Raw genomic sequence first — 72,089 nt, 5'->3', positions numbered from 1 at the left:
TTTGGATTACGAAATCAAGGACCGTGATGTGGTTCTTGGTGCTTTGCCCAGCTTGTGGTTCCTTGTTGTTGGGACATATTACTCATCCGCCAGTTTGGTACAGATGGTACAGGTGGGTGAGAAGTACATCCCTGATACCCCATAAGATCAGTGTTGGCTGTAAGATGTCCCTTACGTCCAGTGCCAATCATTTTATTTAGCAGAGATTCAAACAAGTCTCGCTGTTGCATGGACATTTTGTGTAACTTGTGTGCAACAAGGTAACCCAAAGCATCACATTCATCATCCTTTTGTTGCATAATGGATGATGCATCCTTCAGTAAAGTGGAAGTATCATAATCTAAATGCCTCCTTTTTTTCCTCTCTGAGTCCTCAGACCTGATGGCCCTGGCTGCTGTGGTACTGGGCTTGGAGTATCCTATAGAAAATAATTAAAACAGTAATTAATCATCAATTACTATCAATGCTAAATATTCTTATGTCTTTTTTACCAACAGTTTCCCACAAATTCCCAGGAATGGAAAGACCTTGCTAAAGAATTCCAGGATATGTGGAATTTCCCTAATTGTGGGGGTGCAATTGATGGGAAACATGTAAGGATCACCCCACCAACCAATTCAGGATCCTACTTTTACAATAACAAAGGGCTCTTTAGCATAATATTAATGGCGATCGTCAATGCAAAATACGAATTCATATACCTGGACATAGGGAAAAATGGAAGAAACTCAGATAGAGGAGTAATACAGCGGAGTGAATTCCTGAACAGATTGAAAGGAGGTGTTTTGCATCTTCCATCTTCAAGTGAGACTGTGGAAGGACTAAATTTCGTCTTTATTGGGGATGACGCGTTTGCTGTGCATGAACATCTTTTGAAACCTTATCCCTTACGTAATTTAACAACTCAACAGAAGATATTCAATTATCGCCTGTCTAGGGCAAGACGGGTGGTTGAGAATGCATTTGGCATTATGGCCAGCAGATTCAGAATCTTCCACACCGCTATGAATGTAGCAGTGGAAAAAGTAGACATTATTGTGGAGTGCTGCTGTATGCTACACAATTTTTACGAAGTACAACAGTGTCACACATGCCATCATCTGCAGTTGATATGGAAGACATTACCAGTGGGACAATTGTGCCAGGTGACTGGTGAAATGACAGTACTGGTTTGCAAAATTTAGCTCCTGCAAGGCCTAGACTACCAACTGCCAATGCACGTCAAAATTGACAAAATTATACTGATTATTTTGTAGGCAGGGGGGCAGTTGCATGGCAGGACTGTATTTAGCTATATATAATATGGTTCATTGTATAATAATTGCTGGTAATGTGTAAAACATTTTAATTTGGTAACCCATGACTCTGCATTAAAAATACATTGCAATGAAATTGTTCTAGTAAACATATACTGTTAAATACTTTTTTCCATCAGCAGTATGTAACAGTCTTGTTACTTCTATCAGTGTCAGGCTAAAGCTTGGAGGAGGAGTTCTCATTCTACTTTGACTGTCCTATGAAGCTACAGGACCACTGACCCTCTGTCTGCATAGTGCTAATTAGCCCTGTGCTGATCACATGCACTCAATATCCACCCCCCCCCCCCCCCCCCAAAAGAAAAATGAAAATCTCTATAGCAATACACATCAAACAGAGAATGTGCACCTTGTCCCCTAGCCTCTGTTCTATCACGAGATGGATTGGGGACAGTGGAAGAAGGGAACAGAGAAGACAAGATTAAATGGCCATTGTAAACAATGCAGTGGATTAACCCTTGTTTCACAATGAGTGCAACAAAAATGCTTTACTGGATATAGATGACATGCTGATTTTAATATTGTGGTTTTGGTTAGACTTTCAGTTTAAATATATTCATGCAAGAAAGTATAGTAGTGTACAAATTATTCACAACTCTATTGGCAGTTGTTTAAATAAAGAATATAACATATGATACAACATAAATTTACCTGTGTCTGTGTTTGGGACATATCCTCTGTTTCAGATAATGCACCAGAGTCTGATCCCCCACTTGCTTGAAGAGTACAATGGGACTCTCTGGGATCATCTGAATCAGCTAAAAACATCAGGTCTTTGAAGTACCACAAACGTGGCACATACACGTCCTCAGATCCTGCACCAGATTTTTTGGAGGCTTGTATTTTTTGTACTCCTTCTTAAAAACGGTGCGCAAGTTAGCAATCTTGTTCTTCACATAGTATTCCATGGGTTCAACACAAACTGCTTTACATAGTTCTTTTAGTTCTTTTACAGCTTCATCACGCTTATAGCGATTGGAATAATCCCTTGACTTCACATCCCATAAGCAGGATAATTCTCTGTATTTGTCAATAAATTGCGGTAGGAAATCAGGAGATGTAAATGTAAAAGGCATTGTCCTTTAAATAAAAAAATAAAATAAATATATATATAAATATATCACATTTCTAAAGTATTATAATACATGTGTAGAATTGGACAAAAGGCCATCTAGAACATCCAGGCCTGAATACCATAACAAGACAGCTACAATAATACAATAAAAGGTACTTAGATCAATCACACACACATCCACAGACACATTAAATAATCAATATAGATCAAACTCACCTCAGGTATCTATGTTTGAATTATCGTCTACCAAACGAATATTCCTAGAATATTCCTTCGTACGTGACGTCACAAACCCACGGATGTTCATATAATCACATGCAATGTATCTTGTACAGGCCATGCCTCTTCTTTAATACAGTGCACAGTTGCAGTGTTCGTATCCATCTGTACCATCTAGTGTGAAGCAGACATTTTTAGGCCTTTGTCCAACTTCACTTGTAATTTTACACCTGCAATCATGTTGTCCATCTTTACAGTCTAGCACACAGCTCTACTGATTGTACAAATGGACACTTATCTGGAATGGACTTGAAAACCTATGCTGTTCTTGTCCATCTGTACAACCTGGCTCAATGGATCCTTATGGTACAAATGTACACATTTCAACATTGCACAGCAGTTGTAGGCAATGTTTTGACTATATGTACAGTTTAGCACAATAAATACATATTGTGCATATGGACACTTGTTAGACTTTAATAAGTTTTTGTAAACCTATGGTGTTTTTTGTATACGTGTACAGAGTAGTAGTACAATCCCTGACAAAAGTCTTGTCGCTTCTCTATTTTGTGGAAACTCCTTCTATTAACCTGACTTTTAATTAATCAATTGGTGTTAGAAATAGCTCATATGAAAAGCTAAAGCCCTCCCAAATGATGTTTAATGCACTGAAATAAACTAGTTTCACTGAAAATAGATTTATTATTTAATCAAGACAGACAGGTCAAATTTTGGCAAGACAAAAGTTTTGTCGCCTATACAGAAATTGAACAACTTTACTGAAAATCCAAAAATATGTCAGCAAATTAAGTAGTGGTGCTGTGAGATCCAAATTTAATATCTTGTATGACTTCCATAAGCTTGAAGGACATCATCCATGCGGTTTGGCAAGGATTCATACAATTTATTGATGAAGTCATCAGGAATAGCAAAGAAAACAGTCTTGCATGCCTCCCAGAGTTCATCAATATTCTTTGGTTTCGTCTTCCATGCTTCATCTTTCATCCTACACCACATATGCTCAATGATGTTCATGTCTGGTGACTGGGCTGGCCAATCCTGGAGCATCTTGATCTTCTTTGCCTTAAGGAACTTTGATGTGGAGATGGAAGTATGCGATGGAGCACCATCCTGCTGCAAAATTTGGCCTTTTTTATGGTTGGGAATATAAGAAGTAGCTAAGATTTCTTGGTATTTTAGACTATTGATGTTGCCTTCCACCCTGCAGATCCCTTGCACACCCCCATACTGGATGTAACCCCAGACCATGATTTTGCCTCCACCAAACTTCACTGTTTTCTGGGTAAATCTCGTCTCCATGTGGGTTCCAGTAGGTCTCCTGCAATATTTGCGGCGACTGTGGTGTAATTCAACAGAAGATTCATCTGAAAAATCCACCTTCTGCCACTTTTGCAGAGTCCATCATTTTAGCAGGCTGTGGCCCTTGGCAAATGCCACACGGTTTTTCAATTGTCTTTTGTTTAGTGCTGGCTTATGGGCACTGATTCGACCATGGAGGCCATTTCGAGGCAGAATCCGACAAACTGTTTTGTTGACACAGGGACTTCAGGTGACCAGGTCTCGTGGAGCTCTGCTGCAGTGGAAAATGGGCTGGCCTTGGATTTTCGAGCCAACAAACGGTCCTCTGGAGCAGTTGTCTTGCGGGGTCGGCCTGACCTGGCCTTGTCCAAAATGTCTCCAGTCTCTTCAAATCTTTTTTTTATCCTCTGAACTTGACGCTGAGACACATTGAAGGTGTCTGCCACATCAGCAGTGGATCTGGTCTTCAGCCCTTTGATAATCAACACTTTAGTCTCCGGGTGAATCTAGTTGCAGTTGAAAAGGTCTAGTGTACTGGTGTTCTTTTTATACACACCTGAGACCTAACTGATCCATTATTAGTCACAGGTGAAGCTCATATAACAAGGCGACAACACTTATGTCTTGGCAAAAATTGACTCAATGGGCTTTACCAAGCTGTGAATATTAGAATACTTTTTGTCAGTTTCGTTTTGCACTGAAACATTATTGTAAAAGCTGTTGGGATTAAAATGACCCATTTCTTGTAACAAAATCTTGATTAGAAATATATTTTAGCGGCACTTCAGGTCAATTTGTACACAAGTGACAAGACTTTTGTCAGGGACTGTATACTACTGTATCTTTATTGTAATAATGTCTTTACAAGAATTCCTTCCATTTGAATGCACTTGTACATCTGCTATATTTTGGTCCATCTGTACAGTCTTGTATATTGCATACCTATTGTACATATGGACACTTTATATGCTTGTAGCTGTCTACCTCCGGTATTGTTGTCCACCTGCAGACACTAGTACACTGCACCCTACTGTGATAATGTTCACTTTTTCATAATTGCACTACTACTGCAAAAAATGCATAGTGATTTTATATAAAGAGGTTATATTTTTGTATTTAGAAGTGTATGTTTTAATGAAGAAAATACTTATACATGTTCATACATACGGGTACAAGCATGAAACCATTCCTGTTTTGGGTTTGGCACAATAAATCTGTGCTTGTTAGAATTTGGTGTGGGGTGTCTTTATTGTAATCATGATGTGATACCACCTGTATTCACCACACTTGATGTTGTACATGATTTGAAATGTCCATTACCAGGGCTTTTTTTCTCAAACAATAGGTGCTGGAACTCAACCACGACCCCCCAAAACCCCTCCCCCAACACACACCCTCCAAACCACATCAAATAGTGGGTGTGGTCAGTCAAATTTCACGAACAGTAGGAGGGTCCTAAAGGGGCATTAAATACCAGGATTGCATTACACACAGAGTGCAGAGCTGTCGCTTGTAAACACAGAAACCAGACTTTACAAGTTTACAAGTGATTGTGGTGAGCAGCCCCCCCCCCAAGGATCTGAGCCAGAGGTGGTGGAACTGAGTTCCACCAAGTTCCCCCTGAAAAAAAGCCCTGTCCATTACACATGCACAGACACTTTTGTGTTTATTCCACTTTGCTCGCAGACATGTCGGCACCTCCTGGATGAAGCACATTTTTTTATAGCAAATGTGGTGTATAGCAAATGCAATAGGTCATAATTGCCTGCTTTCTTTATATTTCTTCCTGCCATGTCAAAGAAGGTGTGAAAGGACCATTATACATGCACAGGCATTTGTGTTTATTTCACTTCTCTTACAGACTTGTTGGCACCTCATCAGACTTTGCTGTGGTCTATAGTTTTTCCTGTATTAATATCATTTATAGTTGTAGTCGAACATTCGTTAGTGTTTTTTATGTATGTTTTCCTTCCGGATCGAACTTTCCGGGGATCATGCGCAGTTCTGTTTCTTAGGTCAAATCGTCCAACTCTGGCATTAACTATATGAAATTTGGAAATTTTTCTCAAAAAACGCAACATGTTGGATCTGTCAATTTGGGCTGTTGTACAAAAATCGTGTGCCGCACATACCACACTAACGATACAACAGTCAATTTTACTTTCAATTTGGATTTTCGTACGAAATTTGCATCGTGTTTGCCCTGCATTAGAAACACCAGTACAAAATGTTACCAAATACTATACTTCATATAAATAAAAAACATATGAAAATGCATTCATCTTGTGGATTAATAGAGTGTATACTAACCATTTTTCAGTATGCTTTGCAAACAATTGCTTGGCAAACACAATCAATGATTTTGAGGGAAACCCAACTCATTAAAATGCCAGTTGAAACAATACCATAGCAAACTGATAGCATTTGATAATCCCTGAAAACTGAAAAGAAAAAAGGGTGCCTCTAAGCGCAGAAGTAAAAGTTTATATTTCCCAAAAGGGTTAAAAACACTTACAAAAGGGTGGATGGGTAGGAGCAGTAATATGGCAGGTGGTCCGGCAGTGGCGTAACTAGAACCTTCAGGGCCCCGGTGCAAGAAACCATGGAGGGCCCCCCTGACCTCCAGCCAGGGCCCTTCCCACTGATCGCAGGGGCAGCAGGACCTGGATAGGAGGGGGAACAAATCCCCTCCATTTTCCTCCTGCAGCCACTTAATGCCTATCAGAGGGAGAGGAGGAGAAGCAGACTTTTAGTGGCTGCAGGAGACAAATTGAAGGGATTTTTTCCTCTAAATGCCCCCCCATCCAGGTGTTCAGGGGCAACATGTGCACTGTTGCAATTGTTACCCCTGTAGTTACGCCCCCGGATGAGTGGCAGCAATGGTGGTTGGGGAGGGATAAGATCAATGGCATCGGTGGTGGGGGATGGGATGAGTGGCAGTGGTGAGGGAGAGATGGGATGAGTGGCAATGGTGGGGGGGATGGGATCAGTGGCAGCGGTGGTGGTTGGGTGGGGATGGGGATGGGGTAGTAGCGGTGGTGGTGGGGGGATGGGATGAGTGGCAGCGGTGAGGGGGGATGGGATCAGTGGCAAGGGTTGTGGTTGGGGGGGTGAGATCAGTGGTGGTGGGGGGGTGGGATCAGTGGCAAGGGTGATGGTTGGAGGGGGATGTGATGAGTGGCAGTAGTGGTGGTGTGGGGGGTATCAGTGGCAGTAGTGGTGGTGTGGGGGGGTATCAGTGGCAGTAGTGGTGGTGTGGGGGGTATCAGTGGCAGTAGTGGTGGTGTGGGGGTATCAGTGGCAGTAGTGGTGGTATGGAGGGGGGTATCAGTGGCAGTAGTGGTGGTGTGGGGGGGTATCAGTGGCAGTAGTGGTGGTGTGGGGGGGTATCAGTGGCAGTAGTGGTGGTGTGGAGGGGGTATCAGTGGCAGTAGTGGTGGTGTGGAGGAGGGGGGGTATCAGTGGCAGTAGTGGTGGTGTGGTGGGGGGGTATCAGTGGCAGTAGTGGTGGTGTGGAGGGGGGGTATCAGTGGCAGTAGTGGTGGTGTGGAGGGGGGGTATCAGTGGCAGTAGTGGTGGTGTGGAGGGGGGGTATCAGTGGCAGTAGTGGTGGTGTGGAGGGGGGTATCAGTGGCAGTAGTGGTGGTGTGGAGGGGGTATCAGTGGCAGTAGTGGTGGTGTGGAGGTGGTATCAGTGGCAGTAGTGGTGGTGTGGGGGGGGATCAGTGGCAGTGTTGATATTGAGGGATGGGTGCCACTCACTTGCCGATCACTTGGTTCCCCCTCCTTGCTCCGTCTTGCTTGGGCAAGCAGAGAGGATGGGCGGGGCCTGTGAGTGAAGGCAGAGCCAAAGAAGATGGGCGGAGCGGGCGGGGACTGTGCACGTGAGTGCAGGTGTGACAGAGAAGATGGGCGGAGGCTGTAAGTGAAGGCTGAGCCGGAGAAGATGGGCGGAGCCAGAGAAGATGGGCGGAGCGGGCGGGGACAGAGACGATGGGCAGGGCTGTGCGGGCGGAGAGGAGGGGCGAAGCAGGCGGGGACTGTCCCCCTGAGTGAGGGAGCAGAGGATGGGCAGGGAGGATGGGCGGAGCAGCAGGAGAGGATGGACGGAGCGGACCGGGACTCCACGTGAATGACATGAATCTCCTGGGCGGCGGCGGCTGGCCCCCCCCACAGTGGCAGAACTCAAGGGCCCAGTCGCAAATGCGACTGGTGCAACCGTGATAATTCCGCCACTGTGGTCCGGCGTTCTGGTAGTCCCAAGAAGTCTCAGGGATATCCGGAGGTGTGATTCTATGGCAGCATATTCTGAAATGGCTGGCAGATGGAAGCCACAACTCTCCTGGATACTGGGAAGACAGCTAGCCTGTTTGAGACAGCATGGAAGCCGAATCCAGGAAGTGACATCAGCGGGGAGGGACCAGCAAACCAGAAGTGATGTCATCAACCTGCCATATTACTAATATGATGTGCTCCTACCCAGCCACCCTTTTGCAAGTGTTTTTAACCCTTTTGTACATTTTAAAGTTTTACTTCTGCGCTTAGAGGCACCTTTTTTTCTTTTCATTTTACTCCCAGAGTTTGCATCTCTCTTCAAGTGCTGCCGGAAGTGCATGAAGACCCTCCTCTATTTCTACATAGACTGATATCTGCTTGATCTGTTACTTAGAGCACTCTTATACACACTTTTATCTGCATCCCTGAAAGCTAAATATGACGCAATATGTTGTGTTGTGCTCGAGTTAGTCTGTTGGAAGAATACTGTATTAGCTTTTTTTAAAGTAATGTTTTATGTTTTGTAATTTTTTCTTAAAAGAGAAGTATGGGGTTTTTTTTGGCCCATTTATACTTACCTAGGTGGATGCAGCATCTGTCCCCGGCGCCTCTACACTGAGAACCGAGCGATCGAACATCACCGATGGCTCAGTTCTCATAGATCCCTGAGCGGAGAGCTGCTGACTGTCAATCAGCAGCTCTCCTCTCTGCTCCTCCACGCTCACTGGAGCACTGGGCTACGGAGGGGTGGGGACCGGCCTTCTCAGGCTCTCAGCAGCTCGCTGAGAGGCTGAGACAGGCATCAGTACAGGAACCTGGCGGATCCAGAATTTATTGTTGTGATGACGCGGTGCCTGGACTGATTCCAGTGACATCAGCAGAGAGCGGACTTCAGACTGCTCTCTGCTAAAAACGGGTCACAGGAGTGCAAAACTAATTGCACTCCTGTGACCCATAGGAGAAGCCCAGCCAAACAAGCTCAGGCTGGACGTCTCCTTTAAAGGGTAACTCCACTTTTTTGGGGAAAAAAATAGCAAACAAAAAATAATATAGCCTATACAATTGCGACTCAAGTCATATTGTGATTGAATGTTATTAAAAATTACCTTTCTTACCTTTCAGGGGTGCATTTCCAGTTTGTGTGATTGGCCCACCAATTTTCCTAGAAGGCTACACTAAGATACAAATCGGATTTCAGGCATCCCCTGCAACAAAAATTTCATTTTTGGTGAGATACTCCCAAAAGGAAATCATGGCTAAAGGAATCCAGCAGCTTTCCCCATTAGAGCTTTGCAGGTACAGCAGCTGGTTGATAATTATGAAACCACTCCCATTAGATACACTTTTCCACATGGACACAGACCAACACACAGGGATTTCTTCAGAATAACAAATGGTAGGAATCTGCAACAAAGTTTGGTAAAATCCTTGCAATGTAGATATATTACCCAGAGGGGAAGGTTTTTTTTCCCTCAACAAAAGTGGAGATACACTTGATTTGGAGTACTACAAGGACGTGTCCCATTCACACTGCAATGCAGTGAGCTGCGATAGAATGCAAACATGCATTTCATCACAGCATACAGTACAGGATCGCATGTCACTGTACAACAGCACAGCACAGCGCATTGTGCTAATGTACAGTGACATGAATGAAGTGTACTTTTGTACGCTTCAAATATATTTCAGTGAAAAAAAGGGAGCTGAATCGTGCACCACACCACCCCCTACCGCAGCCATGATGGACTGTGGTTTATCTCTCTAGCAACTGTCCGTGCTGTATGAATTAGCCCCATATCAAGTTTTTCACAGACTGGTGGAATACAACTACCCCCTAAACAAAGAAAATGTGTTTTTGCACAAACTAAGATTGACTTTGTAGGCCAAAGACTCTCATCGCTTACAATCCCACATTGATGTTACATGAATTACCCAAACCAAAGCAGGGTTTGCCTAATTTCGAGGATTTACATGCCATTATTTAAGTCTTGTAGCTGACTATGCTGAAATCACAACACCTGTGAATACCTTATTTAAAAAGGAGGCAGAATTTCAGTGGACACAAGCCTGTTCCAAGGCTGTACATGCCTTGAAACACTGTATAGCATTTGCGCAGTCTTTATGATGCTTTCACTGTTCTTTAGGTGCACCAGGGAACAGAGCACCCTGCTGATTTTGCTTTTTTAACCCTGTCCCTAGTTGAGAAAAAATATTTGTTATACAACAGAAATCAAATATTATTCAGGATGTTCTTCCCAACACTGATGCAGAAGTTCCCACAACAAATGTGTTGCACTTGGAGGTTGCTTTGCTTTCACCCTTCTGTCCAGTTCATCTCAAACTAGCTTCATCGGTTTCAAGTCTGGAAACTATGCTGGCCATTGCATGTTTTGAAGCCTACCGTCTAGTTCTTTTCTCCTATGGTAGTTCTAACACAGCCTGGAGGTATGTTTTGGGTCATTATCTTACTATAAGATAAACCCCTGGCCAACTAGGAATATTCCAGAAGGTATTACATTGTACTGCAAAATGCTGTGATCATAGTTTTGGTTCAGGTACCATTCACTCTTGCTGACTTTGGATCCAGCAAAAGAGCCCCAAGACCATCATGCTTCCTCCTCCATGTTTGGCAGTTGGTGTCACATACTGGGGAACCACCTTGCCACCTACCCAATGGCATACAAAAACACTGTGCGATGAACTGAAGATCTAACATTTTGATTAGTTGGTCCATAAGACCTTCTTCTAGTCCTCAGTAGTCTACTGGTGGTGCTTCATGACCCAGGCAAGCCTCTTTTTCTTATTTTGCCATCTTAGCAATGGCTTTCTTACAGCCACTTGACCTGTCAAACCTGCAATTCAAACTAAGTCTTGCTTACTTCGATCAGTGTTAAGCTGTGCATGAAAATGTTGGCCTGTGAGCTGCCTGTTACATAAGCTGTTGACTCTCAGAAACTTGTCTTCTGATTTTGTTGTGACTTTGGGTCCTCTAGACCTTCTCCTGTCACAGTTTCCTTCAGTTTCCAATTGCCTTGTCACGTACCTGGCGGGAGACTAAATCTCCAGCCCAGGCCCCACTGAGAGTGGAACAGATGGTGCCAAGGGACAGGAGGAACATGAGTGCCTGTAGATGTTGCTTGCAGAGCTTGTGGCAGGAGTTGTAGAATCGGTGATTCAGGCAGAACATCAGGTCAGGAACTGTGATGATGCTGCGTAGACCAGTCGAGGTTAAGGAGCACTCCACCAGGCTTGCAGGTTCAGGATATGTGGCTTGCCGGAGCTCCCCGCAGTCTTGAGACAGGAGTACACTGTGTCCACTGGAGCTGGGGTGAGGGGCAGCCAGTGCAGGCACTCGGAGGAGACGTGAAGCCAAACAGGATACAGAAGAATAGTCAGAAGTCAGTAGCAAGCGGGCAGTGAGGTACCAGGCATGAGACAGGAGCTATGTCAGGAGTAAGCAGAAGTCAGGAACCGATGATCCAAAGCATAAATGAAATCCAAGAGTAGGTTAGTGGTAAGCTAGACCAGGAATATCAAGCAGGATGCCAGCAAGACACAAGGAAACAGCTGAAGACCAGTCAGCGCTGAGCAGGAGTCAGAGCACCCTTTAAATAGGCCATCTGGTGCCAATGAAAACTGTGGACGTGCTCCCGCGAGTGCCCGCATTAGTTTTTGCATGTGCGTTGGGGCATTTGCAAATATTTATTCACCTGTGCACAATTCTTTTAGCCAAGGTATGCACATACGCACGTGTGTGCGCCCAACTTGTCACAGCAGTTCTCTTACATGCCTTTTGATGGTGTAGAAAACTAAACTGACTGACACTTTGACTTCTTTTGTACTGTAATTTCTCTAAGGCTGGATTCACACTGTTGCGAATTGGATACGGGTTTCCCGCATCCAATTCGCATAGCAGGAGATTGTGACCAGCTCTCTATGGAGCCGGTTCACACATCTCCACAGTGGCTCAAAATTCGGGCTGAAATTGGACCTGAAAACGGTGAATAGAGACGTACCAGACTCCGGCTGTGAGCCGCTGTGGTCTTTTTTTTTTTTCTCAAGCAAAAAGTTTTTTATTGAGCATATGAAAAAAAACAAACAGTTCCAGAGCATAGTCAGTACATATAAATTGCAAGGTATAGCATACAGAGAAGAGAACAATTAATACACTGTATTCCTCACTCTCAACAGAGGCTAAGTACATCGCAAGACTTTATTATCAGTAATTACCCTCCACCACTTCCACTGTTCATCCCTTACATTCAAGTACCTAACACATATATACATTTAGATCAATTTGTCCTATATGGGCTTTAAAATAAGCGGTCATATATCAAATCAACTGGCGCTAGGCCAGGGACATCTAACTAGGGGCCCCAGAGTTTCTTGTATTTTGTACTGATCTCCCTATGCTGATATATACGTTTTACCATACGGAGAGTGTCTCCCATTTGTGTAATCCGTTCCTGCACTGTGGGCGGGTCAGTGGATTTCCAGTGCCTGAGAATAAACTTGCGAGCCTGAAACAGAGCTCGCCTAATAGCCTGCTTGAGGATATCCTCCATCAGGAGACCATCTATTATCCCCAGCAAGCACGGTTTAGGGTCTAAGGGTATCAGGACCTGGAAAGCCCCGTTAAGAGTGTCAATGACATTCTTCCAATATAAGTGCAATTTGGGACACCTCCATAAAAGATGGATGAGATCGCCATGATCTCTGTAACATCTGGTGCAGGTAGAATCTGTGCTCACTCTTATACGGGCTAATCTAGCCGGTGTGTAGTGTACCCTAAGGAGTATAGAGTTGAGATAACCTTTGGGCGACATTCAGCGAGCACAGGGGTAGAGCCGCTGAGGTCTTTAGTATGAACCCAGCCTAAAGGATAGACCTACACTTTTGAGGGTTATAATGGTTTGTATATCTTTGTCAATTGCCTTTTTATCACCATTTTGAGAGCAATATACTCAGGGCCGTCTTTAAGGCAGGTCAAAAGGGGCAGCTGCCCTGGGCCCCATCATTGTTGTGGGGCCCAAAGCAGCTGCCTCATACTTGCCAACTATTCCAGTTTAAATTCCCTTGTCCCTTGAAATTTTAGTCCTGTTCTGTGTCCCGATATCTCAGTGTGAAGTTCTGTAACTAATGTTGCCCAGCTCTGCCCTATTGTCATGTACAGATGACTCACCTGCAGACCCTGTGTTTGCATGTCGGCATTAATATGCAAATAGCCGTGGATCGGCTCCATTAATATGTAAATAGAGGTGACATTCATTTGTATATTATGCCCCTGAGGTCATATCCACCATCACCTCTGCTGAATGCTGCCCACTGGGGAGGTAAGGGGCATGCTTGAAAGTCCTGCCTGCAACTGTGCTCATTAAGCCTAACATCAGCCTGTTCTGCAAAGGTAAGCAAATTGGAAATGGAACCCTTTTTCAAAATAACATGGTGCCGCAGCACCCTGAATTTTGGTGCATGTGAATACACACATCTCGGCAGATGGGTGAGGGTGTCATTAACAATTAATGTCACTGCTGTCTATCTGCTAAAGGGCAGCATGTTTCTGTGGTGTCAGGAAAGCAATTTTGCATGCATTCCCGAAACACACAAATGTGAACGCAGGCTAAATGTCTCACTTACATTGGTGGTCAATGTAAATCTTCTCATTACATTGGGGCTCGGTGTACAATTCTTTCAATCACACTAGTGGCCAGTGTGAAGTTCCCCCATATACTGGTGGTCATTGATGTTTACTGTGAATGCTCCTATTACATTAGTGGTCAGTGTAAATCTCCATTATATTAGTGGTCAGTGTAAATCCCCTTTACATTGGTGACCAGTGTAGAAAATCCACTTTATATTGGTAATCGGGTAAAAAGAATCCAAACTTGCATTTGTGGTCAGTTTAGAATCCTCCCTTACATTGGTGGTCCGTATAGGTGGTTGTTGATGTAAAATCCCCCATTACATTGGTGATCAGTGTACATTTCCTTTTACATTGGTGGTAAGCGCAGAATTGCCCTTACACTGGTGGTCAGTGTAAATTCCCCTTTACATTGGTGGTCAGTGTAAATCCCCCCTAACATTGGTGGTCGGTGTAGAAGTGTCACCTTACATTGGTGGTAGGTACAAATCTCCTCGACAATGGTTGTCACAGTGTAAATTCTCCCTTACTTGGAGGTCAGTGTATAGTCCCCCTTACACTGGTGGTTGGTGTAAATGCTCCTATTACATTGGTGTCAGTGTAGAAATCACTCTTTATATTGGTGGGTGGCGTAAAATCCCCCGTTACATGGTGGTCAGTGCAAATTCCCTCTCACATTGGTGGTCACAGTGTAAATACCCCCTCACATTGGTGGTAATTGTAAATTCCCCATTACATTGGTGGTCAGTGTAGAATCCCCCACTATATGCTTGCCAAAGATTTCCAGCTTTGCTCTACATGATTCAGAATTTGCCACAGTGTGCTGCCTCCTCACTAATCCCATCATCCCACCATCGCCACTCATCCCATAACACCCCCCCCTCCCCCAGCATTGCCACTGATCCCAGGAGTCCTAGGATCCCTAGAAGTTTTCTGTCTATTGATAGGTCCACTCACATCCCCAGTCCATAGTGTGCAGGCAGTCAGGAGATGAGGGCGCTATAACCTTTAGCAACCAATCAGTGAGCAGTAATGATGTGCACTAACCTCTAGCAACCAATCAGTGAGCAGTCATGTCGTGCAGCAACCAATTAGTGAGTGGTAAGGATGTCCAGTAACCTCTAGCAACCCATTAGTGAGCAGTATTGATGTATAGTAATCTCTAGCAACCAATCAACAAGCAGAAGTCATGTGCTGTAACCTCTATCAAATAATCAGTGATCCATAATGTGTGCTGTAACCTCTAGCAGTCAGTCAGTGAGTGGTAATGATACACTGTAACCTCTGGCAACCAATCACAATCGCTGCTTGATCTGATTCGTTAAACTGATTTTGAGTCTAGCTGCTATTTTTTGTATGTCTCAGAGCAGGTGGAGAGTGAAATTGCATGGAGAGGGGGCCAAGAAAATGTTTGCCCAGGGTCCAATCAATATTAAAGACGGCCCTGAACATACTACTTGCTGCAGTACAACACCGTCCACATATTATTTAAGAGGGTGTAGTAACACAGTCTGTTTCAACACCGCTTTTATACAGAGCGCTTGTAAGTAAGCAACAAAAGTTGGACACTTGTAAACTTTCAAGGCTTAATTTACTTAAATTGTCGCAGAACAAATGTGAGTTGTTAACCCATTACTTCTTTCCTAAAAAAAAAGGGCTTTTTTTGTATAACTCTGAAATGTACATTATTTTTCAGTTTGTTAACCTAAACTTTTTTTCACCTCTGGCAGTTTACCGCTGACCTTTGTCAGGTTAATTGTGTAATTATCAAGGCTGAACTCTGCCCTCCGATATTGCCTATCTGAACTATGACAACAGAGATTAAGGCCGGCCATAGACAGTTCGAATCTCAGCTCGTTCAGCAGGAACCAGCCAAGGTTGGAACCATGTATGGGCAGGCTGAATGTACCAAGTTGATTCATCGATCAACTTGGTTACAACCAGCCTGCTGGATGGTATAGCCACTAGCAATTATCCCTGTCTTCTGGCGGGGGCGCCCCTCCGCCCCTCCGCAGAGAGAATACAATGGCTTAGTGGGAGGGATTCCCTTAGCAACACTGTTAATCCGTGGTTGTAGGAAAGAAATTTGCAGAGTATAGGGCCTGCGCAAGGTGATGTCCAAAAATGTTGGGTAGTAAAATATTGGCATTTAAAAAAAACAAGGGTCCAAGGAGCAAAATATGCCACATACGCAAGTTTTTCTAGAGGCATATCTAGTTTAATAAATCCTTAGCTTGTGCCATCTAGAATAGATTGTGATGCATGTGGATATCATGGTGGAGGATACTTGGCAGTTATGCTTCACATCAAGAATCAGACATATGCCCTATTTTCATCAGTCTATACTAAATACCGTATCTCGAAAATTGTTCTACCAACTGAAAATCTTATTTCTGAAACCTCAATTATACATTAGATCCACAATTGGATGCTGCAAGTCCCAGTAGTCTAATTAATGGGAAATTTAAGGTGTGGGCTTAAAGCGGGGTTCCACCCAAATTTTGAACAATATCTGTATGTATTCTCTTCCTTGCCTAGATGCTGACATGCCGTTTAAAAAAATTTAAATCGCCGTAATTACCTTTTATTTTTCTATTCTTCTTTGCACTTCCTGGTTCTCCTCCCGTGGGAGTAGGCGTGTTTCTAGCCTCTCCCAGACTCCTGGGAGCTAGTCTCAGGCTTCCCAGGATGCCACTGAGCATGTGCGGGAACGAGCGGTGAATGCTGGGAGCACAGCATTCACCACATCCAGGAAATAAATGCTTGTGGGCTTCAAATGCCCACAATGAAGATGGAAACCGCCTGCAGTGAATAATATAAGTTATTCTTTCCGACTAAATCTGACACAGGTGGACATATTACACACAATATGTGAGTATGTAATGCTGAGAAGAAAAGTTTGTGAATGAACTCAAAAAAAAAAAAAAAGATAGATAGGTGGACCCCCGCTTTAAGCCCTTGATCTAGTGAAAGTAGATGGAAACACTCAGATAAGTGAGCCTATTCTTGCTTCTTGAACACAAACAAATCCACCTGACTGATTTAGTTGATTCATATCCTGCAATAGAAATACTCCAGCAATGTATCTGCCAGTTTTTAAGAACATATGGAACTTACTATTTATGTCCCAACTAATATAGCCCTTGTTAGTGCCCTGTTATTGGCCTCGTTGATTGCTGAATACATCCCCACAGACACAGATATACCCTATATGCAAAATCAAGAAGGGACTGCTGTCTCTGATTTTCTAGATATTCCTCAACTACTTCTGAGGAGACTTCCTGCATTAGATGATCCTTTTTTCCCATGTTGTCTCCAAAATAACTGCACCTGCTAAAGTTGGATATTTTTTTAACTTAGACTGAAACAGCAGTAAAATCCTTTCCGAATTATAAAATCCCTGGCTCAAATGGTATCCCTATAGAATGGTAAAAGACTTTGCTGCTAGATTAAAAGCCATACTGTCAGGAACCGTGAATCAGACTGAGACAGAAGTGCAGTAAAAATCTAATTTTTTAATAAAATGGTACAAACAGAGCAAACGTGGTCAAAACATAACCAGGGTTCGGTAACCAGAGCTGGTGGTCGGAACAAGCCAGTGAAACAGGAATCCAGAGACCAGTGTAGTAGAGGCAGTAAACAGGATCAGGAACCAGAAGGGAAGTCAGCCAGGCTAAAGTCTTTAACAGGAATACACAGCAGAGAGTATCCGGATATGCTGACCAGGTGAAGGCACAGGAGATCTGATCTAGGCAGTTTAAATAGCCAGCAGGGCTAACTGACAAGCAGAAAATGAAGACCAGGTGAGTCACTGTGGAATGAAGAATACTGGCAATTAACCGACATCTGAGCACAGAGCCCTGAGAAGGAAGGGCTGAGCCTAGCCCTGACACATACACGCCCAATGTTACTCATATGCTATTCCCCCATGCTCCATGTCAAAAGTATGACATTGCTGTTATCCCAAAACTAGTGAAAAATAATTATTTAATTAATTCCTTCTTCCCCTTCTCCCCTTAAAGTGTTACTAAACCCACAACAGTAAAATCATTCTGTATATGCAGTAAAGCATGCTTGTTATACTCATCGTGGAACCTAAGGGGATAAATCCTCCGCATTGTGTAAAAAGACTGTTTGATCCTGTCTTCTCTGATCCTCCCCTTCTTGCACTGTCCCCAATCCATCTCCTGATAAGACAGAGCCTTTGGAGTCAATCAGCACTGTCCATACAGAGGGTCAGCAGTCATGCAGCCTGATAGGACAGTCAGAGGAGAAAGAAAACTCCTCCTACAAGCTTTAACCAGACACTGATAGAAGTCTCAAGACTGCTATATACTGCTGATGAGAAAAAGTATATTTACTAAAATAATTGCATTTCCATGTTCTGTGTACTGTGGGACACCAGATATAGCGGAATGCAGGGTCCTGGGTTTAGTAACACTTTAACTATTATTTCCCTGCTGATTTTTTTATTTTTTTATTTCTATTCTTCTAATTATTACAACGTATCTCTGGTGGAAATGTAAAATAATATATAGTATTCATTTCCACATTGTATTTCAATTATTTCTAGCCTGCCCCTATTAATCTGAACAATCTCAAAGTTTGTAAAGTTACTTTGTGAAGATCCTCAGACATTTGATCACATGTACTTTCCTGAATTCTGACATGTATTCACTTTGCCCTGTGAGTAGGCACTGTTGTGTCACACATTTCATAGAACCTGCCTTCTGAATTACAGTGGTACTGAGATGTGGAGTTAGTACAGCAATTACAGTTTGCAGGCAGCAAGGTACCATAGGATACAAACTGTAGTTCTTAGAAATTGAAAGTAAACGGCAGAAGAGAAGCTGCAAAGCATGCAGGGAATCCAGAGGCTGTGGAAAAAGATGTCCAGTAGACAGACAGCAATCACAACATGAAAGGAAATTTTTCAAGTATGCTTATATTAGATTGTCAATACTAACTGTTTGTATTGCTATTATAATGCTGATGATTTAAAATGAAAGTGTATGCCGTGACTTTAGAACTCCTTTAATATTTATGTTGAATCTGTTTTATTAAGTTTCAAGTATTTAAACCACATTGAATAAGCTTAGGCAAGATATAACATATTTCCATTGAATGAACAAGTATACATTAGGATCGGAAGGACATTAAAAGAACATGTATCACATAAGCATAGCCAAGTTGATATCATCAAAGAGTGTAGAAATAAACCAAGTGTAGCACTGGTAGATTTTCAATCTACTGCTTATAGGTAAATAGGTGGGTTGTCTGTTCATACATAGTCAGATTTGCCTCTGTTCCAGCTTGGCTGAGTTGCATGTAGTTTCACACTGTGCCTGTGGGTGTCGTTGTCACCATGGGTTGGTGTTGGAAAGGCAACACGTTGAAGTGTATGAGTGCTCATCTGTCCCAGAGATAACTCGGTGGAGGTGGACAGACGCCATGTTTTGGGGTTCTTTTCGTTCCACCTGCTGGCCCTCCTGGCCGACAGGTATGTGTTAGGAGTACTACCACGAGGTCCTCCAACCGGGAGGCCCACGCTGCTGCAGCGTGTGGGTAGGCCCAGAAGCCTGTCTGGGGCCTACAACAGCGGCAAGGGAATGATCCTGGGCTGTCTGTCCTACGGGAAGAAGCTGGACAACTGAGAAGATCCCAGGGGAAGACCCGTCATGGAAGGATCATGCAGAGTGCTGGTCTGGAGAGGGGCCTTGTGACTCAGTTGGAGGACGCATCCTAAAGTTAACCTACCGCATAGTACTTCCGGGTCGGCTTAAAGGTTCTAGTGCTGAATTTGCTATCCATCATAATCCATTACATCCTGTGGCAGAGGATCGTACGGGTTTCTATTCCATTCAAGTCTGTGGCAGAGACTTTTGTTCGTGCTGCATACTGGCTGCTAGGTTAGTGAGAGAAACCTATCCAGGCGGGCAAAGATTCAACTCTAAGAGGAAAGTACATTCATCTACAAGATTCCAATTCCTAATACTACACTAAGAAAAGGTATTTGAACTTCTCTGCAACTCTTCTTCTACCTCTTTCCTGCTACTTCCTTCAGTTACGTTTATTAAAGCATTGGAAAAGATACTCAAGTGTCTGGTGCCTACATTATCTGGTATTAAACTCAACGGGACCCTAGACCCAGTTCTGGTGAAATTGAGGTAACGAAGGTGACGGTAACAGCCCGCTTTAAAGCAGCAGCTCCACCGAGAGTTATTGCTACATGTGGGGGGGTGATCCGGGATTGTTAGCCGTCAACCTCCCGCAACCCTGAGAAGTATTTCACCGGGAGTTTATGTTAAAAGAAGTTCTGGACTTTGTCATTTTCCCAGGAGAAGAAGGGGTTAAGTTGCAGGGCTTTATTTCTGACTGCATAGGCCGCGGTTAAGAAGTAAAAGCCCGGGAGCTACATGATCAGAGGAACAAGTGGGAGGAGCCTAACCTACTTGTTACCGCGTGGGACGCGTGTGTGTGTGTTTGGCGCCAGAGAAGAGAGGCCTCGTGATCGTGCTGAAAAGGATCAGAGTGCGGCCATGTCTTCTTTTCCTTGGTACCGTTTACTGTGGGATCCTAGATGTTCCCTACGAGTACCACTGCGGGTGCTATGCTGACCGGAACCCTGCTGACAGATACCGGCATTCGTCTAAAGCCGCAGGGGAGGTTTGTGCTATACACAGTTGGAGATATCGAAGGGCTGGGCATGCTTTGCCACAAGTGTGAAGGACTGGCCATTTGTTCGATGTTTGCAGTGCGGAGAATATTTGTTCACAGTGGAACAACCTACCATGTCGCCCCGTGCTTATCATGTGGATTGGGCTACAGGAATTGCCACAGTGGAGACTACTGCCATTGCTACTGGAGAGCAATAGGCCGTGATCTCGTCTGCTACCGTGAGTGCTCCCGAGGAAGATGCCGCTGTTACTGCTTCCTCAGCGGACATCACCTTCATTTCTATGTCTACTACACCTATCTCCATTGCACCTGTCAAGAGGGAGGTGGGATATGTGAAGGCTTCCCGCGGCCATGGTCGAGGCCTACCCCAGAGACTACCTGAACCGGAGCCGGAGAAGTATTTGAATCCGGAGAAGTCCACGTCAGGAACGGGTGAGAGATCAAAGGAGAACATATCTGGGACTCTTTGTAAATATTTGGCAGCAGAAGAGTTGAGAGACTCAGAGATAGATTCTATGTCAGATCTCTCCGGTGATGATGATTTGTTTGAAACAATGTCACAGGAACTATTGTGGGCCCAGGGTGAAGATGTTACTTCTGCCCTTACTTTTTCAGATTGGACAGCCTGGGATTCTGGGAAGGCATCACCATGTGTGGAGCCGCACAGTACTACCAAAGAGACATTGTCTAAGGTTGCTAGTTTGCTTCCGACACCCGTCGGGTCTATGGTGAGTAAATCACCAAACTCTTGTGTGCTTCCGGGTTTGGGGAAAAATAGACCTTTGCCTAAACTTGCCCGTTTACAGAGAATGCTCACTAAACGAGTTGCCACAGAATATGGTCTGGAATTTCCTTATGTTACTCAGGAAATTATGCAGGAAATTGAGGCCAACCGGGAACAGTGGTACAGTGAAGCTGTTTGGGACTATTTGTCTGTGCCAAAACCTTTCCAGAAAGTTGGATATTCTGTTGCCATGGATGAACGCTTCAGTGGATGTTTCCTACAATGGAACTATGGTCGGCACATCTATGCTGACAAAGTGGTCATTTGTAGACCTGGAAAAGATGATGTTGTGTACTTTATCACTACAGTGGATAAACTGGGAAAGAAACTGACATTGCCAGATCCTCGGTTTTATTGGTGATTATAAAAAAGAACTTTGGGGTGTATAGTTAGAAAGTGTCAGTGTTTAGAGATCTCCGTGGTCAAGAGATAATATTCATCCCAGCGTTCTCAAGTCCAAAGACTTTTTGCTAGCTGGATTTTCTTGATTGATAGGACATAATTCACTTAAAGATAGGGATGGACTTTTCAAGTTATCTTAGTTTGTTTCCATTAAAAGGAAAATATACGGGAAGAGAGTGTCATTCTTCTTTTGGAATGAGGCTTTGCTCCTAAACTGTTTAGTGAGGATACTGTACATATTTAGTGTGTGTTTAACTTTGTTTTTTTTCAGGAACAATTGGATCGCCTATCAAGCTGTTAGGCTTTTCAGCTAGATAGATAGCGGGGCTTGTAACAGTTCTAAATGTGATTTCTTTTTGCGGATGTGAATATGTTGTTCTATAAATGTTAAAACTGACATATTTACATACTGTCTTTTCTTCTTCTTCATCCAAGTTTTTTTAAGTTCAAATACCTACTCTCAGGCTTGGGAGTTATTTTGACAGACATTGAGGACAACGTCTATTGTAGTGGGGGGAGTATGTAGCGCTGGTAGATTTTCAATCTACTGCTTATAGGTAAATTTAGTGGGTTGTCTATTCATACATAGTCAGATTTGCCTCTGTTCCAGCTTGGCTGAGTTGCATGTAGTTTCACACTGTGCCTGTGGGTGTCATTGTCACCATGGGTCGGTGTTGGAAAGGCAACACCTTGAAGTGTATGAGTGCTCCCCTGTCCCAGAGATTACTCGTTGGAGGTGGTCCTCCGAGTTGCATTCTAGGAGAGGGTATTTATGGGACAGGCTCCATGTTTTGGGGTACTTTTCGTTCCACCTGCTGGCCCTCCTGGCCGACAGGTATGTGTTAGGAGTACTACCGCGAGGTCCTCCTACTGCTACAGCGTGTGGGTAGGCCCAGATGCCTGTCTGGGGCCTACCACAGCGGCAGGGGAATGGTCCTGTGCTGTCTGCCCTACGGGAAGAAGCTGGACAACTGAGAAGATCCTAGGGGAGGACCCGTCATAGAAGGATCATGCAGAGTGCTGGTCTGGAGAGGGGCCTGGTGACTCAGTTGGAGGACGCATCCTAAAGTTAACCTACCGCATAGTACTGCCGGGTCGGCTTAAAGGTTCTAGTGCTGTGTTTGCTATCCATCGTAAACCATTACATCCTGTGGCAGAGGATCGTACGGGTTTCTATTCCATTCAAGTCTGTGGCAGAGACTTTTGTTCGTGCTGCGTACTGGCTGCTAGGTTAGTGAGAGAAACCTATCCAGGCGGGCAAAGATTCAACTCTAAGAGGAAAGTACATTCATCTACAAGATTCCAATTCCTAATACTACACTAAGAAAAGGTATTTGAACTTCCCTGCAACTCTTCTTCTACCTCTTTCCTGCTACTTCCTTTAGTTATGTTTATTAAAGCATTGGAAAAGTTACTCAAGTGTCCAGTGCCTACATTGTCTGGTATTAAACTCAACGGGACCCTAGACCCAGTTCTGGTGAAATTGAGGTAACAAAGGTGACGGTAACAGCCCGCTTTAAAGCAGCAGCTCCACCGAGAGTTATTGCTACGCAAGTAATGGTAAATCAAGTAACCAGTAGATCACATTAAACAATGGTGTAGAAAACTGAAAAAAACAAGGCTCAACACATATGGCCTGAAAGTGTGGTGAAGCTACCGGTAAGATTACTTTAATTTTAAGAAGGTAAGGGAGGAGGAGTAGAAAGGGCGGAGAAATATGAAAAGAGAAAAAGAAATAAACAAAAAAAAAAAGGGGAGGGAGGGGAGGAGGGTATAAGAAAGAAAGGGAAGTGGGGGATAAGGTATATCAAGCTACTCATGAGAGGGTCCAGGGGGAGCAGTAACAGCTGTATTTGCTATAAAAGGGTCAAAATCGGAAGAGAACCGGGAGTGTAATCAAACAGTCCACATAATAGTGTAGGTCTCACTTTTATCAGCATCCCACGCTAGCAGCCATTCAATATGTTCAATCTTATCCACTTCACAGGCCCAATCCGCTAGAGAGGGGACCACTGGTTGACGCCAAGATCTAGCAATAACTGAACGTGCAGGAGTCAGCCAGTGGTGAATTAAGCTCTTCTTGATTTGTTTGTATGACCCCGGTAATGTAGATACAGAGCCGATCCACCCTATACGCTCACTACGCAAGCTGCGTAGGGCCCCACAAATTACTTGAGGCCCCACCTCCCCCTCGTATCATAGCGCGTCAATTAATGTTTACAACATCCAGTGGCGGAACTTTAGGAGTCGCTGCAGTCGCATTTGCGACTGGGCCCTGCCGTTATACCGCTGTGGGGGGCCCCCAAGACCCAGCATCTCCCCTGCACCTCTGGCTAGCCGTTTAGAGTGCAGTGGGGAGAGGTGGGAGGAAGTGGAAGGCGGCGATCGGCAATTCTGTGGTGCCTGTGTGGGCGGTGGGATCTCCCTGGGGCTTGTAATACTCTCTCCAGTGTCAGTGTATACAGTCGTGAGGAGAAGGGAGGGGCCTCTGACCCGGGCAGGTATCACTTTCACTCTGCTTGAACACTGTTGCTGATGCCCCGGTCAGAGGCCCCTCCCCTCTCCGCTGTATACATTCAGAGATGGAACTACTAGCCCCAGAGAGATCCCCCTGCCTGTGGACACCACAGAGCTGCCGATCGCCGCCTCCCACCTCCACCAGCCAGGTACAGGGGAACCTTTGCAAGGGGAGGAGTCAGCTGTTTGGGGACCCTTATGTAAGGGGGGGCTTTCTGGGGACACTAATGTAAGGAAGGGGCCCTCTGGGGACACTGATGAAAGAGGGGGGCCTCTGGGGACACTAATATAAGGACGGAGCCCTCTGGGGACACAGATGTAAGAGGGGACCCTCTGGGGACACTAATGTAAGAGGGGGGCTCTCTGAGGACCCTGTGTGAGGAGGGGCTCTCTGGGGACCCTGTGTAATGAGGGGCTCTCTGGGGACACTAATGTAAGAGGGGAGGCTCTCTGGGGACACTAATGTAAGGGGCGGCTCTCTTGGGACCCTGGTGTAAGGGGGGCTCTCTGGGGACCCTGGTGTAAGGAAGGGCTCTCTGGGGACCCTGGTGTAAGGGGGGGCTCTCTGAGGACCCTGATGTAAGAAAGGGCTGTCTGGGGACCCTGGTGTAAGGGGAGGCTCTCTAGGGACCCTGGTGTAAGTAGGGAGGCTCTCTGGGGAACCTGGTGCAAGTGGAGGCTCTCTGAGAACCCTGATGTAAGAGGGGGCTCTCTGGGGACCTTGATGTAGGGGGAGACTCTGTCAGGTGTGACTGTGTGGCAATGGCAAATCGTTTACATAGCTCACGACATCACGGGTCAGATAGAGGGCCCCTTAGCAGAATTTTGCTTAGGGCCCCAGGGAGGTCAGGAGTATATTAGGATATTTGTCCCCTACGAGTTTGTCATATAGCTGGAGAATCTTGTCCCAAAAGGGGGTAACACGTGGGCACGTACCCCAAATGTGTGTCATGTTACCCGGGCCTGCAAGCATCTCGAACATATCTCCTTTAATATTTAAATGCTATTATTTTCATGTTTTTTTTGTATTTATAATTAATATTTAAACTTTTTTTTTGTTTTTATTTAATTTGTCTGCCAATTATGTTAGTGTTGTATTAAAATAAAAATGCAGCGCTCTGGAGGATTTACCTACATACCTTGCTTTTTCTCCTTCCCTTTTTCTGGCAACGCTGTTCACTTTTACCTTACTGGCTTTTTGATTATATGTTAACGCGTGGTGTAAACAAGACAACAGACAAATATAGAGATACATTTATTTGATTCTGATTGTTCTCATACCACTTGAGAATGGCAAATACATTTCCTTTATGCTATGTTAAATACAGAGGCTATTGTTACTGTGCCTGTGTGTATGATGCCTTGTTGTAACACTGTTGCTGATGACACCCAAATACCTGTACTGTGTATAACTGTTGTAAGAAATAAAGGCTTTATTGTACTTGTAAATGACTTTACAATGCTTTGCACCAAAATCATAATTTTAGTAACATTTAACAAATAATAGAGTATTTTTTTTAATTAACACTGATGAAAGGTAAAAAAAAAATAAAAAACTTTTTCCTAGTTTTTATTTATTTTTTTCATCTATATGATCTATTTCTTCATCAATCTTTCATTTTGCAAGACAATATCACTAAAAGAAAGCATTGATTATTCTAAAAAAAAAAAAAAAACATGCCGTTTGTATTGCCGTTTGTACCTTTTTATTTTTTTTAAAGCAATGACAAAATTATTGATAAATCAATAGACCCATAGCAGAAATGTAAAAAATGCTCTGGTCCATAGGGGATGTACAAGTGTGAGAGCTTAAGTGGTAAATATTTGTAAATTTGCTGTTTTTATCAATGCCTAGGGGTGATGTCACGTGTGTTGTGACGTAATGCGTCGGGAGGAGCTGGGTGACGTCACTTCCGGTTACGGTAGAGACTGGAAGGTCTGTGTTTTGATTTTAACGGAAGATATATCCATGCCCGTTATTGCTTGTCACATGTGAGTTACTATTTTTTAATAAATTCTATATATGAAAATACTACACTATAAGGATTTATCTTCTTACATAATGACACCACCAATTAGAGGAGAGTGCAACTCCAATGAGAGGAATCATTTGCATTCACATGGTCTTAGGGCCAGTTCACACCACCTGCAGTCCAGTGCGTTTTTTTCTGAATCAAAACGCATGTAAAGTAGGTTACATTGTTTTCAGTGGCAGATTTCACACCAGTGCTTGCAGTTCCAGAAAAAAAAAAGTAAAACATGCTGCATTTTTCCTGCACTGGACTTACTGAAATGTTGTAAAACGCATAAAAAATGCACTGGAACAACGCACCCAAACCCATCAAAAATGCACTGGAACACACATGTCCTTATTTAAGGTTAAGAAAAAAGAGGGGGAAATAATGCACTAGACTGCACCAGAAACGCTTCAAAAACGTGCATGCAGAAAAGCATCTGGAACGCATCCAGATCGCGCTTCTATGGTGTGAACTGGCCCTAAAAGTGATACACTATTGATCAGAGGAGATAGAAAAATACAGCGAGAGAGGAATTATTTACTGTACATCTAAAATGTTGTCAAACACACAGTATATGGTCTTAGGACTGAAGTAAGCTGCTAGCACACACAGTGTGGATTACAGATGGTGTATGGGAGCGTGATCACACCACTTAGAATGTTTATTGTATTTGCACAATTATCATCACTGGATTTATTCTCTACTTACTCTATTGGTAGAGTGTTTGTAATGTTGTAATCATATGCAATTAAGTTATTTGGCTATCTGTTTAGTTCTGGAAAGTGTATGTTTGTACGAACCAATAAAGTTTTTCTGACAAAAAAATGTGATTCCAATGTAGATTTCGAATGGAGAAAAAAAGGGATATGAGAATTGGAAATGTAAAAGGTACTGCCAACATCCTTGTATGAATAGAATAGGAGGAAATATGCAATCAGTACATAAAAAGGTCGCCCCTTAGGACTTTTTAGGCAGAAAAATATAAAAAGTAACAATCTGTAGAAAATGCACATAGGTGCTAGCTTTATTAATTATAGAAAAAATAGTATAGGTACAAAATTCACTTTAAAATACATCAATCAGTCAATCATATACAAGGTAAAAGTATCAACCCAAAGCTCACAATACACTGCCTAAATCAAGTTGAGGTCAGACGGATAGATTTACAGCATACATCCCGACATGTTTCGGAGATTCACATTGATATATAATTTTCCTTCATCAGGGAAATTACAGTTGGGTGATTTGATCCTTATCTGCCAACAATTACACTTTACACAGTGTTCTATATCAAGACTAGTGATACTTACATAGATAAAATTCGTTATAAATCATAACAGGGTAAAAACAGTGATGGAGGGAATACAGGCTGGCTGACAAGTCCACAAAAATAGAGGTTGGGCAGTCATGGATCTAGGGCCAATCACTGCAGCGCATCCACAAGAAACGCCTGATTGAAAGCTGAACAGCCAAGATGTACTGTATAAGAAAATTATACACAGAGGATATATTGAATTAGTCCTACATGTAACATGAGGCGGCATGGCTCCCTGACGTTTTGGCTTGTCTGACTATTCGTTCCGGGTTCCTGAACTCTGGCTATGTTTTGACTACGTTTACTCTATTTACCTTTTTTATTATTGTTAAACAAGTGAGATTTAACTGTACTTCTATCTCAGCCTGATTCATGGTTTCTGACAGTAGACGAAGGCCATGAATTCAGAAGTTGCAGTCAATCCACTTGTTGGTAATATTTTTTCCAGATTGGATGAGCAGGATCAACGCATGGATCCTTCCCCAGGCATTTCCCACAGTCAGAAGCAAAGTAAATTTTATGATATCTTTGCTTTTGGAGAGAGCCTTGGCCTAGGCAAACCCTCTATGGGAGACACAAAAAACTGTTGTCTCGAGTTACCCTGAGTTTGTGGGGTATTTGACTACTGGTATTTTGACTTTCTACTTCTGCTGCCAAGTGCCTCATGTCCATCAAACAGAGTATGAGAACTGTTGCTGATTACGCCATTGAATTCCGTACTCTGGCAGCAGAGGTTGTTTGGAACAATGAGGCCCTCGTGGCTGCTTTTTCTCATGGTCTCTGGAGAATTTAATCACGTATGCCATCCTTATTGTCTCCAGACTCAGAAAAAAGACTCTCTTTTAAGGAGCGCTTGTGGAAGACTCCTGTATATTTGTCTCCGAGCTTTGCAGTCCCACCCTTGCCTCCCTCACCTCCCATGCCTCCTGGTACCGAGTCGGTCAGTGAAGCTGAACCCATGCACTTGGGCTTCACAAGTCTCTCTGCGGATGAGAGAACCCTTAGGAGGATGGAGAGATTGTGCCTTTAATGTAGCCAGGAAAGTCACTTTTTGAAGTCTTGTCCTACCTGTCCAGGGAACGCCCGAACCTTGAGGTCCTGTCACGGACAGACCTTAGGTGGCGTTGTTTCGTCCATAGTTATCCAGAAGGATAAGCCCCTGGTTTCGGTTACCCTTTCTTGGGCTGAGTCGTCCTTCGAGATACAGGCTCTAATCGACTCTGGGGCTGCTTGCCTGTTCATTGATGCTGCCTTTGTATCAAAGCACTCGATTCCGCTGCAGCTGCGTGACACTCTACTTGCCATTGAGGCTCTTGATGGGAGACCTCTACAGCCTGCTCATGAGACTGTTCCATTGTCCATGGCTGTAGGGGCTCTTCACCATGAGATAATCCAATTCCAAGTTATTTCCTCACCTAAGTTTCCGCTGGTTATTGGTTATCCTTGGTTACAGAGGCACAACCCCTCTATTGATTGGCTCCGTGCTGAGGTTCTTCCCTGGTCACTACAATGCAGTAAGACATGCTTCCAGAAGGTAGTCGAGGTCCTGCTGGAGGAGTACCACGATTTTAGTGATGTCTTTGACAAAGGTCAAGCCGGTAGTTTGCCTCCACACTGGTTGTATGATTGCGCAATTGACCTTCAACCTGGTGCCATACCCCCTCATGACCGGGTTTACCCTTTGTCGGTCTTGAAGGATAAGGCCATGGAGGAGTATGTTGCAGATGCACTTTCTCGAGGTTTCATCCACAAATCCTCATCTCCTGCTGGTGCTGGTTTCTTCTTTGTGAAGAAGAAGAGTGGTGAACTGAGACCTTGTATTGATTATAGGGGTCTCAATCATTTCACGATGAAGAATGCCTATCCAATTCCTTGACTATGAAGTATTTGACAGACTCAAGGGACAAACGGTTTTCACAAAGCTTGATTTGAAAGGGGCATACAATCTCGTGAGGATTAAGGAGGGCGACAAGTGGAAAACTGCGTTTAATACCAGAACTGGCAATTATGAGTACCTCGTAATGCCTTTTGGCCTTTTGTAACGCCCTGGCAGTTCTCCAGGAATTTATTAACAATGTCCTCCGAGATTGTGGTGGTCTCGACAATATCCTCATATTTTCCAAGTCCCTGGAGAGCCACCACACAGATGTCTGTCGTGTGCTTCAGAAACTAAGAAAGAACATTCTCTATTGTAAATTGGAGAAGTGCAAATTCCATCTTGAACAGGTTCAATTCCTGGGTTATGTCATTTCCACTGCTGGTTTTTCGGTGGACCCAGAGAAATTTCAGCAGTCCTAAAGTGGCCCCGACCTATAGGTTTACATCCTTTGCAGCATTTTCTTGGCTTTGCCAACTATTATCGGAAGTTTATCCGTAACTTCTCGTCTCTGGTCAAGCTCTTGACTGATATGACCAGAAAGGGCGGTAACCCACAGTGTTGGTCTCCAGAGTCCATTAAGGCCTTTGAGAGTCTCAAGGCTGCCTTTGTTTCTGCTCCTGTGTTGGCACATCCTGATCCTACATTACGTTTTATCCTTGAGGTTGATGCTTCTGAGACTGGAGTTGGCGCCCTTCTGTCTCAACGTCCTACCTCTGAGAGCGCTATGCATCCTTGTGGCTACTTTTCCCAAGAAATTGTCACCGACGGAGTGCAATTACGAGATTGGTGACAGAGAGCTGTTAGCGATTATTTTAGCCCTGAAAGAATGGAGACATCTCCTCAAAGGTACCACTGTGCCGGTTCTCATTCTTGCTGACCATAAGAATCTCACATTCTTGTCTGAGGCTAAACGCCTCTTTCCCAGAAGGGCGCGATGGGCTCTTTTATTGTCTAGTTTCAATTACATGGTCTCATTCTTACCTGGTACTAAGAATGTAAGGGCTGATGCAAGAATGTATAGTCTCCATACTGCCGTGCTCCAGACTTACCATTCTCCCAAGGCTGCTGGCCACCCTGGGAAGAATCAACTCTTTTGGGCCATTTCCCAACAATTTTGGTGGCCTAGTCTATGTGCTGATGTAACTGCCTTTGTAGCTGCCTGTTCCGTGTGTGCTCAAAGTAAGACTCCACAACATCTTCCAGTGGGCCTCCTACAACCCAATGGAGAGAGGCTCTGGACCCACCTGTTTATGGATTTCATTGTGGAGTTACCCATCTCCCAGGGCAACACAGTTATACTTATGGTGGTTGATCGGTTCTCAAAAATGTCTCATTGTATTCCAATTGAGAAGTTGCCCACTTCTAAGGAACTGGCTTCCATTTTTGCTCGGGAGATCTTTCACTTACATGGGCTACCCAAGGTAATTGTCTTAGACAGGGGTAGTCAGTTTGTGTCCCGGTTCTGGTGAGCTTTTTGTGCACAGTTGGGAATTCAGATTGCTTTTTCCTCTGCGTATCACCCACAGTCTATAGGGGCCGCAGAACGAGCGAATCAGTCCTTGGAGCAATTCCTACGTTGCTATATTTGATATTTCTGATCATCTTAACAACTGGTCAGACCTCTTACCGTGGGTGGAGTTTGCTCACAATAGTGCCTTGAATTCTGCTTCCCGATTGTTCCCGTTTATGGCGAACTATGGTTACCAACCTTCCATGTTGCCTGACTCATTTGTTTCGCAGAGTATTCCAGTGTTAGACGAGCATCTCAGTGGTCTTCGTTCAAATTGGGCACAAGTCCAGGAGGCTTTGCGACATGATAATGATAGGTACAGACTCCAATGCTGACCGCAGACGCCTGCCTGCGCCTTCCTACCAGGTTGGGGACAGGGCCTGGCTGTCATCTCACAACCTCTGACTTCGTGTTCCCTCTCTGAAGTTCTCACCTCGGTTTATTGGGCCTTTGCGTATTCTTCGCAGGATTAACCCAGTGGCTTACGCATTAGACCTTCCTTCTAATATGCATATCTCAAATGTATCTCATGTCTCCTTATTAAAACCTTTGGTCTGCAACCGCTTTACCGCCTCGGTACCTTGTCCTCACCCTGTACAGGTTGAGAACCATGAGGAGTATGAAGTACAGTCCATTGTTGACTCCCGTAGGTTCCGTGGGCTCATACAGTACCTGGTGAATTGGAAAGGGTACGGTCTGGAGGAACGCTGTTGGGTCTCATCCTCGGATGTACATGCCCCTGTCCTCCACCGTGATTTCCGTAGACGTTTTCCCCCGCAAGCCTGGTGGTCCTCCGAAGGGAAGAGGTCATTGAGGGGGGGTACTCTCAGGGCTGGGCTCAGCCCTTACTTCTCTGAGCTGGCTACTCAGCTGTTGGCTAATTGCTAGCTCCTATTTCTCCACAGTGACTCACCTGTTGATGATATCCTGCTCGTCAATCCTGCCTACTTAAGCTGTCCAGCCCAGATGATCTCTGCCTTTGCCTTGGTCACATCTCTAGAGACGCTCTCCTGTGTTCCTGTTAAAGACTTGCTTGGCTGACATTCCTTCTGGCTCCAGATCCTGCTTGCTGTTCTACTACCCTCATCTCTGGCTCCCTGACGTTTTGGCTTGTCTGACTATCCGTTACGGTTCCTGAACTCTGGCTATGTTTTGACTATGTTTACTCTGTTTACCTTTTTTATTATTATTATTAAACAAGTGAGATTTAACTGTACTTCTGTCTCAGTCTGATTCATGATTTCTGACAAGCATACACGTATGGGATAGGCTCCACCCCTTGCCCAATCAGGACTGGTTATACTATATATAAATGAGTCACCTCCCCTAGGTGGCATTCTCGTAACTACAGTAAAACCTTGGTTTGCAAGCATAATTCGTTCCAGAAACATGCTTGTAATCCAAAGCACTTGTATATCAAAGCATTTTTTTACAGGGTATAAAAGAGAAGAGAGGCACCTCTAAGTGTAGCAATAAGTTGCTAAATGTTGTACCTTCATTAAATGTAACCATATTGCTACACTTAGAGGTGCCTCTCTTCTCTTTTATACCCTGTAAAAAAATGCTTTGATATACAAGTGCTTTGGATTACAAGCATGTTTCTGGAACGAATTATGAAGAGCCTCTAAGTGTAGCAATAAGTTGCTAAATGTTGTACCTTCATTAAATGTAACCATATTGCTACACTTAGAGGCTCTTCTCTTCTTTTTTTATACTCAGCTGTGACATGACACTACTCTTATATCAAGACATCGCTTGTATATCAAGGCAAAATTTATTAAAACATTTTGCTTGTCTTGCATAACGCTCTCAAACCAAGTTACTCTCAAACCAAGGTTTTACTGTATACTCAAATGCGAAGCCCATAAGGGAGGGAACTGTATTCTGTCAAGCTTATGCATCAGGAAAGGAAAATTACCATCAGGTAAGTATAACATTTTCCACTTTCCTGACACAAGCATGACAGCATACAGGTAATGGGATGTAGCAGGCCCAAAAAAAACCCACAAGGGAGGTGATGCTGAAAAATGTTATTAGTTATTAGCTCCGGCCAAGACCCAATGCTGCCAGGCCTCTCGTTGAGTGATGCCACTGTTCTTTTGGATGCTGCTAGCCATATTTTTACCCCACCTGGGATGATGAATAGGTTTTCTACCCTCCTAAAAGAGGCTGTCCTCTGTACAGTTGTGCTCATAAGGTTACATACCCTGGCAGAATTTATTATTTCTTGGCCATTTTTCAGAGAATATGAATGATAACACAAAAACTTTTCTTTCACTCATGGTTCATGTTTGGCTGAAGCAATTTATTATCAAACAACTGTGTTCACTCTTTAAATCATAATCACAAGAAAAACTACCCAAATGACCCTAATCAAAAATTTACATACCCCATTTCTTAATACCGTGTATTGCCCCCTTTAACATCAATGACAGCTTGAAGTCCTTTGTGGCATTTGTGGATGAGGCTCTTTATCTTCACAGATAGCTCACTCAGAAGCTCAATTGTGGTCTCATCACTCCAAATTATTTTGTGCCAGAAGGTTTGAGGTTTGTCTCTGTGCTGTTTGGTGTATTGTAAGCAGGAAACTTTGTTGCATTTGCATAGTAAAGGCTTTCTTCTGGTGACTCGACCATGCAGACCATATTTCTTCAAGTGCCTCCGTATTGTGCATCTTGAAACAGCCACGCCACATGTTTTCAGAGAGTTCTGTATTTCACCTGGAGTTATTTGTGGGTTTTTCTTTGCATCCTGAACAATTTTCCTGGCAGTTGTGGCTGAAATTTTAGTTGGTCTACTATGGTTTGGTTTCAACAGAACCCCTCACTTTCCACTTCTTGATTAGAGTTTGAACACTTCTGATTGGCATTCTCAATTCCTTGGATATCTTTTTATATCCCTTTCCTGTATTATACAGTTCAACTACATTTTCCCACAGATCCTTTGACAATTCTTTTGCTTTCCCCATTACTCAGAATCTAGAAACATCAGTGCAGCACTGGATGAAAGATGCAAGGGTATGTCAGGAGTCCAGAAACTCATTGACCCTTTATACACACTCACTAATTACAAGTAAACAGATCACAGGTGAGGATGGTTACCTTTAATAGCCATTCAAACCCCTTTGTGTCAACTTGTGTGCATGTTATATTTCTAAGAAATGGCTTGTTTAATTTTGGGAGATATTGCGACAGTGTCCTTAATACCACCCTGTCCGGAAAGTGGCAATAATAAGGTTTACATCCTAAGGCTTGAATGATTGATACTCTTCTCCCTGATGTAATGGCAGTAAGGAAAACTGCTTTCATTGTTATATACCATAATGAGATTGTTTGATCCCCCGCGAAAGAAGGTTGGGACAACATATCTAGTACTATCTGTAAGTCCCATGGAGGAAACGAACAAACCAGTAGTCAGAAGAATAAAAGTTAACACCTGATTGGTTGGTCTACAAGATAGATAGAACAACAGCTTGCGTTTGTCCTAAGAACTTGATTAATAGACAGGACCTCCCCTGGATATTTTAAGCAATGCTGTATTTCTTATGAGCTAGAATTAAAAGCAGCACGTTATGATCTGAAAATAAAAACAAAAGTAATGTGCAAATACAAATGTTCTGCTGGAAAATAAAGGCTTGGTGTGAGGCACAATGCAGATAATCTGGTACATGAATAATACATACAACAAAGACAATGCAATAAATTCTCCCAACCTAGGAATGCTTTTTCATTTTTACAGAAAAATGATGTTCTGTACATGTATTTTTTGTTTGCAGACTGATGATGGCAGGGGTTCCCACAATTTCAAACAAGCCCAGTGGTGGGTAATAAATATATATATATATATATATATATATATATATATATATATAACAGTAAAATCTGAGTACTTTGTGCATGTCCACAGCCAGTGTCAGGACACACTTCTTTATCACCAAAGACAAGAAGGACAAAGTGTGCCATACCCCCTACCCCCTTGAACTACTTTTGCAACATGGGTTGCATGTCCTTTCCTTTTTGCGCCCCCTCCTGCTAAAGTACCCAAGGTGGCTGTCTCTTCTGCCTACTGTTCAGGCCTGGCCCTGTCCACAGCCTTCATTTGCAAGGTCATAAAATAACCCTTGAGTCTGCAAAGTTAAAGTGGGGGTCCACCTATCTATAGTTTTTTTTTTTTTTTTAGTTCATTCACAAACTTTTCTTCTCAGCATTACATACTCACATATTGTGTGTAATATGTCCGCCTGTGTCAGATTTCGTCGGAAAGAATAACTTATATTATTCACTGCAGGCGGTTTCCATCTTCATTGTGGGCATTTGAAGCCCACAAGCATTTATTTCCTGGATGTGGTGAATGCTGTGCTCCCAGCATTCACCGCTCGTTCCCGCACATGCTCAGTGGCATCCTGAGAAGCCTGAGACTAGCTTCCAGGAGTCTGGGAGAGGCTAGAAACACGCCTACTCCCACGGGAGGAGAACCAGGAAGTGCAAAGAAGAATAGAAAAATAAAAGGTAATTACGGCGATTTAAATTTTTTTAAACGGCATGTCAGCATCTAGGCAAGGAAGAGAATACATACAGATATTGTTCAAAATTTGGGTGGAACCCCACTTTAAAGCAGTATCAAACCCAAAAACAAAAATTTATTATATTACAGCTTCCTAATTCTTAGATGTGATGGTTGCATTGGTTTTCTTGACTTATTTTATTTTTACCTGGTGATCTGCCCAATAAGCCTTTTGTCTTTCAACAGAATAAGCTGCCCTGCAAATGTATCAGCTAAGAGTGTAAAGACAAACCATTTACCACTGACAGGATTGTTTACAATGATCAGCATGTATTTATTTATGTAAACCCAAAAAGAAAAAGAAAACTTTTGCTGTAACTACTTATAAAGTGTTCGCTTCAGTTTGTCTTCAGTTTGTTAGTGCATCTAAATCTGCCAGTACATCTTCCACTCCCCTTCCCCCAACTGACAATGCTGCTGTCCAATGCTGCCCCCTGTGCTCCTTCTTCCAGAGTGGAGGCACTCTAATACAGGAGGCGTGTTACCAGCCAGATTACCAAGTAAAAACAGAGGGAAAAAAGCCTAAAAACAGAAAACTAATGCAGACACATATAATGATTGGTAAGCTGCAATATATTACATTTTTGTTTTTGGGTTTAATACTGCTTTAAGGAACAGAAAGACAATGAGAGAAAGAATCATAAAAACAAACATGAGAGGGTAACACTGCCAGGGAGTATATATGTGTGTGCAAAACTGAGGAGCAGAGTAAAGAGGTGTTGCATGAACCATGATAGGGTAACCTTGTCTGTTTGCAGGAAGCTTCCAGTACTACTTACATAAAACAGGAGGCGATCGTCCACAAAAGAGAACATTGACTGAGGGAAGGACCAGAGATGGGAGCATACTCACTGAAGGTGTAAACAGACTAAATGGGTGCAAGAAGCCTCCAGCGCTCTTGTTTATATTATATACACGAATATAGAAAGCAGTGGCAGCTGGTGTTTTTTTTTTGGGGAGAGGCAAACAACCACCCATCAACCCCCCCCCTGAGCGACACCCACCCCCCACTGTTTGCACTTGCCCTATCGGCGACTGTGGTGGCAGGTATCAGGCAGAGTGGTGCAGCGGCTCTGTGTCCTCTCCTCCATGTCGGCTTCCAGCTCCTCCTAGGCGTCTTAACAGAAAAGTGACCCGCCACGTTATAAAGTCCGTGGGAGCTCCTGCAGCTATACCGTCCACCGGCGACTGGCACTAGACCCTGTCTGTACCCCCTTTATATCCCTTTATATAGGGCCCCCAAGGGGTTCCAGAACCTGCCACCCATTTTCAAGGCTCCCCTCCCTATCAGTCACAAGGCTCCCCCAAAATCACGAGCCCCTGACATGAGGGAGACTTGAAACTCCTGCTGCTGTGCTCCCATGGTTATTGTATATTTAAGTTGGTTTAACTGTCTATGGTGATTTTGTGTGAATCGTATTTACAATTATATTAAAACCACGGCCAATTTTGTTCCAAATGATCTTGAGTGGTTTATTTATTTAACATGTCTGGTGATTGTTTAATATTATATTGCTGCTTGTGATCCCATTGTTTCCACCCTACTATTCAATGAAAACAATAAAACAGAAAGTGTAAAAATAACACAAGATAATGCCGGCCAATTAAAAATAAATAGAAAAAAATTACCTTGTTAGACTAACGCATGCATACAATGCCTATTAATTTCCATAGAATGTGGGGAATTTACAGGGTTTGTTGAGATAATATACAGCAACAACATATTAGACACTCAAATGCATATTGCTTGTCAGCTTTTCAATAGTGTATATTTTTTGCTTTTTAATAATTAAAAGGGGATTTTTCAATTCATTGTCCCATTGATGTGCAGGTTAGATGACTTTGCAGCATGCATGACATTTTTTAGCCAACAAGTTAATTTGTAAAGATTATCAAAAAGCTAACCATTTGTTAAAATATCATTAGCTTTGGAGTGACAATATATGTGAATTTTAGTGAGGTGTATATTGTGGAGAGCAGGAAAAGGATTTAATAACATTACCTTCCCTCTTAGATTTTAAGCTCTAAGGAGTAGGGCCATTTGATTCCTATTGTATTAAGTGTATTGTATTTGTACTGTCTACCCTCAAGTTGTAAAGCGCTACTTAAACTGTTGGCGCTATATAAATCCTGTATAATAATAATAATTATGCTATAAGGACTGTTATGCTATAAGGACTGTTGTTTGATATAATGACCATTAATTTTAGCCATGGGGGGTCAATGAAACTGCCACATGACCTAAAATAATTATAATAATGGTATGTAGTACATAATAGCTTACTCAACTTATATGGGATAAATAAACAATTCATGAGAAAACAAGGCTTTCTTTTGTAAAAGATTAACTCTAGATCAGGGATGTCAACCCTAATTTCATAAGGGTTGCATCAGCATTATAGTGGTTCCCAAAGGGCCAGTTTTATCTGTAAGGCTATATAAATTTATCCAGAGCTTTTTTTCCCTAAGAGAATAGGTACAGCGACTGATCTCCCCACCAAACTGCATCAAATGGTGGGTGTGGCTAAATTGCACAGTGGGAGGATCTTAAAGGGACAATAAATACCAAGAGTGTGTTTAGTGCAGAGTTCAGGGGAGCCCTATGCACAGAGTACAGTTTCAGGGGTGCGCTACGTACACAGTGCAGAGTTCAGGGGTGTGCTGCATACATAGTGCAGAGCTCAGGGGTGACCTATGCATAGAGTGCAGTTTCAGGGGTGCGCTACGTACATAGTTTAGAGTTCAGGGGTGCCCTATGCACAGAGTGCAGTTTCAGGGGTGTAATACGCACACAGTGCAGAGTTCAGGGGTGTGCTATGCACAACTCTGGGTACGAGGGCCACATTAAATCGCCTGGCAGACCGGATTCGCTCCACGGGCCTTGTGTTTGACACGTGCTTTAGATGGATGTAAAAGACACACAGTTTCAATGTTTTTATTAACTAGTTCCGGACCAGCCGCTGCAGTTATACTGTGGCAGGTTGGCTCGGCTGGGCGAAGTGACGTAGCTGTACGTCAGGCGCACGGCCGCGACGATCTGATTTGCTTCAGGACCGATCAGTCTCCAGGCCCAGGCCAATGATTTCTGGCCTGGACCTGGTGATCGGTTCTGGCGAATGAAATCCTCCCCTGCCTGTGTGTACACTTAGAAAGAAGAAAGAAATGGCTGCACATCCGGAACTTCCGATTGCCTTTTATTTTGCTTCACAAAGGTAATGGTAATGATTAAGCACAAGATGTATGTGTGAAACGCGTCTACGTGACCATAGTTTGGTGTCTCTGGTGTCTATCTTTGTGAAGCAAAATAAAAGGCAATCGGAAGTTCTGGATGTGCAGCCATTTCTTTCTTCTTTCCAAGTTTCCCACGGAGGTGGGCCGTGGCTAGCACTCTACAAGATACTCCAATCAGCCTTATCTTTATACACCTGGAGCAGCGGTTCTTTTTCTTGTGTTTACACTTACACAAGTGATGTCATCTCCCCTCGTGGAACTCTTTTCTGTTCCAGAGAGAGGAGAGAAGACATCTCAGAGTAAGTTGCACCAACACTACACTGACACAGTACATATAGGCACACTTGTCACCCTCCCATCACCCCCCCGATCGCCCCCCCCCACGTTAACCCCTTCACTCTCTGTCACTGTGTTACCCAGTGCAGTGTTCATATTTTTTTTTGATCACTGTACTGGTGTCATTTGTGACAATAATCAGTGTTAGGGTACTTAGTGGTAAGCCCAGATAGGTCTAGGGACCCCCCTAAACCCCCCTAATAAAGGTTTAACCCCTTGATCACGCTATGTCACCAGTGATCACCGTATTGGTGTCACGGGTGACGCTGGTTAGTTATTTTTGTTCTAGCATCAGGGCTCCCGCTGTATATTACCTAAATAAAGGTATAATCCCCTGATCACCTGGCGGGTGATATCAGTTAGGTTTTAGCATCAGTCAGGGTCTGCATCGCCCCAGGCAGCGTCAGATTAGTGCCAGTAGAGCTAACACCCACGCAGGCACCATACACCTCCCTTAGTAGTATAGTGTCTGAACGGATCAATATCTGATCAGATCTATACTAGCGCCGTCAGTAGTTTAGGGTTCCCAAAAACACAGCGTTAGCGGGATCAGCCCAGATACCCGCTAGCACCTGTGTTTAGCCGCTCCGCCCAGCCCACCCAAGTGCAGTATCAATCAATCACTGTCACTTACAAAACACAAAACACATAACTGCAGCATTCGCAGAGTCAGGCCTGATCCGGGCAAACGCTAATGTTTTTCTGGTAGCGTTTGAAGCAGTCGCTGACAGTCAGGTGCTCTTTTTTTCTTTGAGTCTCACTAGTGTACCAGTAAATTTAGAGGCCAAAATGTCCAATCGAAGGTACACTAGTGAAGAGGCCTAGATGTTTCTGAGCCTGACAGATGAGAGTGAAGAGGAAGTCACCCATCTGTCTGATTCTGGCTCAGAATACAAATCAGTAGACAGCAGCGGAACCCTGACAGATAGCTACGGAGTAGTGGTCCCTGCCAAGGTCAGGCGTACCCGACCCCGTTCTTCTGCTGTTGTTAAGGTACAAGAACCGCAGGGCTCTCGTATGGAGCAGAGAGCCAGTACTAGTGCCGCTCATCCTTCTGGTGAACTGGCAAGCACCAGCGGCCTAGTACATCCTGGTCATACATCCAGCACTGCAGTAACACTTGGTGACGTGGCGAGTCCCACAAGCTGGTGAGGTGGCTAGCACAACTAGTGTCCCACAGCCACCAAGAAGAAGAACAGGCCTGTCGAGCCCATAGTGCCCTTCCTGCTGCATTTGCCAATCCGAATTGGGAGCCCACCACTTCTGCAGCACCCGTACTTCACCCATTCACTGGCCAACCTGGAATTCAGGTGAAAACGGTTAATTTTACGTCACTTGATTTTTATTCGCTGTTTTTCACGGAAGATCTCTATAGATTTATTGTGGACCAAAGCAATTTGTATGCTGGTCAATTCATCGCCGCTAATCCCCAGTTGACCCTTGCCAGAGATTGGAAACCTATTACGGTTTCCGAATTTAAGACATTCCTGGGCCTATCCCTCCTCATGGGCATAGCTAAAAAGAGTGAGTTGGTCCACTGACCCAATTCACCATATGCCCGTGTTCTCTGCCTCCATGACCAGGACAAGATACAAGCAGATCTTGCGGTTCATGCATTTCAATGACAATGAACTCTGTCGTCTTCGGGGCTGATCCTAGATATGATCGGCTCCACAAAATTCGACCACTTCGACCAGCAGTTTGCAGCCTTGTTTACTCCCGATCAAGTTGTCTGTGTTGATGAGTCCCTGATTAAGTTTTCTGGCCGCTCCTCTATCAAACAGTATCTTCCCAGCAAGTGTGCCAGATATGGGGTCAAGATGTATAAGCTCTGTGACAGAGCAACAGGCTATACATATAGTTTTATGGCTTACGAGGGAAGAGATAGTCACGTGGAGCCGGAGAACTGCCAGACTACATAGGGTGCGCTGGTAAGATTGTGTGGGACATGGTGTCACCCTTCTTCGGAAAGGGGTACCACTTGTATGTGGACAATTATTACACAAGCATGCCACTTTTTAGTCGCCCTTTTGATTGTGAAATCGGTACATGTGGCACCGTGCTATCTAATCGCCGGGGCTTCCCCCAACGGCTTGTAGATTCCTGACTTAGAAAGGGGGAGAGAGCCTGCTTGAAATGTAATAATTTGTTAGCAGTGAAGTGGAGGGATTCGCGGAATGTTTTCGTTCTGTCCTCTCTTTACGCAGACACGGCAGTCCAAATTCCTACGGCGACTAGTGTTGTGGAGAAACCCCTCTGTGTCCACAAATACAACCTTAACATGGGAGGGGTGGACCTCAACGACCAGTTGTTGGCACCGTACCTAATTGCCTGTCAGGCCAGGCGCTGGTATAAAAAAGTGTCTGTATATTTATTCCAATTGACTCTGCTGAATGCTTTTGTGCTATACAAAGCTTCAGGATGAACTGGATCCTTCCTAAAATTCCAGGAAGAGATTGTCACAGCCCTTCTGTTTCCAGATGGTGCTATGGCCCACCTTCCCAACGCAAATGCAGTGAGCCGGCTGCATGAGAGGCATTTTCCATATGTCCTCCCTGGTACCCATGCCCACAGAACACCCCCACAGAACACCCCAAAGAAGATGTCGTGTCTGCAGAAAACACGGATTTTGGAGTGACACCCGCTTTTATTGTCCCTCCTGTCCTGACCAACCTGGTCAGTGACTGTTTCAAACGCTATCACACACTAGTGGAGTATTAGCGTAGGGTATAGCACTACACAGTCCTAAGGCACACTTATACAGGGTCTCGAAAGATGAGATGGCCATCACATTTTGCGAGACCCTAACCTGGACCGTTTACAATTTATATAAACGTGCAAAAAAAAAAAAAAAAGAATAAAAAAATTAAAAAGCCAAAAATAGTTGTGGTTTTATTTTTCCTTTCTCTCTGTTGTTCTCTCTCTTATGTTCGCTCTCTATTGTCTGCTTTATTGTTCGATCACTATTGTTCTTGTATTTTAGAACTATAATGTTTTATTTTTACTATGTTTTATTGTATTTGCTTTGCAGGTATGCTATGTCTTACTGTTATACTGTAATGTTACTTTGTTTTATTGTTAACCATCATTTGCTTAGCAGGTACGCCATTCAGCTGCAGCACAGGTTTATTTATTCTGACAGTAACAGCATTTGCTCCCACGATACGTAAAGCTGTGACTCCAGCGCTGTAGGAGGTGATTTCACCACCACAGTTAAAAAAAGAGCATATATGCCGAAGCATGGGCAACATAACTTTAGGGGCGGATTGCCCCCATGCTTAGGCATATATTTTTTTAGGCACAGCTTGCGTTAAGAAAAAAAATATTTTTACTATGTTTTATTGTATTTGCTTTGCAGGTATGGTATGTCTTACTGTTATACTGTAATGTTACTTTGTTTTATTGTTAACCATCATTTGCTTAGCAGGTACGCCATTCACCTGCAGCACTGATTTACTTATCTTGACAGCAACAGCGTTTGCTCCCACGATACGTAAATCAGTGACTCCAGCGCTTTAGGAGGTGATTTCACCACCACAGTTAAAAGAAAAATGGTGCATTATGCCCATCATTATAAGTGGGTGGATGACGGGTGGTATTCTAATGGTGGGCATACCCACCAATCAATCTCTTTTTTTCGTTCAGCCCACAGGTTGCATAAAAAAAAGAAACATTAGAATATATGCCCAGCAAGGACCAGCAACGTACTGGTATGTTGCTGGACTGTGAGTGGTTATACCAGAATGATGCCTGCAGGTTTAGGTATCATCTTGGTATCATTATTTTCAGCCAGCAGCGGTTGGCTTTCATGTAAAAGCAATCCTAGCGGCTAATTAGCCTCTAGACTGCTTTTACAAGCAGTGGGAGGGAACGCCCCCCTACCTCCCACCGTCTTCCATGGTTTTCTCAGGCTCTCCTGTCCCAACAGGGAACCTGAGAATGCAGCTGGTAGTTCTGCCAGCTGACCATAGAGCTCATTGAAGCTACGCGCATTTCATGACTTAGGTTTCACTGGATGTAAACAGCGCCATTGGGAAATTAGGAAAGCATTTTATCACACCGATCTTGGTGTGGTCAGATGCTTTGAGGGCAGAGGAGAGATCTAGGGTCTAATAGACCCCAATTTTTTCAAAAAAGAGTACCTGTCACTACCTATTGCTATCATAGTGGATAGTTCCATTCCCTGAGATAACAATAAAAATGATAGAAAAAAAAAATGAAAGGAACACTTTAAAAATAAAATAAAAATGCAAAATAAAAAAAAAGCACCCCTGTCCCCCTATGCTTACACGCAAAGACGAACGCAAGCGTCAGTCTGGTGTCATATGTAAACAGCAATTGCACCATGCATATGAGGTATCACCACGAAGGTCAGATCGATTTTTTAATTTCATTTTAGCAGTAGACCTCCTCTGTAAATCTAAAGTGGTAACCTGTAAAGGATTTTAAAGGCTTTTTAAAAATGTATGTAGTTTGTCGCTGCTGCACGTTTGAGCGCAATTTTAAAGCATGTCGTGTTTGGTATCCATGTGCTCGGCAGAAGATCATCTTTTTTATTTCATCAAACATTTGGGCAATATAGTGTGTTTTAGTGCATTAACCACTTCCCGCCCGGCCTATAGCGGATTGACATCCGGGAAGTGGTTCCGTTATCCTGACTGGGCGTCATATGACGTCCAGCAGGATAACATGCCGCCGCGCGCCCACGGGGGCGCGCATCCCGGCGATCGGTGGAGCGGTGTGTCAGTCAGACACACCGCTCCACCGATCTTGGTAAAGAGCCTCTGGCGGAGGCTCTTTACCACGTGATCAGCCGTGTCCAATCACGGCTGATCACGATGTCAATAGGAAGAGCTGTTGATCGGCTTTTCCTCACTCGCGTCTGACAGACGCGAGTAGAGTAGAGCCGATCGGCGGCTCTCCTGACGGGGGAGCGCAGCCCCCCCTCAGATCACCACACTGGACCACCAGGGATCGCCACTAGGACCACCAGGGAAGGGGCAACATGTGGATGGCCAGGTATGTACCCCATGGCCATCCACATGTGCCCAATGTGCCCAATCTGAGCCAATCAGTGCCCACAAATGGACACTGATTGGCACCATTATGTTTGTTATGCCCAGCAATGCCACCAATAAATTTTATCAGTGCCACCAATCAGTGTCATCAGTGCCACCTGTCATTGCCCATCGGTGCCACCTGTCAGTGCCCATCTGTGCCCATCTGTGCCCATCAATGCCCACCTATCAGTGCCCATCAGTGCCACCTATCAGTGCCACCCATATGTACCAATCAATGCCACCTACGAGTGCCCATCAGTGCCGCCTATGAGTGCCCATTCGTGCCACCTATGAGTGCCCATCAGTGCCGCATACCAGTGCCACCTATCAGTGCCCATCAGTGCCGCCTATCAGTGCCCATCATCAGTGCCCATCAGTGCCACCTCATCAGTGCCCATCAGTGCCGCCGTATCAGTGCCTGTCAGTGCAGCCATATCAGTGCCCGTCATTGAAGAAGAAAACATACTTATTTACAAAAAATTTTAACAGAAACAAAGAAAAACTTGTTTTTTTAAAAAAATTTCGGTCTTTTTTTATTTGTTGTGCAAAAAATAAAAAACAGCAGAGGTGATCAAATACCACCAAAAGAAAGCTCTATTTCTGGGAACAAAATGATAAAAAATTTGTTTGGGTACAGTGTAGCATGACCGCGCAATTGTCATTCAAATTGCGACGGCGCTGAAAGCTGAAAATTGGCCTGGGCGGGAAGGTGTCTAAGTGCCTGGTATTGAAGTGGTTAAAATTAAAAAAAGTGTTTTTTTTACAAAACAATTCTATTTGAAAAATTGCTGCGCAAATAATGCGTGAAAAAAAATTTGCAACACCCACCATTTTAATCTGTTGGGCCTTTGCTTTAAAAAATATATAATGTTTGGGGTTCAAAGTAATTTTCTAGCAAAAAAAAATAAATATTTTTTCATGTAAACAAAAAGTGTCAGAAAGGGCTTTGTCTTCAAGTGGTTAGAAGAGTGGGTGATGTGTGACATAAGCTTCTAAATGTTGTGCATAAAATGCCAGGACAGTTCAAAACCACCCAAATGACCCCATTTTGGAAAGTAAACACCCCAAGCTATTTGCTGATAGGCATGTTGAGTCCATGGAATATTTTATATTTTGCCACAAGTTTTGTTAAAATTACAAACTTTTTTTTTTTTTTTTTGCACAAAGTTGTCACTAAATGATATATTGCTCAAACATGCCTTGGGCATATGTGGAATTACACCCCAAAATACATTCTGCACAAAACCCCCACAAATGACCCCATTTTGGAAAGTAGACACCCCAAGGTATTTACTAAGAGGCATGGTGAGTATTTTGCAATTACACCCCAAAATACATTCTACTGCTTCTCCTGAGTACGAGGATATCACATGTGTGAGACTTTTTGGGAGCCTAGCCGCGTACGGGACCCAGAAAACCAAGCACTTCCTTCAGGATTTCTAAGGGTGTAAATTTTTGATTTCACTCCTCACTACCTATCACAGTTTCGAAGGCCATAAAATGCCAAAATAGCACAAACCCCCCCCCCCCCCAAATGACTCAATTTTGGAAAGAAGACACCCCAAGATATTTGCTGAGAGGCATGCTGAGACCATGGAATATTTTATATTTTGCCACAAGTTGCGGGAAAATGACAAACTTTTTTTTTTTGCCCAAATTTGTCACTAAATGATATATTACTCAAACATGCCATGGGCATATGTGGAATTACACCACAAAATACATTCTGCTGCTTCTCCTGAGTATGGGGATACCACATGTGTGGGACTTTTTGGGAGCCTAGCCGTGTACAGGACCCCAAAAACCAATCACCGCCTTCAGGCTTTCTAAGGGCGTAAAATGGTGATTTTGTCATTTTTCAATCACTTGTGACAAAAAAAAAAAAATCAATGGGCTCAACATGCCTGTCAGCAATTTCCTTGGGGTGTTTCCTTTTCAAAATGGGGTCATTGGGGGGGGGGGTTGTACTGCCCTGCCATTTTAGCACCTCAAGAAATGAGATAGGAAGTCATAAACTACAAGCTGCGTAAATTCCAGAAAATGTACCCAAGTTTGTAGACGCTATAATTTGCGCAAACCAATAAATATACGCTTATTGACATTTTTTTTACCAAAGACATGTGGCTGAATACATTTTGGCCTAAATGTATGACTAAAATTGAGTTTATTAGATTTTTTTAATAACGAAAAGTAGAAAATATAATTTTTTTTCAAAATGTTCCTTTTTTTTCCGTTTATAGCGCAAAAAATAAAATCGCAGAGGCAATCAAATACCATCAAAAGAAAGCTCTATTTGTAAGGAAAAAAGGGCGCAAATTTTGTTTGGGTACAACATTGCATGACCGCGCAATTACCAGTTAAAGCAGCGCAGTGCCAAATTGTAAAAAGTGCTCTGGTTATTGAGGAGCCAAATCTTCCAGGGCTGAAGTGGTTAACAGGATAACAATTCAGCTGATGGCAGATTCAAGTAAATCCCGCAAAGCAGGTAAGACGTAATTGAAAGATACATGTAACAGGTACTGACAGGATGGGTACAATAAACATATAAAGGTTGAAATATAACGCCAGAAAACAACCAAAAAAATAAGCAAATTGAAAGCTAAGAAGTACAAGCTCTAAGGGGTGGTAAAACCACATGCAGACACATGTATACAGATACATATGTACACACACACAGACACATGTACACACATACAGGCACATGTACACACACAAACACATGTGCGCACACGCACAGACACATGTACACACACAGTCACATGTACACACACACACACACACACACACAGACACATGTACAGACACGCACAGACACATGTACATGTACATACACACATACACTCACACATACACGCATACACATACAGACATATACACACACAAACGTACACACATGCACGTGTGTACACACACACACACAGGTACACACATACATCCACACACATACACATGTATAAAGCCCTTTAAATTCTAGTACAGTACTTTTCCTTACACTGCATGGGGAAGCAGAGAGCACAGCACACTCCCCCTCCCTTTACTTTCACTTTGCTGAGGCTGACGGAGCTCCCTTACAGTGATGATCTACAGTTTGGCATTAGATTGGGCTCGTATGACAGGCCTTCTCTACCATGATCCCGCAGCACCCCAGTGTGCCACAGCACACCGGCTGAGAAAGGGTGGAGTAAGGGAGGGTTATAACACCCCTGTAAGGTTTATTTCTGCTATCTGTGTACTATTTTGGAGATTTTCCTTCACTTCCTGTCCCATAGTCAAATAGAAAGTAAGAAGAAATCCCTGCAAAAGAGAATCCATTGGGGCCCCTCAGGTCACCAGAACCAGTGTCCCCATTGGTAAATTTCCACTCTTTTACCCAAAATTTGGGGTTTTCTTTTACTTTCGATGATAATGGTAAACAGGACAAATAGAGAGGGTAAATCTCCTTAACAGGGGCACAGACAGCAGAGGCGTAGCTTGAAGCTTGTGGGCCCCGGTGCAAAAGTTGACCTGAGCCCCCCCACTACTTCCAATGTGTGTGCACATACATCCACCGCATGCCAAGATACTCAAAGTGGCTTAACCTCCCTGGCGGTATGATTGTTTCAGATTTTTGCGTCTCAAACCGGTACAATTATTTTGCATAGAAATTTGGCGTTTTATATTGTAGGCCTGTAATTCTTAGCAATAACAAACTTATATCTGTCCACCAAGAGTCTAGTAGATATCCTGGGTATGATGACGTTTGAAACACAAAATCATACATTATAATATAATAAATAAATATAAATAATTATAAAAAATAATATAATAATAATATAAATAAATATATTCCCCACGATTCACTATCACTCAATTCTGCAAGTGTTCTAATTTACTATCGCTGTTTTCTAGCTGGTCTAAAACCACTTTTAACGTAAAGGGACACTTTTTGGTTGCTATGGATAATCTCCAGTTTCCAGGCAGAAAGAATAGTATATAATATAAAACTGCATGCAGGGCATTGGACAATGCACTAGGGACAAAAGGGAAGTGAAATGATTTCATACAGTAATGTAATCTGTAAGATTACAGTGTACTGTATGTGTTATGAATTTTCACTTTTTTCGAATTTGCCGCCAGGCTCCGCCCCATGTGTCGCGACGCTCACAGGGAACGGAGCCCGGCACACAAGACATCGGGGCGGAGGACAGAGCCCACGGACACAGCGGGGGGGACATCGCAGGATCCTGGGGACAAGGTAAGTAACCTCTTCCAGGATCATGCAATGCAATCCAGAGTGTGGCTCGGGGTTACCGCTAATGGTGCTGAAATTTAACCCGGAGTCTCACTCTGGAAAACTGCCAAGGAGGCTACGAGTTTTGAGTTCCCAGAATTCCTCTTTACATCAGAGAACAGGGATTACTGTTGGAGAATCAGAGGACAGGGACCCCTGGCAGGTCACTTGGCAGAGCTCCTTTCCTATCCCAGCACTGTATACATCTCCCCACACTACACAGGGCTGAAATCACATTCCTTTACACACAGTCTGTCGGTCTTCACAGGGTGTATCTGGATTTTATGTTTCCCTTCTGACCTGTGAAATCCCCTGGTCGGAACAGCAGTGTAGTTGCAGTAGGCAGATACACCCTGTGAAGATCGTGGCTGACTGGCTGAGTTGTAAAGTAATGTAATTTCAGCCGTGCGGAGGAGGAACAGTATAGAGTGCTGTAATGGGAAAGAAGCTCAGCAGCCGGGCATAGCATGCAGGGTGGAGGGGGGTATTCAGGGGGCTTTGGGGGGGGACAACTTAGATCTTGGAGCGGAATAGCCATGTGACACAAAATCTGGAGCCTGCAGCCCTTTAGGAGCTGGATTTTGTGGAGGATATGATAATATGACAGGGTGGTTGCAAGGGCCCCCTGGAGCTAGGGGCGGGATTGCGATTGTGACCCCTGCAACCCCTTATGCTATGCCCATGACAGACGTAATAAAATCTGATAAGCTGCTCTAAACCAGCTCCACCCTGTCCTAAATGGAAAAAAGAAAGTTTTGCCTTTAGTTCTACTTTTATACATATGCACCAATAGAAACTAATCAGAAGTACTGTATATGCAAATATGCTGACAGGAGAAGAGACAGTATGCTGCCTCTCCTTCACTGTCCAATCACCAGGCTAAAAGTGTGATGACACCACTGTATCTCTTATCAGAGAGTGTTTTCCTCCCAATTAGACATGAATACAAATCTTTTGTCAGTTAAAACAGCTTCCTTCTATGTATTTAATTGGTGTGTTTCATAGCTAAACAATATTCATGGTGACGAGTGGCACATACAGTATTTAAGAGAAAATGATCATAAGATAAAATATATAGTAAATCCACATCATACTGCAATAGCAAATTATACCACTGTGTGGTTACAACAGCACATTTTACTAAATAACCCTAAATAACAGAAAATTACGTACCGAAATTGGTCAAAACCAGCAACAGCAAATTATATCACCCAGCAATAATATAGGCTGTAATAGCACATTTTATCATGAAAACCATATTATGTCACAATAGAAGCTTCCTGTGTAATTATCCACCACCCATTTCCTTAATATGCATCTGTATCTATTCAGCCTCATGTGTAGTCTCCATAACCCCCTAATAATGCGTAGTCCTTGCACATTTAGACACCATCACCCCCCCCCCCCCACAATAATGTGCAGCCCCTTTATGTTAACACACCATCAGCCCCACAAGTGTGAAGCTGCCCCATATTTTGCTACCATTATCTGCCATTAACAATCTGAAACTCCACTTTACATTTACCTCCTCCTGAATAAAAGCCCTCTGTACATAAGTGTAAATGTAATCATTACAGTGGTGGCTTTTTAACTTCCATTATCACATTGGGAGTCAATGTAAAATCTCAGTGGTCAGTGCAAATGCGCCTGTACATTGAAGGTCAGTGTAAATTGTCCTGTTACGTCAGTATAAATGCCCCTTTCACATTGCTATTCATTACTAAATGAATTGATGTATTTGCTGAAGTAAGCAGGGCTTTGTTTCTTTGCTTTCACTGCTGAAGTGAAGCGCTTTTCAGTTAATACCATACATGAAAATAAACATAGGACCAGTAATCCAGTGTTGTACAGTGCCTCCCTGTCATAGAGCTACCACCTGAGTGTATCCCCATGTCACAATTGGTGGCCAATGGAGAATGGCCCTCTTACACTGGTGGTCAATATACTACAGCATATGATAATTGGTACCAGTTGTTACTGACCTCAAGCAGGCAGAAATTATGCCGAAGAAGAAAGCCGCTACCGGCTCTTATTTAGGACAGCAATTCACCCATACTGTAGGCTAGAAGTCCAAATGCATGACAGTGTACTTTAATTTACTGAAAATAACCCAGGACCTCAAAGGCCAGTTAATATTGCCCTCATGAGAACTCACGTTTTGGTTTGAGAAACCACTGTTGAGTTACTGTAGAGGGACCTTCACATTCTTTATCAAACAACACTAGGATATTTGTACAGTTGCTGTCTGAAGCTCTTGGAAGACTCAAGTCAGACCAGAAATGTACATGAAATGTGTATTTGCAGATGTTTGATGCATGTAAAATACCAGTAAGTATCATTCTTCTGAAAACCATTCTCATTTTAGCGTGGTGTGGGTAAAAAAAAAAAAGGGAGGGCATTTTACAGCAAAACTCGCATTTCATCTAAATTCTTTAAAAAATGCAACACTGTCAGAAACCATGACTCAGACTGAGACAGAAGTATTGTTAAATCTCACTTGTTTAATAATAATAAAAAAAGTAAACAGAGTAAACATAGTCAAAACATAGCTAGAGTTCAGGAACCGGAACAGATAGTTAGACAAGCCAAAACGCCAGAAAGCCAGCGATGAACATAGTAGAACAGCAAGCAGGATCTGGAGCCAGAAGGAATGTCAGCCAAGCAAGTCTTTATCAGGAACACAGGAGAGCATCTCTAGAGATGTGACCAAGGCGAAGGCAGAGATCATCTGGGCATGGACGGCTTAAGTAGGCAGGACTGACGAGTAGGATATCAACAGGTGAGTCATTGTGGAGAGATAGGAGTTGGCAATTAGCAGACAACTGAGCGGCCAGCTCAGAAAAGGAAGGGCTGAGCCCAGCCCTGACAAATACATTTGTAATTTAATAAATGCACATGCTATAAATGTATGTTAAATCAAATTTTCAAGTGTTAAAACAAAATTTTCAACTACATAAACGTGATAGCAGGCAAAGTCACAACTTTTGATTTGGACACTTATTCAGGGTCAGTGACTCAAAAACTGAAAACTTTTATTTGGCATGATGGCCAAGCATGTGCCTCAAATCTCTTGACCGGTACCCCAGGTTCCCGAGGCTACCCCCATCACTCAATTTATGTTATTTCTGGCCCCAACTCCACTTAGAAAAAACAGATGGCGGTGGCATGGACACAAGCCGGCATGCAGTGCATTGTATATCCACCCTAAATAATTATTTTCTGACATGAAGGAAGGAGATCTGCTGAAGTGAGAGCCATTTAAGAGGGGTGCAGAGGCGAGCTGAGCAAGGCTTGGTGCATAGATGAATAGTGCAAGAGGGGTGCAGAGGTTATAGGGGCATAGCTGAGTGGTGCAAGAGGAGTGCAGAGCATTACAGAGCTGAGTGGTGCAAAGCTAAGTAATGCCAGAGTTGAAGAGGTGAGCAGTGGATGACAGGTGCAGAGGTGTTTGATGCCTTTTTGGGGATTTTTACCTGGGGAGGGGAACTTTTTGCTTAGTGCGGTTTTGCCCAAATGCCAGCACTCTGAGCTGTGTGTAAAGTACCTTTTCTCTCTGCACTCTGCATGCTGAGAGTGCAGTAGTCAGGAGTGGGCAACTTACAGCTTACCGAGTTTAGTGGTTAGGCATATGTAATTTACAGCACAACATACAAAGTGCAGTGGTCAGTAGTATACAATGTACAGCATAGCATACTGAGTACAGTGTTCAGGATTATGTAATGTACTGTGTAGAATACATACTGCTGACTGTCATTCTCTGTATGCCTTGCAGTATGCTACATATCCTATATTTATTGTTGCTGCACTCTGTACACTGAATTGTTTGCTACATATCCCTAAGCACTACATTTTGTACCATAGGGTGTACCTTACATAATCCTGAGCCCTGTGTTCTGTACGCTATGTTGTTCATGACATATACCTAACCACTGCACCCCATACGTAGTGCTATACATTATACAATAATGACCACTCTGTATACTTGAAGTGCAGCAGTCAGTATGTAATGTACAGCACAGCGTACAGTGTGTAAATCTCAAATAATGTTTAACATATAGTATTTTAGTATGTAAATTAGTTCATATGATATTTGGGATTGCCAGTAAAAAAAATACTCATGTTGATTTGATCAAATATTTTCTTTAAAGCAGTTCCTCTTCAGGTTGCATTACCTGTGGTTTGCTAGCCAAAGTAGAGGACAGGAAATTTTGATGACAACCAGCGCGAGAAACTTTTTTCACAGTTGCATTTAGTAGTCAGTAACAAGACAATGAAAAGGCAGGGTGCTAAAGTTCAGGGTACTCAAATGTTATGTCAACACCTCTGGAATTCAAGCTAGTGTCTTCACCTCTATGGGATAAAGGACACGGGAGGAGAGGGCTCTAGAGCCCCTGCCCCCTATAAATAGTGTAGTCTCTGCACCATTAAAGCATTGAGAGTTGCAGAAGGGCACATGTTGTTATGATGCTGTGCGCCCAGCATAACTGATAAACCAATTTCTTTAATACAAAGTGTTAGTATAAGTGCTAAACATACTTATTTTAAGGGGCTCATAAAAGACATAAATGGGGAGTTTAGGACTGGAGAAGGTTTACAGAGAAAAAAGTAAGAATCTTGAGGATCATTGTGAACTTTCTGTGTATATACAGTATGTAGTTTGAATATGACATGATAATATGATAATATTAATATGATAATTCTAATAAATATTTTGTTTCCCATGCATATGGACATTAAGACATGTTCAAACACCAATATATAAAGGTTAATTTACAGTACATGTATGGGTTTATTTATTTCGTGCAAACACAATAACCCCAACTGCCAACTAGGTTTAATTTCATGAGCCAAAGCAAAGAAAGGTCCTGATTTGCTGTTATAGGTTACTGCATTTTGCATATTGTTTTATGCTTTCATACACCTGAAATTAATATTGCCTATATTAAACAGTTATGTTCTGATCAGGAAATCTGTTGGTTGTCCCCCTCCTACACCACAGAGACAAACATGCATGTTCGGTCAATTCAATTCTACATGTCTGAGAAAACATTTATTGTACAAACGTTTTTTTTTCATATTTGGAATCTGTTTGCACATAGGTGGCTTTAACCTTTACTGCCCCGCCCTCGATATTCACAGCAAGATTACCTCATGTTTGTGCCTCATATTTTCCACACTGTATTTTCATTACTGTATTCTATAGGTCTGAGGTAGACAATTGCAGATCCCATAGGTACCCCCTTAAGAAATGTAATTAAATAAAACCAGAAAAGACAATTATTTAGGCTGTGGCCCTTTATTGGGGTTAAAAACACATAAGTAAAATCAATAACGTCTCTTTAAACTTTATAACCACAAACAAACCAAACTTTTTTGGAATAAATACCAAACACCAAAACTGCGTCACCAAAACGCAAGCTGAATTAAACAGTCTATTAAAGTCTTTAATCACAATGTCCACCTACAATAGTGGGCGACAATACCCCCAACAAAGAATAACCATGACAAAGGGAAGGGATGGCGGAACAGCTTGTTGAAAATCAATCTGCTGACAGATACTCCAGAGAAGGAATATTAAGGGTACACGCACACTGGGCTTGAAAAACACAGTTTTGCATTTTTTTCTCCTGCCTGCAGAAACAGCTCAATGTTCAATATTAATGTGCCCATGCACATTAGAGGCATATTTCAAGAGTTTAAAGGCAGAAAAAAAAAAACATCACAAGTGCGTTTTTGATTTTGAGAGGAGTTTTCAGGCAGAAAAAAATGCTAAATGCTCCTAAACGTCAGCAAGTGTACATTGAAAAATTAGTAGAGGGAAATGTTTTGAAAAAAAAAAAAAAAAGATTATAAAAGCAAATGCCCATGAACTCTCTTAAACTCTTTGCAATACGAGTCACTATGAACATTTTTAATGTCCATTTTTCTGCTAGAAGTTCTGGCATTTTTTTCTGCTCCTAGTGTGCTTGGACCCTAAAGCCTAGTACACACAATGAGATTATTGGACGAATGATCGTCCGTTTGTTTTTGCATGCTAGTCTTCATATCAAAAATTAATAGGTTACTAAAGTATGAAAATTCTCGTACTACAGAATAAAATTTCAGAAGTGATGTAATATATTCATATTGTATTTTCAGACAAATACGGTACTGATTAAACGAAAATTGTATGATCTGGTTTCGTACAAAAAAAGTTTTGTGTTTGTCCCTTCTGAAAATTTGGGACATAAGCTGTTTACTACCGATCAGATTATCGTAGGATCGCTTTGAAAGCTGTATTTTTTGTATGATATTCTGATCGTGTGTACGGGGCTTTAAAAGTGAGTCAGAATCCTGGTTGGATGACAGTGTTTCCATCCAAAAGTCCAGGGCCAATCAAAGATTGACAGGTAACTAGCTGATCTGCCTGGTGATAGCTGATAGCTGAGGGTACCTGAAACAGACAAAAGGGGGGCCAGGAAGCTGCCGAGTACAAAATATGCTAGCAACAACTTTAAATAAGCTTTAGTTAAACTAACATAGCAAATGACATAGCTAGATAGTACAGCCTATTTGTTTGGCCTAGTTTCTGACTCGTATATAACATGCTGCCATTTTGTGAAGTAAAGCTGTTAACTTATTAGCAGTCTTCCATTTGGTGTCAGCCAAATGATCTCTCTTCTGATTTAAATGAGTAAACAATGGGATCACAGGCGGTATTGGAATCCAGACATGCAAATAACAAACAATTGACACCAGTTGGATGAAAATGGCTGTGGCCTTATTTATTGGTTTTCACAAAATATATCTTGTAATATATAATTCATCATATTTTATCACATTCAGATCTTATCATATTATCTACTGTTTAAAACCAACAAAACCAGCTCAGTCATTAAGGCTCGAGCTGTAAAATACATTAATTCCAGTTCAGTAACTGTCCCTTTTCTAGGGACCTACCACATAAAAAGGCCACGCCGAGGGGTGGGGGGTTGAGCTCCTCGGGATCCTCTGGCAACTGGTAATGATTCTCCTCAGCTATCTATTTAAATAGGGGCTCATTCTGCTTCTAGAAGTTTCCAAAGGGCCAGCTGACCTCTCTCCACCTATCACAGCTGACCCTTTCCGCAGCTTCCAGAAGGTTCTTCCCATGTGACCCTTCTTGACCTATCACAAGCCCCCCCCCCCATTGATTTTAAACTGAACGGGGGACTTGAAACTTCACAGCCGCCATGATCCCATTAGGGAAGGGTGGGCCTTGAGACAGGCACACCCCTTCTTTTTCCTATGGGGTGTTGTAAATGCTGGTTTCCTCTAATTACATTGCAGCAGCAGACAAAAAAGGTGACTGTTGTGAAGAAAACAAAAAAGTAAAAGTCTGACTAGCCTGGGGCTTTTTTTCACGAGCAGCTTTACATCACTAAGCACAAAACGACTACAAAACATTTACACAAGACCAAACAGATATTTTGTGGATATGTTTTCTGTTGCAGTGTTTTTTAAATGATATTATTCTTTTAAATGTAAAATGCATCTATGCATTACTTCAAAGTATACCTGTAGCTATCCAAAGAAGTACAAGCTAGACCATAACAAATAGGAACCAATGGATGTGCACATGTACCCTTTCATTATCTAGAGCAGTGTTTCTCAACCTTTTTTCAGCCAAGGCACCCTTTAAATGTATACACAACCTCAAGGCACCCCATTCTAAAATGTAAAAACTAAACTACTAGTTTTAAATATTATAGCAGCATCCACGCATGCTGATCACCCAGCATAATGCCCCGTACACATGGACATTGATACATTGATCAGACATTCCGACAACAAAATCCTAGGATTTTTTCCGACGGATGTTGGCTCAAACTTGTCTTGCATACACACAAAGTTGTCGGAAAATCCGATCATTCTGAACGCGGTGACGTAAAACACGTACGTCGGGACTATAAACGGGGCAGTAGCCAATAGCTTCATCTCTTTATTTATTCTGAGCATGCGTGGCACTTTGTGCGTCGGATTTGTGTACACACGATCAGAAATTCAGATTTTATTGTCGGAAAATTTTATAGCAAGCTCTCAAACTTTGTGTGTCGGAAAATCCGATGGAAAATGTGTGATGGAGCCTACACACGGTCAGAATTTCCGACAACAAGGTCCTATCACACATTTTCCGTCGGAAAATCCGACCGTGTGTACGGGGCATTAGAGTGATTTATTCCCCCACCTTTGCAAACTGGTACTGACTAGCATTCTAGTGTTTCTCTTCTCCCTCAGGTCCTTTCCCTTTCTCTGCCAACATGACCCCAGTGCTGACAGATGGGGGAGGGGCAGGATGGTTGTTAAGATGGCAGCAGCTGGCAATATCGTTGCCCATGGTTAAACTGCTTCACTATAAATACCTGTGGATTTGTGTAACAAAAAGGGAAGCTTGATCCACTTGCCAATTTTTTGCCAGTTTGTTGCAATTTCTAGGCATTTTGTCAAGGCACCCTTGAATAACCCTGGTTGAAAAAGGCTGATCTAAAGTACTTGGGAAATCAAGAGCTCTGGGCATTCTATGTATAAATAACCACCAAAAGATACATGTTTGGAGCTATGCCCCATACACCCCTACACAGGGTGAGCTTACCGTGACGTACCACAGCAAGAAGTGGCTCTTGCAGTTTAAATCCCCTAGGATTTTGGACTCCTGGTGTACCCTAGAACAGTGGTTCTCAACCCTGTCCTCATGTACCCCCAACAGGCCATGTTTGCAGGTTTTCCTTTATCTTGCACAGGTGCTTTAAATTAGAGTCAATGGCTTGGTATTTAGGGCAGCTATTTATCTAATTATAAATTCCCAAAACATGGCCTGTTGGGGGTACTTGAGGACAGGGTTGAGAACCACTGCCCTAGAAGATGGGTAAAAGGTACAGTATGTACAGGCACCTGTGATGTTCCTGTGTCAGTTTTTTTGTGTAGACCTGAACAGAGATATACATAAAAAACTCTACTTTTGTAAAAAGATTGATACAACATATATATGGCCAAAATTATGTGGCTACCCCTCCAGATTATTGAGTTCAAATGCACAAAGACAGGTCCATTAGGACATGATTTGATTACTTTGATGGTGCTGAGGAACTCAGGTGGTCTGCACAGACTTCACCCCTACTGAACGTTTCTTGGATTAATTGGGACACAGATTGCGAGCCAGCTATTCACTTTCAACATCAGTAACTGATCTCTCAAATGAGCCAAATAGGCACAAAATTTCAAGAGACACACTCCAAAATCTTTTGAAAAGCCTTCCCAAAGCAGCAGAGAACAAATAATGCCAATAGTTTTTGAATGATTTGTCCAAAAAGCCCATGTACTGTAGGTTCACAAACATTTGACCATTTTGTAAGATGATGTTATTAAACATCACTTATCTCTTTCAGTTGGCAGGCAATTATAGTTTTCTGAAACTGCCAAAAGATTCAAATTTCGATATTTTCGATATAGTTACAATCATAATAAGAGATTTTTTTGGTTGGGTACAGTACTTCCTGCATATCCCAATTGCATTTTTATGTCATTGGCTCACTGCCTTTTCCCAAAAATCTGCGCAGAGCTTGAGGTCAAGTTCCAGTGATACCCTGCAATAGAAATGTCATCTTTGATAATATACTTTAAGATAACCAGCAACTAATGCTGGGCTGCAGCCGTTTTTATTACAGCACTGAGGCCTCATTCACACCATGGTGCAGAGACATCAGTTTTTCTGCACGCGTTCTCCAAGGGCACAACAAAAACACTATTTCTCTATGTGACCTGTTCACACCACAACATGCAGATTTTTTCTGCGCAGGAATGTGCAACGCGTATCAAGTTTTCTGCACGGAAAAAAAACTGACATGACATCAACATTGGTGTGAATAGGGCACATAATTGATGCGCAAAAATACTGATGTCAACGTGCATGATAACTGATGTGAAACTGATGTTTCTGCAAGGGAAATCTGCGTGGTTTTCCCTTTAGTCCCCATCAGTTTTCATGCATGTATGGTGTGAATGAGCCCTTAAAGTTATTATGTATGTATATTGTGAAAGCAGAACCTCCTGCTTAACAGTTATATTGCTGTCAAGGCCTATATGACTATCTGCAAAACAAAGGCAGGTAAAGCCAGCCATACATGGATCTAAATTTGGCTGGTTCAATCCATGTATGTCAGGCCGTGAGCAGTAATCATTGTATTCTAGCAGCCAGGAAGGCCTCCCACACCGCCTGTCGGCAGAATACAATAGCATTGTACTTTTTGAGATGGGAACGAGGAACACCTTTTAGCAAAAGTATGTAGGCATAGGACACACCCCTTGCTACACCCCCTTAAAGGACAATTAAACAACAACAACAACAAAAAAAAAAAAGATCATTTAAACCCACAAGTGCTTTTTTTTTGTATACTATTCCTTTATATTGGCTTTTGAAATGTACAAATGCAGTAATTTGGAAATTTGATGAAAGGTTTAGCACTGGGAAACACTTTTTGTAGGATAAATAGTGCATTTTATATACAACTATATAGATCAAACCAAAAGGAGGAGGACAGAGGGACTTTGTTCCAAATCAGAGACAATCCTCGAAATCAGGGACAGTTTGGAGCTATGCATTCCCCCATCAACACTGATTGACTGAGGGGGGAATAAAACGATTTTCTATCCTTCCACTCGTGATGGAAGGAAAGAAAATTGCTTCATCTATTGCTTTCCTAAAGATCTGAAATAAAGTGTGTTCTAGGAATGTACAGCTTACCTCTAGGGAATTTAATTCTCAACAATATTGGAGTTACAATCTGACTGCTGGAGATTTACATCTCAGATATAGTCCGCACTTCAAACAGAGGTGCTGATTTACAAAATAAACAATTTTTAGCCTCTTATAACTTCAAACACCAAATCATATTCAGGGAAATGTAAAAGCGTTAAATGTATTTCAAACCAGCCCTGAGGTGGATTTACATTTTCAAGGACATGGCTTGTAGGCAATCAAATGAACAGAACACCTGACCACAGAGATGTAAAAGATGTGATAAATACATTGAAATGCAACAACCTCCATTCATTTCATGATGCAACTCCTCCTGCATTTCACTGTTTCCCACCAGTCACTGCAATGCACAGTTTTGTTCTTTATACTGAGCCTCATTTAGGCTAGGTTCACACTAACCTGCACAGGAAAATGCAGCATTTTAGCGTGCTAGCTAGTGCAGTGTCAGCTCTGGCAGGGAACTTTGTGCCTTGCGATGCGTGTTTCAACACTGCTTCTTTTTTTTGTTTTTTTTACAACTTTAATACACTTTAAAGCAGATCATCACTGCACCTGAGCACCACAAACCAAAACCACTATTTAATTAATTTTTAAAGAGGAAGTAAACCCTGGTAGCTTTTACTTCCTCTTTATTTCCCTGCAAAGGTAAAGCATAATGCATAGCAGCCCATTATGTGTCACTTACCTGAAACCGAAGCCCACAATGTCACCGTTGTCCCCACTAGCAGGGAGCGTCCATCTTCGCCCCTCTTCCTTCTGGGGCCACAAACTCCGGCTCTGTGACTGGCCGGAGTCGCGTGACGTCACTCCTGCGCATGCCACCAGTCACGGCATGACCCCTTTTAGAAACGGCACGATGTGCCCTTCCTAAAGTGCGTAGTCATCGGCGCTCGGGTCTTTCGGAAATATTTCCTAAACCGTGAAGGTTTCTGAGATATTTCAAGCACCTACAGGTAAGCCTTACTATAGGCTTTCCTGTAGGTAAAAGTGGTTGTACAGGGTGTACAACCACTTTAAAACAAACTCCCCCATCCATCCATGTCTTCATGCTTTATTTTGTTGAGAAATCACTTTGAAACCCCCCCCCTAGCATTTCTGGCCATGGCCATCTTGAGTAAGGGCAGGTGATTCATGTAGCAATTACTTGCTAGAATCCATCTGCCCTTAGCTCAAGCATGCATGCAGGAGAGAGTGCTTAGCTGAAAAAAACTCTCCTCCTCTCGTCCCCTCCTGAAGACTCCTGGGATGTATGACATAATTTGCCTAGGCAAGAAACCAGGAAGTAACTGTAGAAATGTAAAAGAAAAGAACTTTAAAACAAGTAAATATGATATATTGATGAATATAACTACCTATCTATTTACTAATGCTAGCAGCATGAGGATTAAAATAATCATTGTTGATGGGGAGAGTGAAGTCCACATAGTGATACTTCATTAGTTTCACTGAACAGCAGCAAAGTGCGTTGTGCTGCTGCAGCAGTGACGCATATTGCCGTTCAATGCATTGTGGAAAAATAAAGACATGCAGCATTTTTCTGAACTGCAATGCACCACATGTCACATCAGTGTTGTGGTACAAACAATTGTTTACTATGTGTCTTAGCGGTGTACCCTTTCCAGTTATATTTTTTCCAGCCCCTTACAACTACCATGGCTGCTTGCACTCTTTGGTAAACTTCAACACCGCAACCTTACTTCTGCCCTCACTTTTCATTTGGCTTTGTCTTTTGCTTTACAAAGCTTTGTTCTGCCTTACAGCATGACTGTCTATTATTTCCAGGGTGTCAGACATCCATCATGTCCTTCTTGTCCCTTTCCTTTCTTTCCACAATATTACATAAGCTGACTTGTTAAGAGGAGAAATAATAAGCCATTCTTCAAAACTGTATCTGACTATGCACATTTACAGAGCCAATGTATAAATTCTTCAGGGCATCATATCATGCCTGCACGCTTTCTAACGTCTAATGCCTTTCATTGTTTCTGTCTATAAATGTCTACTTATGTGTTTGCATCAATGCCAGTTATTGAAAATATGAAAAAAAAGAGATAAGAAGTGGAGATAAACTCACCGCAACTTTTTTTTTATAATTTTATCCCTCCCTTCTGCCTCCCTCTTACACAAAAGCTACAAAAAGCTACAAACTTAATTTTTTTACCATTCTATGTATGTTTGTGTTGCTAAACAGCACGTCTGGGATTCCCGTCTAGGCCTGGCTCCACCTCTTCCTGGGATTGCTACGTAATAGCTATCCCAGGAGGCAGCATGTTACTAAGCCACAACTGTGCAGTGCATGTGCGGCAGATTTGTGCTCTTGTACATCAATGCCGCTGGGCAGTGTAGTGGCAATCTTCCAGAACCTGGTAGAGTTTCGTGAAAACATGCAAGAATTCAGCTGCTCATGCACATGTGCTGCCATTCTCTGCCAGGTCCCAGATACCTGGAAGTGCGGTGCATGTGCATACACTTATGCTGCGTACACACCATTGCACATTCCGACAACAAAATCTATGTTTTTTTTCTGACGGATGTTGACTCAAACTTATCTTGCATACACACGGTCACACAAATCTTGTCGGAAATTCCGAACGTTAAGAACGCGGTGACATACAACATGTACGATGAGCCGAGAAAATGAAGTTCAATAGCCAGTGTGGCTCTTCTGCTTGATTCCCAGCATGCGTGGAACTTTGTGCGTCGGAATTGTGTACACACGATCGGAATTTATGACAACGGATTTTGTTGTCGGGAAATTTGAGATACAGATCTCAAATTTTGTTTGTCGGAAATTCTGACGGAAAATGTCCGATGGAGCCTACACACGGTCGGAATTTCCGACAACAAGCTCCCATCGAACATTTCCCGTTGGAAAATCCGACTGTATGTACGCGGCATTAGGATGGCAGCACAGAACAGGGACAAGGGGAGGCTGTTTATTCAGCATGTTTATTCCACTTCCACAAGTTAAATTGAATAACATACAGAAAAACACATACTTTATGTTTGGAGTCAGGAAGACATTTTCACCTCTTTTGGGATAATACTAGTTTGAAATGCTGCCCAGATTTTTATTTGCTTTCCTCTGGATTCCGAGAATTGTGATCCAAGACCCCAGTAAGCCTCAGATATTTTTGAGTCAAGTTGGCCACAGCCATTATTGCACAGTTGGACGTGCATGTACAAAGCATCATTTGGCAAGTTTTTCCCCAAAACATAAGCACACTAGCTGCATGATTGCTCCTGTTTAGGGCAATAGAGGAGGGAGAGCTAAGTAGACAAGTCCAGTGACTAGGAAAACAGCAGCAATCAGATAAAGTATTGTTACATTCACAATTATTTTATTTCCTGCCAACATTCATTCGGGGCTGTAGGACACTTTCCTATAGACACTGGAATGCCCGTTTGGACCAGAAAAGGCTGGGTCAAGAGAATATAATCTGTATTTATTGTTATAGTTGATGTAAGCTCTTTAAAAGCTATTCAGATCACTTATGCAGCAGCAATACATATTGTAGTTATAACTGGTGTCTGGGAGATAAAGAAAGGTCCATAAAGACATGGATGAGCGAGTTTGGGGTGGAGGAGCTTGACTGGCCTGCACAGAGTCCTGACCTCAAGCCGATAAAACACCTTTGGGATGAATTAGAGCGGAGACTGCGAGCCAGGCCTTCTCATCCAACATCAGTGCCTGACCTCACAAATGCGCTTCTGGAAGACTGGTCAAACATTCCCATAGACACACTCCTAAACCTCGTGGACAGCCTTCCCAGAAGAGTTGAAGCTGTTATAGCTGCAAAGGGTGGGCCAACTCAATGTTGAACCCTACGGACTAAGACTGGGATGCCATTAAAATCCATGTGAGTGTAAAGGCAGGTGTCCCAATACTTTTGACAATATAGTTTGTGTGTATATATATATATATATATATATATATATATATATATATATATATATATATATATATATATATATATATATATATATATTTACATGCACTTACATACTAGGGCCAATTTGTAATGGAGCCAAATAACTTACAAACATGTCATCTTTAAGGGTCTCTAAGGTGTTTCCACTACTAATCCCCCCGTTAGGATGTGCAAGGAAGGAAGGAAGGAATAGGTTTAAGGGGGCATTAAAGTTACAGGTAAAGCAAACCCCTATACAAAAATATTAATATACTGCTATTTTAAGAGTTGCGATGAGATGTATAACTAATGAGTAGCAAAATGCCTGTAATGCCTTTCCTGGAGAAAATACTGCTGCAACTCTCTCTAGTGCTTCACTCATAACCAAAAACCTATACATCTTGTTATGTAATATCTGCTAACATAAAATGAAAATTCAGATTGACTTTTTTCAGTAGAAACCATATATTACACTTAATTATAGGTCTGCTTTTACATGAAACCCAAAGCCTATGCTATGAGATTTTAGGCCAGTGGCGTTGCTGGGGGGGGGCCCGCACCCGGGTGACACCAAGCTCAGACTAGTAACGGTGCCGTGGCTCCCTCCTTCCCTTTTGGGATCTCCTCAGCTGCACGTGATGTGCAGGGAGAGTGGGGGAGGAGGGAGTGAGGCAGAGAGAGAGACAGACAGGGTGCCCGGGATCCGACCATCCCGCACACTAAAATCACAAATCACATCTCTCCCCGCAACCCGCACTCACTGCAGACCGAACTATAGCCGCCTCCTCCACACAGACAGGGGGGAAGAGGGACACCGCTCTATAGCATCTGCTGGTGGCTAAGGTACTGTATGTAATAACAGAAATATTGCAAGGGAGGGGGACATGGTAATTGGGGGGGCATTAACAGGTAACATAGCATCTATGCTGCTAGGAGTGATTTTAGGGAGGGGGGCGGGGATTAGAGGATGTGTGCTGGAGGGCCTTTGATTTGGGTTAGAACCAGTGCTAGAAGTAGAAGGAGGGGGGCAGATTTGAAGTTTGACCCCCCCAGCACAGTTCCTCTACCTTCCCAAAGCACACCCTAGCACATATCCTCTAACCCCCCCCAATCAAAGATCCAATCCCAGCTACATCCATTCCCCCTGATCCTATCCCGACACCATCTACCCCCCGATCCCATCCCGGCTCCACTCCCCCGAACCCATCCTGGCTCCATCCACCCCCTCCGATCCCATCCCAGCTCCATCCACCACCCCGATCCCATCCCGACTCCATCCACCCCCTGATCCCATCCTGACTCCATCCACCCCCTCAGATCCCATCCTGGCTCCATTCACCCCCTCAGATGCCATCCTGGCTCCATCCACCACCCCAATCCCATCCCGGCTCCATCCACCACCCCATCCTATCCCAGCTCCTTCCACCGCCCCAATCCCAGCTCCACCCACCATCCCGATTCCATCCTGGCTCAATCTGTCCCCCAAAGCACACCCTAGCACATATCCTCTAACCCCCCCAATCAAAGATCCAATCTCAGCTACATCCATTCCCCCGATCCTATCCCAACACCATCCACCCCCCTGATCCCATCCCAACTCCACTCCCCCAAACCCATCCTGGCTCCATCCACCCCCTCCGATCCCATCCCAGCTCCATCCACCACCCCAATCCCATCCCGACTCCATCCACCCCCCGATCCCATCCTGACTCCATCCACCCCCTCAGAACCCATCCCGGCTCCATCCACCCCCTCCGATCCCATCCCAGCTCCATCCACCACCCCGATCCCATCCCGACTCCCTCCACCCCCCGATCCCATCCTGACTCCATCCACCCCCTCAGATCCCATCCTGGCTCCATCCACCCCCTCAGATCCCATCCTGGCTCCATCCACCACCCCAATCTCATCCCAGCTCCATCCATCACCCCATCCTATCCCAGCTCCATCCACCGCCCCAATCCCGGCTCCACCCACCATCCCGATCCCATCCTGGCTCAATCCGTCCCCCATTCCCACCCTGGCTCCATCCCCCGATCCCATCCTGGCTCCATCCATCCGCCCAATCCCATCCTGGCTCCATCCATCTCCGATCACTCACATCCCAGCTTCATCCATTGTGGCAGGGTAAGGGGGAGAGCTGCACCGATGCACTAGCCTGCTTAGTGCCGGGGGGGAGGTGACACCATTTTTTACCACAGTAGGTGACACCAACCCTAGTGACGCCACTGTATTAGGCATCTCTAGCTACCAGCAAGATAGAATTTTCAAACTGAGAACACTGGGTGCCCAAATTCCCAAGGTGCTCTGTAATAACAATGGCAACTAACTTTGACAATCTTCGCTACCCTTGCAATTCACTATTAGCCCATCACTGATATGGGTGGCTTCACTGGCCAATAGTGAGACACAGGAGGCAAAAAGGTGCAAAGGCAGCCTATGTACTGTACAAAGAAAGGTGTTCAAAATTTGCATACCAAAAAGTATTGGGCTTTGGGACACCAAGGATACTCAGCAGGAAAATTAATCTAAAGCACAGGTACCTGGAAATACCTGGGATCTCAAAGAATTGGTGTTTTGCAACCTTTTGGGTTCATTTCAGCTTTGTCACTTTACCTACTCAGTCACAGCAAGGTAACAATCATTATTAAAAGCCCACCTGACTCCCAGCAAGGTATACTCATAGATCCAGGCTCCCTTGCTGCCTCTACACTCTATTAGAATCATGGCTCTCTTATGTTAATGTAATAGGGCTTATGAGTGTAGGGATCTACTGTCTGTATTTGTGAATACCCGTGCTCTTAATGTTCCACATTTAATCATGTATGCACTCCCTGTCTCTGGGAGGCTGGATTAAAAACCACAGAGGAAGGAAGTAGAAAGTTTTTTTGGAGACCACGTGTCCACATACAAGAGCTGCTGCTATATTTTATCCAGGTCAGAAGCAGACTATTAGGTGATTGTTCCTGTGTTCTGGCTGTTTAACTGTAGCTACCCATAACTTCTTGATCTGAATTTCAGTGACAGATGAGTCTGTGTCCTATTGTTATTCTCCGCACAGTGCCAGATAGCTAGGTCTGTGTTACAGTTTGTCTGTAGTGGTTACCTTTCAGAATATTAGTAGGTGAATCTGTTTATTGCAGTCGAGTTTATATGCAGCCCCTGTTATTTTAGTTAACCCTGTCCCTTCTTGTCTGGGATTCTATAACTAGTTTTCGCTCAGAGCTCTATAACGAGCATAGGCTAGAACCAGGTTAAGCATGCAACGGCCCAGTAGGTAGCTAGAGGTGTGGCTGCATGGCAGAATAAAGTAACCGTGGACTAAAAAGCAGAGTAGATAGGCTGACCCTGAGTTCCAGTATTGCACTACTGTTTCTGTTTGTTGAAAGCTACATTTCAGACCAGTTGGACAACAACTAGAGTTCTCCCACATTATCACTGTCTTTGTCTTTCGGTCTTCAACACCAAGATGGACGCCACATTGTTATCATGCTTAGGGGCCCCTGCAGCTGCAACCATCATCTGGCGGTATCTCTATTAATAACTATTGCATGTATACCTGGGTATATCGGCACAATTCCACCAAGACTCCTGCCGAGCCATTTGTTGATATCACCTGTTCGCACATTGGATGTATGTACTATTATTAACCTTTTATTATATATAACTAATTTTCTTCCCATGCTGGCGTGCATCTATATATTTATAGTTAATGTTATATGCTAGCTGCAGTAGTTCCTCTGCTCCCAATTACATTGATTAGATTACTGGTTAATTTCCCAGGAAGGGAATCCCTTCTGTTCACAGAGGACCTGTCCCGGGTGAAGGCACTGACAAATTTATTATCAAACCCTCTACCTTCAAACTATTACCTTAAATAACAGATGCCTCCGCTAGGAGCAATGTATAAACTATATGTAGCATCAACTACATAAAGTATACTGTGTTGTGTTTCAGCAACGGGACTGGGACTTCCCTTCCTGGTCCCGGGACAAAATTGAATAGGGCTGAGAGCTACTCAACCATTCAGGGGAAGATTTGTATTTTCTGAATGAATACAAGGCTTCTTTTGATAGGCTGAGGTGGACAGGCAGGTGGGTGATGTCACTATAGGGATTTTTCACACAGTGTATAAAGCTGTGGCTGTTGCATGAATAGAAACAAACTGAATTTTCTTAAGGTATTAACATGTAATGGAGAAGAGATGAGGTTGGGGAGAGGTTAATGTAGTCCTGACTATGGGTTACTACACTGCTACTCAATAGATACCAACATCGTTAGTGAACATTGTCATAGAACAGGAAGTGTATTACTGCCAGGATCAAGGGTGAAAATAAAGAAAAAAGCCTTAAAATGGAAACGAATGAATCCACCACATCTAATGTCCCGTACACACGATTGGAAATGCCGCCAGCAATACTCTGATGAGAGCTTTTGGTCGGAAAATGAGACCCTGTGTATGCTCCATCTGACTTTTGCTGACGGAATTCCAGCCAGCAAAAGATTGAGAGCAGGTTCTCTATTTTTCGGTTGGAAAAAGTTCCTATCCGAAAATGCGATCGTCTGTATGCAATTCCGATGCCCAAAAAATCAGGCATACTCGGAAACAATACGATGCATGCTCTGAAGCATTGAACTTAATTTTCTCGGCTCGTCGTAGTGTTGTACGTCACCGCGTTCTTGACGGTCGAAAGTTCAGAGAACTTTTGTGTGACCGTGTGTATGTAAGCCAAGCTTGATCGGAATTCCGGCGGAAAAACCATCCAAGATTTTGCCGACGGAAATTCCACTCGTGTGTAAGGGGCATAAGGACTGGTAAGCTGCAATATACTTATTTTCTTGTTTTGGGGTTAGATATGCTTTAAGTTTCAATATTTTTATTAAAGGTTTTCACAAATAAAGTAGATTCCAATAATAATTTCGAACAATACGCAATATCTGCAATGTCGATTGCATATAAAATAAACCAAAAATGTTACACACTGTTACTGCACTAATACTGACCGAAAGACATAGCAACTTCCCTCACATTGGCAAGAGGTTATTCCCTCTAAGATAGCTGTCCTCAGCACATAGCTGAGATATAGAGCTGCAAGCTACATTATCAATTCTCAATGAACCACAATCCAATTTGGTAGTTTGTAAAGATGCCATAAAACATAAACGACCCAGCATGTCTTTCTATTGTATGATAGCAATGTGATTGGGTGGGGCTCAGACTACGTCCTACATCTCAGGAGGTGCAAATCCTCTCGACCAACAGGAAAGGGACACTCCAATCCCCCACAACCAAATTACGTAGCCTGAATCCCTTAATCACAAGCAAAAAGAAGAAAGGAAAAGTAGGAAAAAGGAGAACAAGAGAAAAAGAAACGGAAGAGAGGAAGGGGAAAAGACTCCACGCTCTGGTCCATCCCATTCAGGCGAAAGCCTAGTCAGGTATGGTCCAGGGACTATTAGTCAAGTATTGAATCCACGGGCCCCATACCTTTTTTAAACACCTTCAATTTATCCTGTAGAATTGCTGTTAACCATTCATTAATCATAAGCCAGGAAAGCTTATGTTTAAGCTGGTCAAATGGTATGGTAGCCGCCTTCCAATTTCTGGCTATAGTAATTTTGGCGGAGACAAATATGAAAGTAAGAAGTTGTCCCTGGTTTTTCGAGGCCTCCTCCTCCTTACACCCCAGCAACACTTGTTTTGGGGACTTGGTCAGATTAATTTGAGTAAGAGAAAAAATAAAATTATAAACTCTGATCCAAAACTTTCTTACTTTAAGACATTGCCACCATATATGATAGGCCGTGCCTTCCTGACCCCATCCCCGGAAACATTTAGACACAGCTCCTGGGACATAAGTAGCCAGTCTAGCCAGAACAATATACCATCTCAGCAATACTTTATAGTTTGCTGCTATACTAGAAGTATTGATAAGTGACCTCAAAGCTGCCAGTGCTATCGAGTGCCAGTCTTCAAGTTCAAGGCCTTCTTGGATAGCCTGTTTCCATTTGACCATATAACTCAGTTTCGTCGATGTATATGTTAAAATGGTATATATTTCATATATATGACCACAAATTTTATCATACCTGTGACATAAATATTCCAAAGGTGACATAGTTACAAGATCACATTTGCAAGATAAAGTGTGCATGTAATGTGTGTTTTGGGTGAGGCAGTTTATACCCAGAAGAACAATAGTGATCAAACATTGTCTGCAAAACCTATTTGATTATTTGTTTACTCTAGACAATGACCAACATTGTCTGCTGATCCCAGAGACAGGATAATGCCACTCCATTTGGTTAAAAAAGTAAATAAAAAAAAACATTGATTATGCAACACTCATTTATGCTTATGTTCAGCTATATTTGTAACACTGAATGGATGATGATGATGATAACAAAAACAACAAAAGCACATATTCTGCAATTGCATAACTTAACAAACAAAAACAACAAAAAAAACCAAAATAAAACAACATAAGGGCTCTTATATGCACAATGCATCGGGTGCTCATATATGAATTTACTGTATTGGGCCCTGGTTATAGCAGTCTCCCAAACATGACTGAAAGACCATGTTCATTAGAACCAAAACCTAAAGCTGGCCATACACTAGTAGATTTTCTAATGAACTTTTGTACAAACATTCGTATGAAAACTCTCATACACGTTCAATGATTTGACGAATGTCATTTAAAAATACTTCAAAATATTGTTTGTTATTAACATTCAGTTTTGTAAAGAATGTAATTTCCTCAACAAAAAAACACATTCATTGTTAGAAATTAGTTCATTTGAGGAAAAAAATATCCATCCTGCTCCTTCAACCCTTTTGACCCCACTAATAATTAGAAAATAGAACAAATGTTCTTTAGAGGGTTAGTTCACTTTTAGCAAAAACCTGCCTATGCAGATAAGGGAGGTCTGTAGTTAAAAGAAAAAAAACTGTGCAGCTCTGAAGAAAGTTGAACAATGCCCTTGAAATACCTCATGAAACCTGACTTGAAACCAGGATGTTGCTAAGAAAGGCCTAGCTGTTACTGTTCACCTCCACCATCACAGGAGTGAGCTCACAAACTCGGAGCTCACAGCTACTGCTTCAGGGGAGAGAAAGAGCATGTGAGGGGGTATTAATCAGAGAAAGTTCACCCCTAGTGGTGAATAGTAATAGCTGGGCCTCTCTTAGCAACGTCCTGGGAAATTTCCAATCAGGTTTCATGAGGTACGTAAATGACCTACACCTATAACAACAGCATTATTCAACATTTGTCAAAGCTGCAGTTTGTTCTTAATCTACAGATGCGCCTTCTCTGCATAGACAATTTTTTGGGGGCAAAAGTGAACAAACCTTCAAACCAGTGATGTCCAATCTGCACGCCAAGGGCCACATATATCGCCCAAGACACTATAAATGCAGCCCAACACAAAATCGTAAACTTATTTTAAAATGTTGATTTTTTTTTACATTTTTTGTAAAAATGTGTTTACGCTTAGCAAACACATTAGGCTAAGGAAAAATGTGACATTGTCATTTACTGGACTTTTATTAGTTTTATTTTCCCAGAGAAAAGTATCACAATCTTCACAATCACACCTTATTCATGTAATCAGATTTTGGCAATACCTATATTTGTGAGCAACTATTTTTGAGGTTGAAGCACATGAAGGGCAAAATTAGCAAACAAAATATCTGATGAGCACATTGAGAATTAATTGAGAATTGCTACTACATCCATTGAATCAGATATTGATTTGTTAGTTTATCAAAAATTGCACTAGTATTATGTTGCCATCTTATTACAAAAAACATGAAGTATTATTACTCAGATAGGTACATTATCTATGGTATATCAGTAGACAAAAAGGAATTGTGGGACTTTAAATGTGGCTATTGAATTGTGGAGGTAAAAATGGTTTGTAAACATAATTTATTTGTGACATTGGTATGAAACAAGTAGAAAAGTAATTTCGTGTATATACATATACAGTGCCTTGCAAAAGTATTCACCCCCCTTGGCATTTTTTGTGTTTTGTTGCCTCACAACCTGGAATTAACATGGATTTTTTGAGGATTTGCATAATTTAGTTTACAGAACATGCCCACAACTTTTAAGATGTGTTTTTTCTTATTGTGAAGCAAACAACAAATAGGACAAAATAACAGAAAAAGTCAATGTGCATAAATATTCACGCCCCCTAAGGTTAATACTGTATAGAGCCACCTTTTGCGGCTATCACAGCTCCAAGTCGCTTTGGATAAGTCTCTATGAGCTTGCCACATCTTACCACTGGGATTTTTGCCTATTCCTCCTTGCAAAACTGTTCCAGTTCCTTCAAGTTGGAAGGTTTGCGCTTGTGAACAGTAATCTTTAAGTTTGACCACAGATCTTCTATTGGATTGAGGTCTGGGCTTTAACTAGGCCATTCCAACACATTTACATGTTTCCCCTTAAGCCATTCAAGTGTTGCTTTAGCAGTGTGTTTGGGGTCATTGTCCTGCTGGAAGGTGAACCTCCGTCCTAGCCTCAAATCACACACAGAGTGGTACAGGTTTTGCTCAAGAATATCCTTGTATTTAGCACCATCCATCTTTCCCTCAACTCTGACCAGTTTCCCAGTCCTGACTGCTGAAAAACATCCCCACAGCCTGATGCTGCCACCACCATGTTTCACTGTGGGGATGGTGTTCTTTAAGTGATGTGATGTGTTGGATTTGCGCCAGACATAGCGTTTACTTTGATGGCCAAAAAGTTCAATTTTACTCTCATCAGACCAGAGCACCTTCCACCATACATTTTGGGAGTCTCCCACATGCCTTTTCGCAAACTCAAAACGTGCCATTTTGTTTTGTGCTGAAAGTAATGGCTTTCTTCTGGCCACTCTGCCATAAAGCCCAACTCTATGGAGCGTACGACTTATTGTCGTCCTATGTACACATACTCCAGTCTCTGCTGTGGAACTCTGCAGCTCCTCCAGGGTTACCTTAGGT

General features: G+C 42.9%; 1 long non-coding RNA gene across 1 annotated transcript; it reads left to right on the top strand.

Annotated features, from left to right (window-relative positions):
- Nucleotides 1-25,727: 25,727 nt before the first annotated feature.
- Nucleotides 25,728-36,495, top strand: LOC141127432 (uncharacterized). The gene is made up of 2 exons (XR_012241557.1): nucleotides 25,728-26,219; nucleotides 36,271-36,495. It is a non-coding gene; the product is annotated as an uncharacterized lncRNA (long non-coding RNA).
- The last annotated feature ends 35,594 nt before the right edge of the window (nucleotides 36,496-72,089 follow it).

This window comes from Aquarana catesbeiana, linkage group LG01 (assembly GCF_042186555.1).
Source record: "Aquarana catesbeiana isolate 2022-GZ linkage group LG01, ASM4218655v1, whole genome shotgun sequence".
NCBI classification, from domain to species: domain Eukaryota; kingdom Metazoa; phylum Chordata; class Amphibia; order Anura; family Ranidae; genus Aquarana; species Aquarana catesbeiana.
This window is presented reverse-complemented; position numbering and strand designations above follow the sequence as displayed.